The sequence below is a fragment of the Phaethon aethereus genome (genome assembly GCF_964289735.1).
Source record: "Phaethon aethereus genome assembly, contig: HAP1_SCAFFOLD_109, whole genome shotgun sequence".
In the NCBI taxonomy this organism is placed as follows: Eukaryota; Metazoa; Chordata; class Aves; order Phaethontiformes; family Phaethontidae; genus Phaethon; species Phaethon aethereus.
Window position 1 is genome coordinate 812,405 of NW_028113809.1, and position 72,089 is coordinate 884,493.

Here is a 72,089-nt window from a genome sequence, read left to right on the forward strand (position 1 = left end):
TATAGTGTTTTACTTTGCAGGTGGAGCTTGAGTGACTCTAGTCATACATACCTTTCTCAGGATTGGTGCAGAATTCTCTCGCTTCACGTTTAAAGGTACAGACTAGGAAAAATTCAGTGCGCACACTCATTGAGGAGGGGTCGCACCTTGGGGGGGTGGTAGCTTTTGAGAGGGGTGTGCGTTTTAGTATTCTAATGATATTATAATTAGCAAAGTTCACTCTAAGGACAGCACTTCATCAAAGTTGACAGGTCTTTGGCCCACAACATTGTAAGCGCAGCTTATCAATGTACATCCTGTGCATCCCTAAACTCCCCGGTTCACAGAGCGTGGCCGCGAGGTCTCCACTTCGCTCCACCCTCCATGTAATCTCTCCCAGAGTCAGCACACCAGGCGCCCCTGATGTTGCCAACATCCAAGGCTCTTCAGGGAGTCTCCATGTCACAGACCCGTTGTGCATGAGTGCTACGTTCCACCTGGTTTCAAGGCTGTTCTTAGAGGGTAAATTTCCAAAGTACCCCTCAGCGATTACTCCACATTATCCACCCCGTGACTATAGTCACTCAAGCTTCACGATTCTTTTCTTTTAGAATAGATGGGAAGTGTCACATACACTCTTGCTATGAGGATCATCGAGCGCACAGATATTTTCTGGGGATATGGACAAACGTTTCAACATAATCCAAAGTCTAAAATGGAAAGCAATTGTTAAAATAAAACATGATGCGGTGAGCATTAATAAGACAAGAACAGGGTGAAGCATCTCGTTGAAGATTCCTGTTGTGGTAGGTGACCATCCAAACAAAGTGTCCCACCAGTGGTGTCCTCCATCCCTTCTTAGTCTTTCCAACACTTGATGTATTCTCTCTACATCCTGATGGACAGTAATCAGAGTCTTTTGTCCATTTTCCCGAACTTGTTTCACAACCGCTTCAGGTCTTCATGTTGTAATAGTTTTCTCACTAGGGTAAGATTCATTCCTACAGGGACAGGTAGCAGATCTCGAAATAGAATATAATTTGATTGTACTAGTTGGTAAGATGTAACAGGAGCTGAATAGATAAAGTCACATCCTACAATTTTAGTAAAGTTACAAACACAAATATTTGAGCGATTGTTAGTATTCACAGTAACATTATCTACAAACACAAAATCACAAGGGGTTCTCATACAAGCGCACCCTTTTCCAATATATACAAGCACAGTTTCAAGGGTTTCATTGGGATGTATTTCAAAATGACAAATGTTTCGTTCAGTGTCAAGACAAATGTCTTGGCCTTTGATGATGTCACTTTCACAAATGAATCCCTGTTGTTCCCGTACCACACATGCAGCAACGTCAATAGTTTGCCATCTGTTTTCATTTCGTTGGGCCCATACTCTATGCTCTATAGGATAGAGTATAGTTCCGTTGTGATTTAATCCTAACGCAATGATTGGGTATATGGTATATACCGAAGCATTGCATATTGTTAAGACAAAAGCAGTGGCTTTGCCATCAGTAGGGTTGCAGGTAAAATTGACCAAATACCACCATGATTGGAATTTTCTCTCAAAGGTAGTTGCATTATCCCAAACTACCTTTCGAATTTCAGAGGGTAAGATGCCCTCTTCACCTTCTCTTATAATGGCTGCCACCACAGATTGCATCCATAGTTGAGCTTGGATGCAACTGAGAGCGAGAGAAATATTATTTTGGGCTGCACCAAGTGCATCCACAATCAATTGGTGATCCTTTTCATTTGTTTCTCCCCACTGAGGTAACAAATCTGACACAAGCCATTGGTTAGTTCCCAGTGCTACTAGAGAAGACCGCAATGGGTGTCCTAATTTGCTTAAATCACTTGTTGTTGTGCTCAGTTTGTTTATGAGTACTTCAGCATCTATACTGTTTAAGACTCCCAATCCTGTCCCTATAATACCGGTTGCGTCTCTCCTTGTCCGTCTTGAAGAGACGAGGGTTCACCCATGTAACCAGGCTAACCATCCTGCATGGGATATATTTAGGAATGGTGAACAGGTTGGTTTAATTGTAGAAATGTTAATTTGCATCAACATCTCCACCTGTTTGAGGGAGTATGACGGATTAAACAGCACTTGTTGCTGACCTGTATATTTGATTATGTAAGGGCCTGTGTTGAAGATGAAGGGAGTTAGACCAATGGGAGGCCGAGTTGGTATATTTTTAGATGTTTGCAGGGGTAAAGGTTTCTTATCCTTTGATGTTGCTGTATCAATCATAAATTCAAATATTAATTCCGTGCCTTCGGAACCCCAAAGGCAGTATACAATTATGGGTTTGGTCAGAGTAAAATTGTACCAACAATCCAAATTTGGTTCGGTTATTTTGTAACACTCAGCGTTGTAGTTCTTTGGTCTGGTAGAGTCGGTATGATATGCTTTGATTTCGGTTGGCCTATGGTAATTAGGTCCGTTAGTTACTCGGCAGCTCATTTGTATTGCCTGTCCTGAAATGGCTTGAAGTTCAGCCATCTGAAGAGAGTCATTCCAACTCCATTCATCCTTCGAAAACACTTCATCTCCATGTATAACTAGAGTAGAGAGAGTTAAGTTCCTTTTGTTTTGTAGTGTTCCAACACTTCCACTCTATCGTGACAATGCATGGTCCCAAGGGTCATTACGAGATGTCATAGTGACAATGGGTATGTTCCTAGCTCCGTATTTCAGGGTGTCAAATAGGATGTATGGAGTTAGGCCTGGTGGTGTATCTGGGTTAGGTTCAATTATGTCTATTTTGAACCGAAACAACGACCCTGTACAATGTGGTTGTGATGGCCCTAAACCCGTACAGTGTTGTTGCCACTTACAAGTCACAATAGTGGGTTCCACCAGCGTAAAGTTATACCAACAATCCCATTTGTCAGCGACACAACACTTTGAGGCTACTGGGTTTCCGTATATTGCCATTAATGTGGCTTTCTCATGGGTTGATCCGTTAATCGTCCTACACCCTATCTGGATTCCTTCTCCTGCTTTTCCCTTCAGGATTGGAAGCCATCCGTTATCCCAGCTCCACTCATGTCTTGAAAACACCTCGGCCCCATGCATAACCACAGTGGCTAAGTTTAATTTTTCTTTGACGGCACGTGTTCCTATGACTCCAGTGTGTCCGATATAGGCTTGGGACCATGGCCAACCTGGATCTTTCCAGCTATACATCAAAGGAAGTTGTATTAAAGTCAGAACTAAGCACCACATTTTTCACCAAAGTGGTTCACTTTGCAACCACAGACATCTGCCTCAATTCAGAGCCTTCTTTTCCTGGATTCCTGTGAACACAAGAAGAAATAAACGTGCTCGGTTGTATTCAACCGGCAAGGTTAGTGTCCTGGTTTCAGCCAGGATAGAGCTGGTTTTCCTCACAGAAGCCAGTGTGAGACTGTGTTTTGGATTTGGGATGAGAAACTGTTGATAATGTGCTGATGTTTTGGGTTGTTGCTGAGCCGTCAAGGACAGTCCAGCTTCTTGTGCTGGCCTGCCAGCGAGCAGGCTGGGGGTGCACGGGGAACTGGGAGGGGACACAGCCGGCACAGCTGACCCAGACTGGCCAAAGAGATATTCCCTACCATACGACGTCATGCCCAGTACATAAACTGGAGTTGGCCGGGGGGGCGGAAATCGCTGCTCGGGGACGGGCTGTCGATCACGGGGTGGTGAGCAATTTCTGTATTGGGCCTCACTTGTTCTTATACATTCCTTTGTTGGTATTATCATTATTGTTCCCTTCTTTCTTTCTGTCCTATTAAACCGTGTTTATCTCAACCCACGAGGTTTTTCCTAATTCTCTCCCCCGTCCCGCTGTGGGAGGGAGAGTGAGCGAGCGGCTGCGTGGTGCTTAGTTGCCGGCTGGGGCTAAACCACGACAGTCCTTTTTGGCGCCCAACGTGGGGCCCGAGGCTTGAGATAATAACGGTTGCAGGTCACAATATCAGTTTGATTTGCATCATGCTCTCGTCTTTGCTGTACATGTTAAGGATCGGTGTTGGTTTCTGCGGGCTGCTGTACTCTGCAATGATTAGTAATGTCTCGCCTGTGAATTTTGTTTTTAGAGCACTGACCTTGAGCTTAATGTGGTATCATCTGAGCTCTGTACTAAAGCCGTTACTGTATTTTGGCTACAGTCTTGTGGAGACGATTAGCAATTATACTTCTGCCTCTGAAAGGTTTTTTATGGAGGAAATGCAGAATGGTACCTTTGATACCCTCTATCATAACATTTCCTCCTTCATCACAATAATTTTTCAGTATTTTGAACACCCTTGGCTGGTTAAAATACCTCTATTGCTACTTCTGGGGAACATGGTTTCAGTTTTGTCTAAGGTTGGCAAGCAATTTAAGAATATCACCCGGAGATCTGCCCCAAGGCTGGATAGTTATGAATGGCAGGGTGTGTGGAACAGCATGGGCAAATGCCTGGGGCGGTGGGCACCTCCGGTGTTTTGGAGCTTCACTCCCGAACAAGTGCAGAATCCTGATAAACTAGCAGAATATCTGGAAGAAGTATGCTGTCAGCCTGGCAGCTCCAAGGAGACACAAATCATTGCCATGTGCTGGGGCCTGGCCCATGCCTACCGAACCCTATTTAACACTGTGCAAAGGGGAGAGGGGCTCTCTGGGTCTGATGGCAATGTGGCAGGCACTGTGACTACTCCAACGTCTGTAGCAGGCACTGTCACTACTCCAACCCCCACGGCGGGCACTGCCACTACTCCAACCCCCACGGCGGGCACTGTAGCTACTCAGACTGTTGCAGCTGAACCAGAGGACCAGCCCATCCCGGTATCAGTTGCCCCTGTACAAAAGAAGAAATCTTGGAAGCGGAAGTCAGCTCGTTTAGTAAGGGAGGAGGAAGATCCTGCTAAGAAGGAGCCAGAGGAAGAGAGTGAGGAGGCAGAGTGCTCTGAAGCAGGGCCATCACAAGCACGGAAGAGGGAAGAGAGCGAGTCATCGCTTGAAGAGGAGGAAGAGGAAGAACTTATAAAAGAGACGGTAACTACCCGATCTCTATCCCTGAGTGAATTGCGAGATATGCGAAAGGATTTCAGCCGTCGTCCAGGTGAGCACATTGTCACCTGGCTGCTCCGATGCTGGGATAATGGGGCCAGTAGCCTGGAATTAGAGGGTAGGGAAGCCAAGCAGCTGGGATCCCTTTCTAGGGAAGGGGGCATTGACAAAGCAATTGGAAAAGGTGCACAAGTCCTCAGCCTCTGGAGACGACTCCTGTCGGGTGTGAAGGAAAGGTATCCCTTCAAGGAAGATGTTCTATGTCACCCAGGCAAGTGGACCACCATGGAGAAAGGTATCCAGTACCTGAGGGAGCTAGCGGTGCTGGAAGTGATTTATGGTGACTTGGACAATGGACAATCATCCAAAGATCCAGATGAAGTCAATTGCACGCAACCTATGTGGCGGAAGTTTGTACGGAGTGCACCCTCATCATATGCCAACTCATTAGCAGTAATGGCCTGGAAGGACGGAGAGAGACCAACGGTGGATGAATTGGCTGGCCAACTCCGGCAATACGAAGAAAGTCTCTCTTCCTCCCTACGGGCCTGCGTCTCTGCTATAGAGAAACTGTCCCGAGAGTTCCGGCAATTCAAAGAGGATATGCCCTACCCTCCACCCACACGGACCAGTGTCTCAGCCATTAGGAGTAAGCGCTCTTCTGTTCAAGAGAGAAGATATAGAGGATACACACCCCGAGCCACCCTGTGGTTTCAATTGCGTGACTACGGAGAGGACATGAGGAGGTGGGATGGAAAACCTACCTCGACCCTAGAGGCACGAGTACGCGAGCTGCAAGGAAAAACAATTACAAAAGGGGGTTCAGGTTCCTCGAGGAAAATCGTCGCTCCACTTTCCAGTGGGCAGCTTCCCAGAAAGAATAGAAGAGCTGATCTCACCTCTGATCCTCTTGAAGGGACTTCTGATTCCTATTTACAAGAAGTGGGTAACGAGTACTATGAGCAGGATTAGAGGGGCCCTGCCTCCAGCCAGGCGGAGGAGAGGGACAACCGAGTTTATTGGACTGTGTGGATTAGATGGCCTGGCACGTCAGACCCACAGGAATATAAGGCTTTAGTGGACACCGGTGCACAATGTACCCTGATGCCATCAAGCCATATAGGGGCAGAACCCATCTGTATTTCTGGAGTGACAGGGGGATCCCAACAGCTGACTGTACTGGAGGCTGAAGTGAGCCTAACTGGGAATGAGTGGCAGAAGCACCCCATTGTGACTGGCCCAGAGGCTCCGTGCATCCTGGGCATAGACTACCTCAGCAGAGGGTATTTCAAGGACCCAAAAGGGTACCGGTGGGCTTTTGGTATAGCTGCCTTGGAGACGGAAGAAATTAAACAGCTGTCCACCTTGCCTGGTCTCTCAGAGGACCCTTCTGTGGTGGGGTTGCTCAGGGTCAAAGAACAACAGGTGCCGATCGCTACCACAACAGTGCACCGGCGGCAATATCGCACCAACAGAGACTCCCTGATCCCCATCCATGAGCTGATTCGTCGGCTGGAGAGCCAAGGAGTGATCAGCAAGACTCACTCACCCTTCAACAGCCCCATATGGCCAGTGCGAAAGTCTAATGGAGAGTGGAGACTGACAGTAGACTATCGTGGCCTGAATGAAGTCACGCCACCACTGAGCGCTGCTGTGCCGGACATGCTAGAACTTCAATATGAACTGGAGTCAAAGGCAGCCAAGTGGTACGCCACCATTGATATTGCTAACGCGTTTTTCTCGATCCCTTTGGCGGCAGAGTGCAGGCCACAGTTTGCTTTCACTTGGAGAGGTGTCCAATACACCTGGAATCGACTTCCCCAGGGGTGGAAACACAGCCCTACCATTTGCCATGGGCTGATACAAACTGCACTGGAACAGGGTGAAGCTCCAGAGCATCTGCAATACATTGATGACATCATCGTATGGGGCAACACAGCAGAAGAAGTTTTCGAGAAAGGGAAGAAAATAATTCAAGTCCTTCTGAAAGCTGGTTTTGCTATAAAGCAAAGTAAAGTCAAGGGACCTGCACAAGAGATCCAGTTTTTAGGAATAAAATGGCAAGATGGACGTCGACAGATCCCAACGGATGTGATCAACAAAATAACAGCTATGTCTCCACCAACTAGCAAAAAAGAAACACAAGCGTTTCTGGGTGTTGTGGGTTTCTGGAGAATGCATATTCCAAATTACAGTCTGATTGTAAGCCCTCTTTATCAAGTGACCCGGAAGAAGAACGATTTTAAATGGGGCCCTGAGCAACGACAAGCCTTCGAACAAATCAAACAGGAGATAGTTCATGCCGTAGCCCTCGGGCCAGCCCGGGCAGGACAAGATGTTAAAAATGTGCTCTACACGGCAGCCGGGGAGAATGGCCCTACCTGGAGTCTCTGGCAGAAGGCACCAGGAGAGACTCGAGGTCGACCTCTAGGGTTTTGGAGTCGAGGATATAGGGGATCTGAGTCCCGCTATACTCCAACTGAAAAGGAGATATTGGCGGCATATGAAGGAGTTCGAGCTGCCTCAGAAGTGCTTGGTACTGAAGCACAGCTCCTCCTGGCACCCCGACTGCCGGTGCTGGGCTGGATGTTCAAAGGGAGGGTCCCCTCTACGCATCATGCGACTGATGCTACGTGGAGTAAGTGGGTCGCGCTTATTACACAGCGGGCTCGAATAGGAAATCTTAATCGCCCGGGAATCTTGGAAGTGATCATGGACTGGCCAGAAGGCAAAGATTTTGGAATATCACCGGAAGAGGAGGTGGCGCGTGCTGAAGAGGCTCCACCATATAATGAACTGCCAGAGAACGAAAGGCAATATGCCCTGTTTACTGATGGGTCCTGTCGTATTGTAGGCAAACATCGAAGGTGGAAAGCTGCTGTATGGAGCCCTATACGACAAGTTGCAGAAGTGGCTGAAGGACAAGGTGAATCAAGTCAGTTTGCGGAGGTGAAAGCCATCCAGCTGGCTTTAGATATTGCTGAACGAGAAAAATGGCCAGTACTCTATCTTTATACTGACTCATGGATGGTGGCAAATGCTCTATGGGGGTGGCTGCAGCAATGGAAGCAGAGCAACTGGCAACGCAGAGGCAAGCCCATCTGGGCTGCTGAATTGTGGCAAGATATTGCTGCCCGACTAGAGAATCTCGTCATAAAAGTACGTCACGTAGATGCTCACGTACCCAAGAGTCGGGCCACCGAAGAACATCAAAACAACCATCAGGTGGATCAGGCTGCTAAGATTGAAGTGGCTCAGGTGGATCTGGACTGGCAACATAAGGGTGAATTATTTATAGCTCGGTGGGCCCATGACACCTCAGGCCATCAGGGAAGAGATGCAACATATAGATGGGCTCGGGATCGAGGGGTGGACCTGACCATGGATGCTATTGCACAGGTTATCCATGAATGTGAAACGTGTGCTGCGATCAAACAAGCCAAGCGGTTAAAGCCTCTCTGGTATGAAGGACGATGGTTGAAATATAAATATGGGGAGGCCTGGCAGATTGACTATATCACACTTCCACAAACTCGCCAAGGCAAGCGCTATGTGCTTACCATGGTGGAAGCAACCACCGGATGGCTGGAAACATACCCTGTGCCCCATGCCACCGCCCGGAACACTATCCTGGGCCTTGAAAAGCAAGTCTTATGGCGACATGGTACCCCCGAAAGAATTGAGTCAGACAATGGGACTCATTTCCGAAACAACCTCATAGACACCTGGGCCAAAGAGCACGGCATTGAGTGGGTGTATCATATCCCCTATCATGCACCAGCTTCCGGAAAAATTGAACGATACAACGGACTGTTAAAGACTACACTGAGAGCAATGGGTGATGGGACATTCAAAAATTGGGATAAACATTTAGCCAAAGCCACCTGGTTAGTCAACACTAGGGGATCTACTAATAGAGCCGGCCCTGCCCAATCAAAACTTCTACGTACTGTAGAAGGGGATAAAGTCCCTGTGGTGCATGTGAGAAACATGCTGGGGAAGACAGTCTGGGTTACTCCTGCATTAGGAAAAGGCAAACCCATTCGTGGGATTGCCTTTGCCCAGGGACCTGGGTGCACTTGGTGGGTAATGCGGAAGGATGGGGAAGTCCGATGTGTACCTCAAGGAGACTTGATTTTGGGTGAAAACAGTCAATGATTTGAATTGTATTATGTTAATTGTTCAGAATGACATTACTACTATGGCTGCTATCTACCATATCAATGGTATTATAGTAAGAATCACCCAGACTGATGAAGAATGAGCTTCACTGAAACCAAGCAACGTGCAGCAGTGATGAAACCAGAACTGGCTTCAGCAGCTTGCGCCCAACAAATCCCTCGAGATCGACATCTTCGACCTGCAGATCATGGACATGGACTGTGCCAGATGACAATCCAACATCACATACCATCTCCCCTGCCCTGAGAGACTGCTATGATGGATGAAGCCCAGAGTCATGGACTGACTGAACTCCATAGACATTTTAAGAGATGGCCCATGGACTAAGAGAGTGATATCTGTGTGTATATATTAAAGGACAGGAAGAGTAATAATGAATAATTGGAATGTACTGAAAAGTATAGGACCTGGGCATGACATAAATGGTATGGAATAAGGGGTGGATACTGTCCTGGTTTCAGCCAGGATAGAGCTGGTTTTCCTCACAGAAGCCAGTGTGAGACTGTGTTTTGGATTTGGGATGAGAAACTGTTGATAATGTGCTGATGTTTTGGGTTGTTGCTGAGCCGTCAAGGACAGTCCAGCTTCTTGTGCTGGCCTGCCAGCGAGCAGGCTGGGGGTGCACGGGGAACTGGGAGGGGACACAGCCGGCACAGCTGACCCAGACTGGCCAAAGAGATATTCCCTACCATACGACGTCATGCCCAGTACATAAACTGGAGTTGGCCGGGGGGGCGGAAATCGCTGCTCGGGGACGGGCTGTCGATCACGGGGTGGTGAGCAATTTCTGTATTGGGCCTCACTTGTTCTTATACATTCCTTTGTTGGTATTATCATTATTGTTCCCTTCTTTCTTTCTGTCCTATTAAACCGTGTTTATCTCAACCCACGAGGTTTTTCCTAATTCTCTCCCCCGTCCCGCTGTGGGAGGGAGAGTGAGCGAGCGGCTGCGTGGTGCTTAGTTGCCGGCTGGGGCTAAACCACGACAGTTAGAAAGAGGGTGAGATCCACCGGGTACTAATCCGGTGTACTTTTCCTGAGCAATCTTTGGCTTCCCATGCGTAGGGATTTTTGGGGGTAGTCAGTACCATGGCTACTGTTCCAATCTGGGGCATTTTCACTAGCACAGGTTATCTGGTGTAAAATCCTGTGGAATAGTCTCCTGGTTTAGTATGAACCTTTGGGGTGATTGTATCGGCAGATACACAGAAGGCTTTCATTTTGGGGCAGCCATCTCCGCTCCATCGATTATTCAGTTGGTAGATGGCGTCATACAATCGTAAATGCCATCCAGATTCATGAGTTTTTGCGAAACGCTTGACCAATGCATTGGTGCGCTCGACAGTGCCATTAGCCTGAGGATAGTAGGGAGTGTGGAATACCCACCGAATCCCTTCCTCTTTGGCCCAACTTTGTACCACGGCAGCTGTAAAGTGTGAGCCGTTATCACTTCGAATTTCTTCTGGTAGGGGAAGTGGCCTGAACCATCCCTTAAGGCCCTTCACCGTGTTTTCTCCGGTGGCTGACGTGAAGTCAGCAGCCATGGTGAGACCAGATATAACCTCTACTCCCACCAGAACGTATTTTTTCCCACATGACGGTCGCTATGGGCCGATGTAATCAATCTGCCAGGAGAGCCATAATGTCTTCCTGTCGCGAATGTGTAGGGGGGGCGCCTTACTCGGATGGTCTTTATTAAGCCGTAAACGACATTGTGAACAGGCAGTCACTACTTGTTCACATAGTTTAACTGATATGGGCCATCCTCGGGCTATACCTTCCCGGTATAAATCAGCTCATCCGGTGTGGCCATGCTTAACATGCAACCATTCAAGTAAACGTTCCCACTCTTGGTTATTATCTGCAACATCAATTTGTCGCAACCGCGTAAGGCTGTCTACCCGTTGGTTGAATTGAGCAGTAATAGAGTTTGATTGATCATGTCCTTTTACCCAGCCCACACATAGTGTCCGCTGTTTTCCTGTTTCTAACAGTTGTTTCCAACTATCCGTTTGCCAGACTGGAACCCTGTTCACTTGCCAATCATTGACCGCCCAGTGGCCAATCCATTCAGTGGCTCCTTTAAAAACAGCATATGAATCAGTGTAGATATGGCTAGCACCGTGTTGCGCAGCTAATAGAACTGCTCTAAGTTCCCCTACTTGCGCACTGCCTTCACCGGTTTCAATCAATTTTTCTCCTGTTACCACTTCCAGTGCTACAGCCGTGTACTTCCACTTGTTGTTCTCCCTATGGGATGATGCATCAGTAAACCATACTCCTGTTAGATCACTGTCTTCCTTTAGAGGAGGTGCTTCCTGAATTGGGGATGGTTTGTTTGGCGGAGCCTGGAACAACAGGGTACTATCTATGTCTTTTTGTAGTTTAGATATTTTAATATTACCTTCAGTAATTGGCATAATTTCATTAATGCCCTCTAGGTATGCATACCATTTACGAACTGTGGGTTTCTGAGCCATACCAGCAGGTGGTATTGTCCCTTTACGTACTATGTCCAGGAGGCGGAAGGGTCCTCGAATAATCACGCTTTGTTCTCTCCTTATTTGTTCTGTTTGTTTCACTGCTCGCACTAGCGACAGTAAACCCTTCTCAAGATCTGAATATCTCCTTTCAGTATCGCTGAAAGAGTGAGATGTAAATTCTAGTGGCCTTTCCGGTCCTTCTGGCCCCTTTTGCCATAGGTTACAATGAGAGCCATGTTCACTGAACCCCCATTCCACATAAATAGGGTCAGTTGGATGTGTGGGACCAAGTTGTTGGAATAACCTCAGCTCCTTAATTAGAATGTGTTTGCGCCAATAACTTAGGGTTCCCAAAACTTGTTGTAATTCCTTTACACTAGATGGCCTTTGTCCAGACTCTATTTTTTCCAGGGTATCCTGAGGAATAGAAGCAGCTCCATTAACCCACCAGACTCCCAGGAATTTAACTTCCTGTGCTGGTCCCTGACACTTTGCACCTGGAATTTCTAATCCTAAATCGAGCAGTGTTTTCCGAATGATTTCCATGGTGTCTCTTACACTCTCTTGGCTTTTTCCCCCTATCAGAATGTCATCGATGTACTGATATACTGTGCTATCAGATGAAACAGGAATTTCTGCTAAGATTTTAGCCAAAGCATTGCGGGCAATTGTGGGGGAATGTTTATATCCTTGTGGAAGCCTGTTAAAAGTGTATTGGATCCCTTTCCATGTGAAAGCAAACTGTGCTTTGTCCTGTTCAAGGAGAGGGATCATGAAAAACATATCTTTGACATCCAAGGCAGCCATCCAAGGATGGGCAGCGCCTTGTATCAGTGTCACTATTTCTGCCATGTTTGGAACTGCAGCAGTCAAAGGTGCCGTATGAGCATTTAACTGGCGGTAATCTACCGTAAAACGCCACTGCCCGGTCGGTTTCTTTACTGGCCACACCGGTGAATTGTATGGCGAATGAGTTCGTTTAATAATGCCTCTTTCTTCTAATTCTGTCACCACCCTGTCAATTCCCATAAGTGCTGCTGCTGGCAAAGGATATTGCCGAACATTAGTGATTTTAGAGGGGGGTAAGGGTATAGATGTTTGTAACAGGCTCAGTTTCACAGTGCCTGATTCCTTTTTATTTCTTGCAAAACTCCACACAGTCCCATCTGGGAGTTTCCACATCCGCCCACGCAATATGTCAAATCCTAAAATATTAGTGTATGCAGCACCAGCTAGTACTTCTGCCCGAGTTAATTTACGTTCCTCTGGCAGCCAGAGTGAAATTCTCGCAGTGGGGCCCTCCTTTTCCACACCATCGATTCCGGTGAATTTAACCCTGCGTCGTCCAGCTTTTATGCCCAGGGTTTGTGCTGTTTCATGGGTGATTACTGACATTTGGGCCCCGGTGTCGATGAGAAAGTTTACCAATATTTTCCGGGGTCCAACGGGAATGGCAATTATAGGGTCAGAGTGTTCATTAGAGAGCCATTGAATTGCTAAGACCCGCCGAGCAGGGTGGCTCACTGCCCTCCCCGGGGATAGAAGTTTTTTTGCTGCACTTCTGCCCTGTCAGTTGGATTACATACTGGTGCAGAAGGTACACTCTCTTTATGGTTTGGGGGTTTCCCAGCGAGGCATTTCTCCCCTGTTGGGTTATTCCTCTTACCCAGGGATTGGACTAGTGTACAGAGATCCTCTATAGAGGCGCCCCGCAAGATTTGTCGGGGTACACCCAAATCTATGGCTTTACGCCACAATTCACCCCATTCTTTACAAGATTTAAATCTCTCATTGAATTTAGGGTATTTGGGGTTTTGAACGTGGACTTGGCGAACTCGCCGGGCATGATCTGAGGACTTTGTACTGGACGAACCGACCCAGCCCATTCGGCGTCCATACCTGTCTATGTCTTGTACAAATTCACTCCAGGTGGGTATGGGGGTGTGCCGATTTCGTCCACGACCGCGATTAGCCTTTATACTAGCAGCTTGTATGCGATCCTGGGTATTTGCTACAAACATCTTGAGACCATCAGGGAGGCCACGAATAAGAGAGGTTAATCGGGCTGGATCAATAGGGGCTAGCATCGGGGATTTCCTTAATTCATCTCTCTCATATATTGCCTGAATGCAGGCTGCTTTCTGTACTGCTGTGGCCAGATCGCAATAGCTGGTGGTTTTAATTTCCAGTGGTTCTCCTCTCTCCTGGGGATCTATGCCACCTGCCCAGTATGCAGCTCGTGCAGTTCAGGAGTAACTATGGTCTCCTGGCCTAACAGTTAAAAATACTCCTGGTCCCCAAAAGCCTCCTGCTTCTTCCTCACTTAACATAATTCGGACTCCTCCTTCAAGAGAAACTCGCCACACATACTCGACTTCTGATTCTCCTGACCGCCTCGAGAATTTCTCTTGTATTTTTATCAGCTCTGCTGGTGACCACGGGATCGTTCGCACAGTAGTGCGGACTTCGTCATTGTCATCAACAACAGTCTCAGTTTTAACCAAAGGTCTCAAAGAAATCAATTGAGATTCAGAATCAGAGGTCTCTTCCTCCTCGTCATCATCACTATCAAACCTAATATCACCATCCCAATTTTCAGGGTTTGTACTACACATTAATCTACGAACCTGCCTAACTGGAGCAGAAGGTTGCATTTTATCTAACAGACGATTAACCCTTTCCAGCAATTGTTCTTTAATTTCTAGCATTTGTTTTAGATGATGGTTCTCGCTTACAAGTTTATCAACTCTGATTCCCATTTTTTTTCCTGTCTCCCTCTCAAAGGCTAATGATGACTTTAACACCTCATTTTCCGATTTTAAGGCAGTATATTCTGCAACGGAAACTAGTTTGGGAGCAGGAGTTTCTTTAGCTTCTTGCTGAGCACAAGACAAACAGGCTCCCAACACCGCACAAATCACATCTTTACCCTTTTTTTTTCCAGTCTTTTGCGCAGCCGGACACTCCTCAATACGTTCTACTACTTTCTTTTCATCTTTCCAAAACTTTTGAGCTCACTCCTTCCCATCCTGGGAAGGGACACATTTGTGGTTTTGCAGCAATTTATCCATGGCAATCCTGTCCGTGACGCCAATTTTTTCTGTTGCGTTAAGAAGCAGAGCAATTTGGCAGAAACTAAACCCCCTTGCTTTCCAGTCGATCCTCAGATATCAGAGGGACTGGGGGCAGCTGAGCTTAGGTTCTGAGTGATGCCCAAAGTCAGCGTTAGTAGTCCGGTCGCGCCCAACACCTTTGTTGGACTATCACGGGTCCGGATGCACTACTAACATCACACTACCTGCTCAGCCGGACACCTCCTGAACGAACACGGCCGCACTCAGAGGTACGGTCGCGTTCAGGGACCACACACGGCTGAGTCAATCAATAGTGCGATTTATTGAAGCAACAGATATACAGGTTCTTTGGATTGCCGGTGATAAATTCACTACCTATAAAGCACGTGCAAATGCTAAAACTACGAGGGACACTACTTGGCTATAAACGCCTTAAAAGATGTAAAGTGACTCTATATAGAGATTTCTAAGTTTCCCGGGGAGGCACTTGGTATGACCAAGGGTTCGAATCTTACCCAACGGCGTCCCGATGAGGGGGAAGAGAGGCTCAGCCCGTCGACTGATCCCAGAAGTTAGAGTGGTACACGACGATGGTATCTTCCCTAACATCCAGCTCTTAAAACATTATTTTATAGTGTTTTACTTTGCAGGTGGAGCTTGAGTGACTCTAGTCATACATACCTTTCTCAGGATTGGTGCAGAATTCTCTCGCTACGCGTTTAAAGGTACAGACTAGGAAAAATTCAGTGCGCACACTCATTGAGGACGGGTCGCACCTTGGGGGGGTGGTAGCTTTTGAGAGGGGTGTGCGTTTTAGTATTCTAATGATATTATAATTAGCAAAGTTCACTCTAAGGACAGCACTTCATCAAAGTTGACAGGTCTTTGGCCCAGGACATTGTAAGCGCAGCTTATCAATGTACATCCTGTGCATCCCTAAACTCCCCTGTTCACAGAGCGTGGCCGCGAGGTCTCCACTCCGCTCCACCCTCCATGTAATGTCTCCCAGAGTCAGCACACCAGGCGCCCCTGATGTTGCCAACATCCAAGGCCGTTCAGGGAGTCTCCATGGCACAGACCCGTTGTGCATGAGTGCTACGTTCCACCTGGTTTCAAGGCTGTTCTTAGAGGGTAAATTTCCAAAGTACCCATCAGCGATTACTCCACAGGGCTTCTATATGTGTTCGAGCAGTTTTAACCACTAGCTGTTTCTCTGTTTCCGTCATTGCACCTAACATTAAATCTATATCTTTCCAGTCAGGATCCTGATTTTTTAACTATCAATTCAAATCTCTTCGCCACCCCTCTTGGGTTGTCCCTATAATTTCTCACTAGCTCTTTATCCATTATCTTGTCAGGGTGTTTTTCATCAACCGGAGATCTCCGTGCCCATGTAGCCATCCTTATCTTGGATAAACAATCTTTGAGACAAACGTTTTACGATTCAGTCTCTCACACAGGCGTGACGATACTGCCACACCTCTCTGTTTTGGACTACCTCAATACACGATGAATTGCTAGGCTGATGGGTGGGCTTGTTATTTATGGCTGTGCCTGCCACAGGTAACTCAGTGCACTGGTACCACACACCGGCTAGCAAAGTCCTCTGGTAAACTCCCAGCAAAACGTTGGGACTTTGAGATTCCAAGCGCTTACAGTGCTCTCCTTCCTCCCTATCCCGGAAGCCTCTCACTGGTACAAGAGTTTGCCAAAACAAGCTGTCATTTGAACACACGCTTGGGGAAGCCAGAACTGCCGGACTTGGTTCTCCAACACCTCGTATCTGATCCCTCTAAATGAACAAAGCACTCTCATACCTGCTTGTTACCACTGGGAAACCAAATGCTAGGGAGGAGTGGCTAGTTCCAGTAGGCTACTAGAGTGAAGGAATCCCAGCTTCTCTTCTGTCCGTGGATCCTCCCAAGCAACACGTCCTGTGTTCAGACACTGCAGGGCGTCTTGCTGGCCCGTGTGGCAGGAGGTCCCGCGCTCCCTGGGGTGCCACTGGCCGGGAAGCGGCAGGGCCTTCCTCCCGCCGGCTGCCCCGGGGGCGCGGAGGGGCCCGGGAGAAGCCGGCGGCTGGACGGGCCTCAGCCGGGGGCGGGGCCCCTCCCCTCAGGGCTTTCCCGCCTCTCTGCCGCCTCCCGAGAGCGGCGCTGGGATTGGGCCGTGCACGCCCAGCTCTGATTGGCAGCGCTTCCCGAGGCAGCAGCCGATTGGCTGTGGCTGTGCCGGCCGGGGAAGGCGCTGGGGCTGAAGGCCGGGGGCGCTCCGGGGAGGGGGGGCGCTTGTCATGGCAGCGGCCTGGCCCAGCGCCTGCCGCAGCCTGCGCTGTCGGGCGCTCGGGGCTCAGGGCCTGCCCTCACACACAGCGCCGCGACTGACCCCCGGGGAGTGTCAGGAAAACTCCCCTCCCACGCGGTCCTAGCGGCCGGTCTTGGTAGCACGAGCGCGCATTAACTTTGTGAAGCTGGATATTCGTTCACAGTAGGGGCTGCAGTGTCGTGAGGTACTGCAATGTGGCTGCAGGCTCTGGTGGTGGTCGTGCTGACGTAAAACAAAGGAAAGGACAGCCCAGCCCTGGAAAGAAGGGCTCTGCTTCCTGGAAGCTTGGAGCTGTCCACGGCGGATAAAGGACAGCCCTGCGGGATGCCACCGGGGACATGAAAAGCACCTGCAGAAGCCAGAGGCCTGATCCTGCCCTCTCAGCTGCTGTGAACGGCAGGATGCGAACTGCAGTCCAACTTGCTTAGAAGAACAAACACTACCTGAGACTAGGATCAGGCTTCAGGCCATATAAACAGGTCTTTGTACCCTCAGAAGAAGTAGTTAGGCTTTAAAAATGGGGCGTTAGGCCCCCCAAATGAGGCTTGGGGCCCTCAGAATTAGGGTTTGGACCCCAGAAATGAGGCTTTAAATCCTCAAGTGAGGCTTGCAGCCCTTCAAATTCGGCTTTAGGCCTGAGCAAGTTAGACCCCAAAACGAATATTTGGACCATAAAAATGAGCATTCGGGACACGCAACATGAGGCTTTGGCCCTTCAAAATGAGCCTTTGTGCTCTCTCTCCAAATAAGCTTCTGGACCCTAAATGTGAGCTTGGACCCTAGAAATGAGCATTGGGCTGTTCAAAATGAGGCTTGGCACCCTTGAAATGAGGGGAGGGATCCTCAAAATGAGGCTTTGGGTCCTCAAAAGGAGGACAGACAGAGGTAAACAGAAATTGTGGCTTTAAACTCTAAATACGAGGCTTTGGACCCTAAAAATTAGGATTTGGACGCAATAAATGAGGCTTAGAACCCTAAGAAGGAGGCACTGGGGCCTAAAAAGGAGACTTTGGACCCACAAAATTTGGGATTAGAAACCAAAACCAAGGATTTGGACAATAAAATGTGATTCTGGGTGCCAAAAGAAAGATCTGGTCCTCTTAAATGAGGTTTTAGAGCCTCCAAAGAAAGCTTTGGACCCTAAACCCACAACTTTGTTCCCTAAGAAAAGGTTTCTTCTTAGGGTCTAGAAGACCCTACAGATCGGTATTTGGCCCCTCAAAACAGGGCTTTGGGCCTTACAGATGAGCCTTTGGACCACATAAAGGAGGCTTTGGTCACTTAATATGAGAGTCTGGATCTAAAAATGAGGATTTGGACTCTGGAAATGAGAGTTTGGATTGTTTAAATGAGGCTTTGCACAGTCAGCTCTGGCTTTGTAGCCGAAAATGTGGCTCTGGACCGCAAAACTAGGTTTTGTGTTCTCTAAAAAAGATTCGGACTCTATGAATGCAGCTTTGGATCCTAATAATGAGGGTTTGGGCCACATAAATGGGAGCTTTGGCTCTCAAAATCCCAGGTGTAAACTAAAACTGAGCTTTGGACCCTAACACTGAGGCTTGGTACCCTAAAATGAGGGTTAAGACCCTGTAGGGGGTCTTAAAGCTTGAAGCTTTGGACCTTACAAAGGAGGGTTAAAACACTGCAGATGAGGCACTGCGTTCTAAAAATGAAGATTTGGATGTGCAGTTGCTTCTTTGAGCCTTGAAAACGGGGCTTTCAGCCCTGAAGAAGATGTTTGGACACTAAGAATGAGGCTTTGAACCATAAACACGAGGCTTTGAGACCCAAAAAAGAGGTTTTGTTCCCTAAGGGGACGTTATGGACGACTAAATTGAGGCTTTGGACCCTAGAATTGATGCTTGGCCCTCTAAAGATGAGGCTCTGGAAATGAAAAATGACACTTGGGACCCTAAAGTGATAATTCAGACTCTATAACGTAGCTTTGGACCTTTAAAGAAAGTGGTTTTGGGCCTAAAGATGAGAGTTTAGAGCCTTCAGAGGAAGCTTTGGGCCCTACAAATAAGATGAGGAGTCCTAAAATTAAGACTTTGAGCTTTGAATTGAGGTTTAGACTCTAAAAATGAGACTTTGCAAGCTAGAACTGAGGCTTTGACCCTGAAAATTAGGCGTCAGACCCAATTTAAGGTTTTTGACATAAAGTCAAGGTCTGGACTCACAAATGAGGGTTTGGACATTAAAAAAAAAAAAAAAAAAAGGCTTTGGGCCCTAAAAATTAGGCTCTGTGCCCTAAAAATTACAGACTGGATGGTAAAACTTAGGCCATGGGAAAAGGGGTCTTTGGGTGCTAAATTGAGGCTTTGGACCCTAAAAATGAGGCTTTGGGCCTTCTAAATCAGACTTTGGGCCTTAAAAATTACACTTTGGGCCCTTAAAGCCAGTTTTTGAAACTCTTAAGTGGGATTTGGAACTTATAAATTAGGGTTTATATCCTAAAAATGAGGGCTGAGACCTTAAAAATAACTATTTGGACCCCAAAAAGGATTCTTTGGGCCTTTAAAATTGACGCTTTGGGCCCTAAAAATGAGGCTATCATCTTGAAAATGAGTGTTTGGGCTTTAAAAACATGGCGCTGGATCTTAAAAATGAGGCTTTGGACACTGAATGGAGGTATAGAGGTATAGTAGAGGTATAAATTGCATATAAATTGGATAAACTGGGCGATAAATAGGATGGTAAAGAGCCCTGGCTCTCCCCCAGGTGGAAGCAGAAAGTCCAGCCCAGCAGACCTGGGCTCAGCCTTGCTCGCTCTCCTGTCCCGGTCCCTTATGGCCCTGGGTGAAAGCTCCGGTGGCTCCCCTGCCCCTGCACGCAGGTGCTCTCCGTGCTTCCCCAGCTGCACCTGCACCCTCTCCTTTCCCCTCCAGGGACATTCAGGTCTTTACCACATTGCTCCCCGTGCTCGGTTGCCTTGTCTTGCCCTAGAAGATAGGTTCCTTTCCACAGTGACCGTGGAAAAAGTCCCTTGTGTGAAAAAGGTCCCAAGGGAAGGTTGCTCAGATGGCCCTGCTTCCAGCACCACGCTGGGCTGGTCTCAGAGCCATGGACAACTGTCAAACCCCTCTCCCCTTTTCCAGTGAAGGACCGTTGGCAACAGTTAAAAAAGTCGACACTCTTTTGTCACTTCTCCTTTGTGCTTTTATTCATCTCTCTCCCAAGCTCCTTGTGTCCTGAAGACCAACGAGTTTCTGCAAAAGAAGAAAGACTTGTCTAAAACAACACTGCAGGTTTGGGGAGCTCTTTGCCCACACGCAGACCCCTTGGGTGGCTTCAGGTCGAGACACTGAGGGGAGGGCAGTTTTTTCTCTGCCTCGAGTTGCCCTTTCTCTGCAGCCTCTCCAGCAGCAGCGCTTTGCTCCCAAGCTGTGCCAGACCCACCCAAAAAGCCCTTCTCTTCCCACTGGGGATGTAAAAGAGCAACGAGCCAGGAAGAAACAGTCCCCTCTCTGGCCCAGAGCAGCCTGGCGGTTAGTTAGGCCTCCCCAACATAGCCAAATAGCGTGGCCTTGTGTGTTTCCTGAGGCTACAGAAAAGAGGGCAACGTTGGAAAAGAAGTATCTCGCCCTGGTGACGGAAGAGCCCAAGGTGGGAACTTAGCCATGAGATCTCTTTCAAGAGTCCCCACTGTCCCTCTGGCTCTGCATTTCTGCAAGGAATTAGCACCCAAGAACACCACAGATCTGAATCACGTACCCGTCTGGCCACCTCAGGCGCTGCCCCCTCTGCTCCGGGCACCTCCAGCCCTCATCACTCCAGCCAAGGCCACTCCCCCCTGGAGACCACTGATCTGGTCTTCAGTGGGTGGCATTGCGTAGACCTGGACGCCTCGTACATTGATGGCACCAGAAGGGAGGGCTCAAAGCTGTATCCTGCTAATATGGTCTTCTGTGGTTCTTTCAGCACTGACCAGAACGTCTCGGGCCTTGATTTTAGTAATTGTGCTGTCTCAGGTCCTGGTGGTTGTGGAACGAAGACCATGTAGGTGAGCTTCCTAGGCAGCCTGGCTTCAGAGCTCGTTGGTGATAATTTTCTTCCAACGGGAGCTTTCTTTTCTCCTTGTCTTCCTCCTCTGCACCGCTGAGGCTTCACTGCCTGCGCTCGGCTCTGCTTTGATGCTTGGCCTTTGGGTGCAGGTTTGCCCTCGGGTTGGCCGCTCACAGGCTGCTTTTTCCCAGACGAGTCCCCTGGGATCGCTGGCAGCCGCCTGAAAGGACACAATGGGAGGGGTCTGCCTGAGGACACGATGGGCTTGGCGCCGCATCCTGCCCCTCTGAGCCATGTGCCTGTTTGGGCAGCAGCCGGCAGCTCAGCCGGTGGCTGCACTCGGCTCAGTTGAGGAAACCCCCTGAGCCGGGACCCTCAGCTGACCCGCGGCTGTCCCCATGCACAGCTCCGGAGGCCACGCTGAGGCTCTCCTGAAGGGCCGGATAGGAACCAGCCCTGTGAAACAGGGGGCTCCCGGCAGCCCCATCCCGCTCCTCCAGGCGCTGCCTTCACCACTGTTGGGCGGCAATGTGTTTGGGGCTGGGGAATGAGCTCTTGCTGGGTCAGAAAGTGACCCTGTGCAGACGCCAGCCCTGAGCTTCCAGAGTCACCTGACATGAGACTTCTTCGTCTTTTCCGCCTCCTTTGTTTCCCAGAGCTGCGGGGCTTCATTAGGAGTCAAGCTTGAGCAGGCAGGCAAGGGCAGTTCAGCAAATCCCGCTGGGCCTGCGAAGGAGGAACCTTGTCAGAAGAGCACCTCTGGCGTGCTGCCAGCTGTGGTGACACGTAGAAGGTGCTCAGGCCTCTTCCCAAAATATCTGAAAGGGCCGTCCTGCTCCTCCCGCAGCCAGCCTGGCAGCGTCTCTTGCCCAGCTCCTCATTGCCATGGCGCAATGTGGTTTTGTGACCGTGTTATCAGCGCCAGATTTGGGAAAGAGGAGCTGGGTGGTGCCGGTGATGGACAGGGACCCTTGCAGAGGGGTCATTTCCCAGGGGCCTTGGACTGTTCCCTTGGGCACATCCCACGCTGGGGTTCAGTTTTGTGGAAGCCAACGGGTCGTTTGGAGAAAAGGCTGTGCTGAGCTGTCATGAAGCTTTGGCACAAGTCGGAGCCTTTTGACAATCACTCATCACCGAAGGATTTTCCCCAGTGTATCAGAGAAGCTGGTTGGCTACGCTGTGGAAAGGAGCCAGGAGCAGCTTTACCGTTTTTGTGCTGCCTGAGAGGTGGCAAGACCTCTTTTTTCTTCCACTTGTCCTCACCAGGGACTTTCCTCAAGGCCTTGAGAGGGTCCCTGGGTGGTGGTTTGGGCACAAACTCCAGTTCAAACCTGGAAACAAAGAGGTGACACCAGCATGACCCGCGGCACCTCCAGCCCGTGCCACTTGCCGCGATCACCTGCTCACAAGCAGATTTTGGCATTGCACAAAAAAACTTTTTTTTTTCCCCAAGCCAAGGAGACTCCTGGGAAATGGAGTCACCCTGCAAAGAAGTCCAGGCCGTGATGGGAAGAAAGAGTTGCCTAAAGTCCTCCATCCTCCGCATCAGATCTGCCTCACAGGAATGACTGTGGGCTGGGGACATGTCGCTGCCTGGTGCCCCCGTGGCAGGACACCTGAGGTCACATGCAGCAAATGCTACCAAACCACGGCTGAGCAACTAGAGGCTCCATCCTGCAGACGTACTCACTCAGGAAAGATGATGACGCGGCCAGAAAATGACAGTGAGGCCACAGGTGCCACCTGGGACACCACCATGTCCAGCAGCTGGGGGACCTGCAAATGGAGGAGCACAAAGATGACACGATGCCCTTAGCATGGCTGAGGCACTTGACATTGGAGGAACCCAAGGCAGTGAGAGTTGGTAGGACCGTAGCTCTCAGCTGGCCCGAGTGGCTGGTCATGTCCTGGTGGGCCACATGCAGGCAGTTCTGGGGCACTGCTGTGGGACTGGCCAGGCCGTGGGGAAGCCAAAAGGCTCACCTTAAAAACAGCTTTTTCCAAGTTCTCCTTCCCAGACATCCTCTCCAGGAAGTTGTAAAAAAACTTCATTTGTACCCTGCTGCCTTCGATGAGAAGCACCCCGACTTCCCTCAGGACAAGGGCGACGTTCTCCCCCTTCCCCAGGCAGTGAGAGAAGAGGGTCATGGTGCCTTGGACGCAGGCCTCAACTTTCTGCCGGGACACAGACGCGGCTGTGGCCACCTTGGAGTACTTGAGGGGCTCCAGCTCCTTATTGCCTAGAAAACCACACGAGAGGGGAGGCGGCATTCGCTCAGTGGCCCTTTCATTCCCAAGGCATTTCCCAAGGGCTGCGTATTGCAGCCATTGCCCAGAAAGGCCCCGTTTTTGGACCTGCTCCGCAGAGGGAGCGGTTTGCTTTAGAGAAGCGTCTCAGACCCAGGGAAGGGACACGATACCCCCCTTCACCCGCACTGTGCCGCCAGCCAGGGTTTGCTCTGCCATCTTACCAGGCAGGTAGTCCTCATCATCCGTGAGGCTGTGGACGCCTGCAAGGTTCCTGGACAGGCGAAACATGGGCGTCTGGATAATGACGGCCTCGTTCCCAACCTGGGTCTGTGTGGAGACCACATCGAAGGAGCCGAGGGCGGGAATTCGGACCCCCTGCGAGTGGAAGACAAGGGAAGGGCCGAAGGGTGAGGACTGGATGGAGGGAAGAGCTGGAGGTGACCCCGTCCAGGGATGGTGCTTCAGGCTGGATCCTGCCCACTCCTGCTGTTCCAAGGCATGAGCTGGGGCAGTGGGGAGAGCTTTGGGGAGCAGCTGCTGAGTGCTCCCCGTCCCTTTCCCCCTCCAAAAAAGCAGTGCTGGTGCCAGGCAGCCTGAGGGCATCCAGGTGGTCTCCAGTGACGGGGATCAGCCCTGCAGTACGGTATCACCCAGCAGAGGTGATACCACGCTTGCCAGGAGCATTGTTGTCCATTGGTGGGGACTTTGGGAGTAACTTTCTGAGAAGGTGCAGAATAACTGCAGCCCGTGTCCCACGCTCATGGGGACTCCCCACCCCTCTGTGTGGACAAGGAGTACACACGCGTTGACCCACCTGCCGCAGCAGGAGCTGTTGTTGGACGTAGCCGGCCACCGCATCCCAGATAGCTGTTCGCTCTGGAAAGAAAAGGAAAATGAGGTCACGCTCTGCACGCACCGCCTCTTAACCCTCCAGCAACCCCTGAGCTGTGGTGCGGTGGCAGATGCAAAGAGTCATCATCGTCCCCAGCCCCAAGTGGAGACAACCCCGAGACATTTGCAGTGCTGAGTCTCCCCCATGCAATGCTGCAACTGTCGGTCATGACAACGGTCCTGCGGTGGCTGTGGTTGCCTGTACCTTTGGTGGTGATGCTGGGCATCATGAAGGTGTGCTCCATCCCGTCCCAGAAGTCCATCTTGGTCTGCCTCACGCTAGCAGGTCGCTCTTTAGTGGTGATGGCCATGTGAGAGCTCACCTCTGCGTTTGTCCTATGGACGCTGCTCCAGGGTGCAGGACCCTGCAGCCCCTTTTGTACCACACTGTGACACCACGGTGACACAACCAGTGCTGACTGTGATGTCACCACTGTGACATGACCACCCCTGAGCTGCTGACCTTGGTGACATGGATCGCAGGGGACCAGCACCTCCCGGTGCTAAACGGGTATTTTTTTAATGCGGTTCAAAATCTTTCAATGGCCCTGTAGCTTTCTCAAATCAACTTTGTTGACCTAGAAATGTGGTGGATGGGAAGCGACCTGGGCTCTGTCCTTTGGTGGAAGCCATAGGAATGACCACTGTGTGCTATGTGCTAGGCTTCATTTGGAAAAGGAGTAATTATCCTGTCTACAGGCTGTCCCGATCCAATGTCCAGGGAGGTTTCGATACGATCCTGAGAGCGAGATTAAGACACAAACGAGGTCACATGCCATATACCCAAGACAGCTGTTATTATCAAAAGTAAAGAATTAGTAGCGATAGGACAGAATGGAATAAAAAGACAGAAATCAAGCAAGCATTCGGGATAGTGTTACAAGAATAGTCACCACCATGGATCCGCAGCGTCCTGGGGTCCAAGTCTCTCGATGTTTTCGGTGGTGGGAGATCGCACTCGGAGGAGGCCGGCGCGCACGCAAGTGCTTGTCTTGGCCGTCCCTTTTGTTCTCATGCAAGGCCGGCAATTCAGCACATCTTCGCATTCCTGCATATGCACATACACCCACCACGTGGGTGGCTCCAGCCCCGCTCCTCACACGACTATCGCATGTCTTGTAGCCGTTATCTTGGCAGGGTGTTTTTCATCAACCGGAGATCTCTGTGGCCATGTAGCCATCCTTATCCTGGAAAAACAATCTTTGAGACAAATGTTTTACGATTCGGTCTCTCACAGCATGCCGTGGCTCAAAGATTGCTTCAGGACCCATGGCTGTTTTCAGAAAAGGTGTTTACGTAGAAAGGGCCAGAAAAGAGCATTTCATATAATCTGCACTACTGACGGTGTGGTTCGATGCACAGCGTGGATTTGTTTAACATCTTCAGGTGAAACAGTGGTTACAAATTTCGTATTGGTTACAGCATGTTGAATTGACTGTATAAAGCACGGAGTAATACAGGGTAAAAACAACAACATGGCAAAACCACATAACAAATAAGACTCTCTTAAACCAGGGGCCACCTGAGAGCCAAGAAAAAAGTCAGTGTCCCACCCTTTGCATGTTTGGACAGGAACATGGGCCAGTTTTCATATGCCTGCGGTAATGTGTTTAAGAATTTTCATATTCCTGCGGTAATGTGTTTAAGAATAAAAACTTAGAATCATTCAGTTTACCACAAACACCCCCTTCTTCAGCTAGCAGGTAATTGAGAACCATGCGGTGTTGGAATATGCTGTCTGCATTTGTGTGGCCTGGTCTGCTAATCGATCCAGGGCACGGGCCGTCAAGGGGCGAAAAAGAACAAGGGGTGAATTAGCCCCACGTAACACACCCCAGTGTGCCCAATTTGGGGGCAATTGCTTGCATGCATAATGTCCACAGATCCAATAATGACCTTTTAATGCCCAGATTCCGTTTTCAAATGGGCCTGTGGGGTTTCGTGGTACTTGGAAATCTGTGGTATTATCTACTCCTAAAGGATGGTTTGACAGACCATTTACCAACAACTTGTACACAAATGTTTTGACCTCCTCTTCATAACCTCAGCAGCGTGTTTCATTGGTCGGCAACCAGATCTTGATCCTCTGACACCTTTTGCTATTTCCGTCACTAGGTGACCACCAAATTTGATTTATGTCAAGGAGCAGAAATTTACAATAAATTTACAATCCCAGGCACCAAAATCAAGGTGCCAAAGACAAGTAACATTCAAATGGCTATCGGATTGGTTATTGCTGGATCAAGAGTTAGAAGATTGTTTCCTGTGCCCTGTTTGATTTACCCAGGCGGCCAATGAGGTACAAAAGATTCATCAATAGACTTCAACAATGTACAATATCGCGACCTATTTCCACATTGTGAACAATTGATAGACTTACAGCCAGCACTGAGGCAATGGTTTCCAAATGTATAGGTCCAGTTGCATTTGCTGTTCCCTACAGAAACACCACCCTCCCGTGTTCGATTTAGGCAATACCCAACAACCAGTAAAGTTGCAAGCATCGGCCACTTGTTGACCTAAAACAATAAATTCATTTTTCCACAATGAGTCGGGGGGGTGGGGGAGGAAGCAAGAGCTTCCCCAGATACTAAAGATTGTGCTAATGGTCAGCCAAAACATCATTTACGATGGTATATCAGCCACCCTATGAACATTAACAAAGCAATCACCAACAATACCATGCAGGCAATCAGCAGCTTCATGTATTTCTTCTGCCTGGCTTCAGAGTCTCCACCTGAAAAAAGAAAAAAGCCAACTCCGTTCATTCTAAGGAACCAGAAGCAGGTTATTATTAGAAGGATGGAGTAAACCACCTAGCGTAATTTTGTTTTAATGTCTGAAATGATCCAAAGAAATCCAAACTTAAGAAATTTAAACTCAATACCATCAAAGTGTTATTAAGTAGACATCTTTATTGCAGCGCTGGATGCATGGGGGATATCTCCTCCCAACATGCGTGCGCTGAAACAAAAGTTCCTCCTTTATATACCTTAAAGACATGAATATTCACACATTTTCCAAGAAATCACCGCCTCCTTGCTTATCTACTATATTTACATAATGCTGGTGTTGCAAAACTACACTACGCGTGCACAGGGGTCTCGAGCGGTCGTCGGTGGTTGTTTGGGGAGTTAGTCCCCTACTTCTTTTTCCCTCTTATGGTCACAGGTCTCTTGAGGATAATTTCTTCTCCTTGGATGTTTGCCCCTCCTGTTGTCCAGCCAAGCGGTTCCTTCTTATCATCGTTGTTAGAGCACTCCTGCCAGTCTGTCTCTATGCTCAAGGTTAAGATATCTTCTCTGTTCTCTTTAATCTCTCAGTCCTTGCTCTTAACTCTTCTTTGTTTTAATTTTCATGAGGCCTGCTTTCCTCGTGATTAACCGTTTACACACAGGTACAATGTTAGCATGGACGCAAATACAGCCCAAGGACCATGAGAGCAGGCCGTTAAACATAATCACACAGTTATTAGGCTAAAGAATGCTATACTAAAGCCAAACTAATCATGTAATCAATAACCTTCCATATTTTAAGAAATTTGCAAAACTGACAGTTGATTAGGGACACATGCTAAAACCTTATAATTGCTTTAGATCCTTGTTTCATTCCCCCCTTTTCTATTATCCTTGCAAATTCTTTCGCAGTCACTCATAACATACCATTATCATTTGTCCATTGATTAAAATACCTCCCTGTTGCGACTTCATGTTTGATCTTATTCTTTTTTCACGTAACATAATCATCCACATTCTTGACCATAGAATCATACAACTAGTACATAAAACAAATAAGTAATTTGGTTAATTTGTTAATTTGTTCCAAACTTCTTCAAATCCTCAAGAGGTGTCATCTGAAGTTATTCTTATCATGACCTACTCTGTAGTGGGGGTTATTAAATAACCGGAACCGGAACTCCTATTAGAGGTAATGTCTTGTTTAGAATTTCCTCATATTATTATGTATTTCTGTAGATTATTTTCTCCTAACTGGGTGAGATCTTCCCCTTGGGTGTTGGGATTGGTACGGCCGCCCAAACAAAATTTCAAATGGACTTAAATGCTCTTGAATTCTCAGCTTAACCCTGATTCGTAATAGGGCTAATGGGGGCGCTTGGTACCAATGTACATTTGCTTCTTGACTGATTTTAGCTAGCTGTTGTTTAATTAAGTGATTCATTTTCTCAGCTTGTCCACTTGCCTGTGGCTGATATGGGGTGTGTAGTTGCCAGTTTGTTCCTAAAATTTTACTAACTTGTTGCACTATTTGCACACAAAAATGAGTACCCTTATCTGAGGACATCACAGCTGGTACTCTGAACCTAGGAATAATTTCATTTAAAAGTACTCGTGTCACTTCCCTAGCCCTATTAGTCCTACAAGGGAAAGCTTCTGGCCAGCCCGAAAAGGTATCTGTTAATACTAACAAATACCGAAACCCCCCTTTTCTTGGGAGTTCAGAAAAATCTATCTGCCAGTTTTGACCTGGAACTTTCTCTTTGTCAATACTTCCAAGTTTTACATGATTTATTATTATTATTACTATTACTATTACTATTGCTATTATTATTATAGTATATTTCACATTTATTAACCATGGTTTTTACAGTTTAAAACAAATTCCTGGCTACTATTTGCTTCATAAGGGAATTATACAATGCTTCAATTCCCCAATGAGTCTTGTCGTGTTCTGCTTTTATCAGTTCCCATAATATTCTAAAGGGAACTATTATTCTGTTACCTTTTAATTTTGCCCAACCTGATGATTCAACTTATGCTTCCAAATCTTTAAATAATCTAAGATCCTTCTCATCATAATCGACCGAGTCTGGTAGTGGCAAAGCTTTTTCAGGAATCAACACCTCACCTTGTTCCGCAGCTCTTTTTACCTCATAATCTGCCGATTTATTCCCTCCGTCCTGAGCAGTGTTACCCTTTTGGTGCCCCTTGCGGTGCATAAGTGCAACCGCCGAAGGCGACTGTACCGCATCCAAAAGTCTTAGGATCATGTGAGCATCCTTAATATGTTTTCCTTGGGCCGTCAGAAGTCCCCGTTCCTTCCAGATAGCCCCATGGGCATGAACTACACCAAAGGCCTATTTTGAATTTGTCCAGATATTCACTGCAGTCCTTCAGCAAGCTCTAATGCTCTCACTAAAGCAATTAATTCGGCTCGTTGTGCAGATGTACCCTTTGGGAGTGACTTTGCTTCCACCACTTGGTCTGCGGTGGTCACGGCATCCCCCGCCATTCGAGCTCCATCCTTTACGGAACTACTCCCTTCGGGGTACCAAGTGTGTTCAGCTGCCTCCAGCGGCTCCTCCTTCAAGTCAGGCCTGCGTACGCACACGGTCTCGATGGTTTTTCAGGGGCCAAGGTGAGGCAAAAAGAATGCATCTTTCAGATCTAATACTGTCAACGATTCATAGGTTCCTTTTAGATTAGTCAATCAGGTGTATGAGTTTGCCACTACCGGGTGTAAATCTTCAACTATCTTATTTGTTGCCCGCAAGTCTTGTGCCAATCTGTAGGCTTTGCCATCAGGCTTTTTGACAGGCAGAATAGGAGCGTTACACTCTCAAGAGCATTCAATTAATAATCCAAATTTTATAAATTCTTCTATAATGCTTCTCACTCTTCGCCTGTCTTCCAGTTTCAGGGGATATTGCTTTACCCGAACAGGTCGTGCTCCCTTTTTGAGTTTAACAACAACCAATTCTGCATTTTTAGCCTTTCAAGGTATTCCTGAGGCCCATACTTCTGGGTATACCTGGTCTTTTATTTCGTGTATAATTTCTTCTTCCCTAATTTGGGGTTCAGTAAGAGCCAAACTTAAAATTGCAACATTGATCTCTTCTAGTATTTTAAATTCAATTTCTCCATCTCTAAATCCTATTTCAGCATGCAATTGTTCTAGTAAGTCCCTTCCCAAAAGTGGTTTAGGAGCCTCAGGCAGGTAGAGGAATTTACGAATCCCTACACTTTTCCCAATGTTGAATTTTAGTGGTTTCAAAAAGAACGCCTTCTCAGCCTGTCCAGTTGCTCCCACAATATTAACAGTTTGCCTACCCACAGGTAATAAGGTCTGATTTAATACTGAAAATGTGGCACCTGTATCTATTAAAAACTCTACAAGTTTCTCTTCTTTCCCTAGCTGAACTTTTACCAAGGGCTCCGTTAGGTTCCCCTGGTCCCTGTCAATTATCTTCCAGGTCAGTTAATCATCACCAACTTGCCCAGTCTTGGGCGCTCCTTTTTCTAATGTCCCCTTTGCTTACCATAGGCACACTGATCTTTCGGGAGGGGTTGAATTCCCCGAGGTGGGGCACTTGGGCTACTTCTCATGGCTCCTCTCCTCCCATTAGTGGTGTTTCCCGGTGGGTTCCCAGAGGTTACCTGGCCCCTACGGTGCACAAAGCAGCCGCTGTAGCACTGGCAAGTGTTTTACCCGTTCCTCTCTCTCTGACTATTTCTATTCCGACACACTTGCCAAGCCACCTCCAGCAATTTCTCTAAATCTCTCACACCTGTTCCTTGCACTTGTACTTTTTGAAGCTTTCTCCTTATACCCTCTGATGACTGTCCCCAAAACAACGAAAGTAATTGTTGTCCCACATCGGAGGTAGGATCTAAGGTTGTCTTTTACGCATGGCTTCCCTTAGCCGTTGCAAAAAGTCTGAGGGGGTTTCATCCTGACTTTGCTTTACCTCATACAATTTTGACCAATTTACTGATTTTGGAATTCCATTTTCGAGTCCAAATTTTATGCACTTTTGATATGACTTCGGTTGTTTATATTCCATACGATCATTAGGATCCCAGTTTGGATCGGTGGGAGCAACATGATTATCTACTCCACCAGTATAGGTTCCTGCAGTGACAAGGGCTTCTATATGTGTTCGAGCAGTTTTAACCACTACCTGTTTCTCTGTTTCTGTCACTGCATCTAACATTAAACCTATATTTCTCCAGTCAGGATCCTGATTTTTTAACTATCAATTCAAATCTCTTCGCCACCCCTCTTGGGTCGTCCCTATAATTTCTCACTAGCTCTTTATCCATTATCTTGGCAGGGTGTTTTTCATCAACCGGAGATCTCCGTGGCCATGTAGCCATCCTTATCTTGGATAAACAATCTTTGAGACAAACGTTTTCCGATTCAGTCTCTCACACAGGCGTGACGATACTGCCACACCTCTCTGTTTTGGACTACCTCAATACACGATGAATTGCTAGGCTGATGGGTGGGCTTGTTATTTATGGCTGTGCCTGCCACAGGTAACTCAGTGCACTGGTACCACACACCGGCTAGCAAAGTCCTCTGGTAAACTCCCAGCAAAACGTTGGGACTTTGAGATTCCAAGCGCTTACAGTGCTCTCCTTCCTCCCTATCCAGGAAGCCTCACACTGGTACAAGAGTTTGCCAAAACAAGCTGTCATTTGAACACACGCTTGGGGAAGCCAGAACTGCCGGACTTGGTTCTCCAACACTCGTATCTGATCCCTCTAAATGAACAAAGCACTCTCATACCTGCTTGTTACCACTGGGAAACCGAATGCTAGGGAGGAGTGGCTAGTTCCAGTAGGCTACTAGAGTAAAGGAAGCCCAGCTACTCTTTTCACAGAAACACAGAATCACTAGGTTGGAAAGGACCTTCAAGATCATCAAGTCCAGCTATTAACCCAACCCCGCCATGTCCCCTAAACCATGTCTTGAAGTGCCACATCCACACGTGTTTTGAAAACTTCCAGTGATGGTGACTCCACCACCTCCCTGGGCAGCCTGTGCCAATGCCTGACCACCCTCTCAGTGAAGAAATTTTTCCTAATATCCAATCTAAACCTGCCCTGGTGCAACTTGAGGCCATTTCCTCTTGCCCTATCACTAGTTACTTGGGAGAAGAAGGCAACACCCTCGTCGCCATAAGCCCCTTTCAGGTAGTTGTAGAGAGCGATAAGGTCTCCCCTCAGCCTCCTCTTCTCCAGACTGAACAACCCCAGTTCCCTCAGCCGCTCCTCATAAGACTTGTGCTCCAGACCCCTCACCAGCTCCGTTGCCCTTCTCTGGACACGCTCCAGCACCTCAACATCCTTCTTGTAGTGAGGGGCCCAAAACTGAACACAGGACTCGAAGTGCGGCCTCACCAGTGCCAAGCACAGGGGCACGATCACTTCCCTACTCCTGCTGGCCACACCAGTGCTGATACAGGCCAGGATTCTGTTGGCCTCCTTGGCCACCTGGGCACACTGCCGGCTCATGTTCAGACGGCTGTCAACCAGCACCCCCAGGTCCCTTTCCGCCGGGCAGCTCTCCAGCCACTCCTCCCCAAGCCTGGAGCGTTGCATGAGGTTGTTGTGACCCAAGTGCAGGACCCTGCACTTGGCCTTATTAAACCTCATACAGTTGACCTCTGCCCATCGATCCAGCCTGTCCAGATCCCTCTGCAGAGCCCTCCTACCCTCCAGCAGATCAACACTCCCACTCAGCTTGATGTCATCTGCAAACTTACTGAGGGAGCACTCGATCCCCTCATCCAGATCATCAATAAAGATATTGAACAAGACCGGCCCCAGAACCGAGCCCTGGGGAACACCGCTTGTGACCGGCCATCAGCCGGATTTAACGCCGTTCTCCACAACTCTCTGGGCTCGGCCGTCCAGCCAGTTCCTCACCCAGCAAAAAGTAAACTCGTCTAAGCCACGAGCCGCCAGTTTCTCCAGGAGAATGCTGTGGGAGACGCTGTCAAAGGCTTTACTAAAGTCCAGGTAGACAACGTCCACAGTCTTTGCCTCATCCACTAGGCGGGTCACCTGGTCATAGGAGGAGATCAGGCTGGTCAGGCAGGACCTGCCTTTCATGAACCCATGCTGGCTGGGCCTGATCCCTTGGTTGTCCTGCAGATGCCCTGTGAGCACCCTCAAGACGAACCGCTCCATGATCTTCCCCGGTACAGAGGTCAGGCTGACAGGCCTGTAGTTCCCAGGATCCTCCTTCCGGCCTTTCTTGTAGACGGGTGTCACATTGGCAAGCCTCCAGTCGTCTGGGACCTCCCCTGTTAACCAGAACTGCTGATAAATGATGGAGAGTGGCTTGGCAAGCTCCTCCACCAGCTCCCTCAGCACTCTGGGGTGGATCCCATCAGGCCCCAGAGACTTGTGGGTGTCCAGGTGGCTTAACAGGTCCTTAACTGTTTCCTGCTGGATTATGGGCGGGTTATTGGGCTCTCCATCCCCATCTTCCAGTTCAGGGGGCTGAATACCCTGCGGATACCTGGACTGGCTATTAAAGACTGAGGCAAAGGCGGCATTAAGTACCTCAACCTTGTCCTCGTCCTTGGTGACAATGTTCCCTGCCATATCCAGTAAGGGATGGAGATTCTCCGTGCCTCTCTTTTTCTTGTTAATATATTTGTAGAAGCATTTTTTGTTATCCTTTACGACTGTGGCCAGAGTGAGCTCTTGCTGGGCTTTTGCCTTTCTAATTTGGTCCCTGCTTGACCTGACGAGATCCTTGTACTCTTCGTGAGTTGCCGGCCCCTTCTTCCAGAGGTGATAAACTCTCCTCTTTTCCCTGAGTCCCAGCAAAATCTCCCTTTTCAGCCAGGCCGGTCGCCTTCCCCGCCAGCTCTTCTTGCGGCACATGGGGACAGCCTGCTCCTGCGGCTTTAAGATTTCCTTCCTGAAGACTGTCCAGCCTTCCTGGACGCCTTTGTCCTTCAGGACTGTCTCCCAAGGGGCTCTCTCAACCAGTGACCTGAACAGGCCAAAGTCTGCCCTCCAGAAGTCCATGATAGCAGTTTTTCTGACCCCTCTCCTTACTTCCCTCACAACTGAGAATTCTATCATGTCGTGGTCACTAAGCCCAAGACGGCCTCCGACCACCACATCTCTCACCAGTCCTTCTCTGTTTGTAAACAGCAGGTCAAGCAGGGCACCTCCCCTGGTGGGCTCACTCACCAGCTGTGTCAGGAAGTTATCCTCCACGCACTCCAGATACCTCCCAGATTGTTTCCTGTCTGCCGTGTTATACTTCCAGCAGATGTCCAGTAGATTGAAGTCCCCCACAAGAACAAGGGACAGCGAATGTGAGACTTCTGCCAGTTGCTTATAGAATGTCTCATCTGTCTCTTTGTCCTGCTTGGGTGGTCTGTAAAAGACTCCCAGCAGGATATCTGCCTCATTGGCCTTCCCCCTCATCCTTACCCACAAGCACTCTACTTGGTCTTCACAATCATTGATTTCTATGCAATCAAGACACTCTCTAACATACAGAGCCACCCCCCCCACCTCTCCTTCCCTGCCTATCCCTTCGGAAGAGCTCATAGCCATCCATTGCAGCACTCCAGTCATGAGAAGCATCCCACCATGTTTCTGTGATGGCAACTACATCATAGCTGTCCTGCTGCACAATGGCTTCCAGCTCCTCCTGTTTGGTGCCCATGCTGCGTGCATTGGTGTAGATGCACCTGAGCTGGGCTACCGATTTCAACTCTGGCATGCCTCCCCTAGGCTCATCTCTAGTGAGCCTGGTTTTATCCCCTCCCACCTCCAAATCTAGTTTAAAGCCCTTTCGATGAGGCCTTCCAGCTCATGAGCAAGAATCCTTTTGCCCCTTGGAGTCAGTTGCACTCCATCTGCTGCAAGGAGGCCCAGTGCCGTGTAAACCACCCCGTGGTCAAAAAACCCCAAATTCTGATGACGGCACCAGCCCCTGAGCCATGTGTTGATCAGGTGTGCTTTCCTGTTCCTTTCAGCGTTCTTTCCTGTCACTGAAGGGATTGATGAAAACACTGCCTGTGCTCCCGCTCCACTGACCAGTCACCCCAGTTGCCCAGTCGCTCTCAAGTCCTTTTTGACTGCCTTTGGGCTTCTTAGTGCAACCTCATTGTTGCCAACCTGCATGAACAACGATTGAGGCTTTGGACCCTAAAAATGAGGCTTTGGGCCTTCTAAATCAGACTTTGGGCATTAAAAATTACACTTTGGGCCCTTAAGGCCAGTTTTTGAAACTCTTAAGTGGGGTTTGGAACTTATAAATTAGGGTTTATATCCTAAAAATGAGGGCTTAGACTTTAAAAATTACTATTTGGACCCCAAAAAGGATTCTTTGGGCCTTTAAAATTGACACTTTGGGCCCTAAAAATGAGGCTGTCATCTTGAAAATGAGTGTTTGGGCTTTAAAAACATGGTGCTGGATCTTAAAAATGAGGCTTTGGATACTGAATGGAGGCTTTAGACTCTGAAAATGATGATTCAGGCTCTAAATTGAGGCTTTTGGACCCTTAAACAGGTTCTTCTGCCTTTAAGTCACAGCTTTGGACAGCAGCCATTTAGAGGCTTTGTGCCTTCAACATGAGGGTTGTGACTCAGAAAGGAGGATTTGGATGTTAAGAAGGAGGGCTTTTTTAGCCACCACAGGTGGCCCACGGGATGGCCCATCGGCAGACCCACTTAGAGGATTTCCCAAGTAGAGGTATAAATTGCATATAAATTGGATAAACCGGGCAATAAATAGGATGGTAAAGAGCCCTGGCTCTCCCCCAGGTGGAAGCAGAAAGTCCAGCCCAGCAGACCTGGGCTCAGCCTTGCTCGCTCTCCTGTCCCGGTCCCTTATGGCCCTGGGTGAAAGCTCCGGTGGCTCCCCTGCCCCTGCACGCAGGTGCTCTCCATGCTTCCCCAGCTGCACCTGCACCCTCTCCTTTCCCCTCCAGGGACATTCAGGTCTTTACCACATTGCTCCCCGTGCTCGGTTGCCTTGTCTTGCCCTAGAAGATAGGTTCCTTTCCACAGTGACCGTGGAAAAAGTCCCTTGTGTGAAAAAGGTCCCAAGGGAAGGTTGCTCACATGGCCCTGCTTCCAGCACCACGTTGGGCTGGTCTCAGAGCCATGGACAACTGTCAAAACCCCTCTCCCCTTTTCCAGTGAAGGACCATTGGCAAACTAGTTTTTGTGTTCTCCGAAAAAGATTTGGACTCTATGAATGCAGCTTTGGATCCTAATAATGAGGTTTTGGGCCATATAAATGGGAGCTTTGTCTCTCAAAATCCGAGGTGTAAACTAAAACTGAGCTTTGGACCCTAACAATGAGGCTTGATACCCTAAAATGAGGGTTAAAACCCTGTAGGGGTCTTAAAGCTTGAAGCTTTGGACCTTACAAAAACACTGCAGATGAGGCTTGGACAACTGTCAAACTCCCCTCCAAAAAAACAGTGCTGGTGCCAGGGGCGAAGCAGCCCAAGGGCATCCAGGGATTTCCAGTAACCGCGATCAGCCCTGCAGCGCAATACCACCTACCAGAGATGATACCACCCTTGCACAAGCCCTCTTTGTCTCTCAGAGTGTACTTTTGGGGTGCGTTTTCTGCTCTCTGGGGAGGGAAAGAGTAACTGCAGACCATGTCCCAGAGCCACAGGGACTCCCCACTCCTCCGGGTGGACAAGGAGGATTCGGGTGCTGCCCCATCTGGCACAGCAGGAGCTGGAGTTGGAGATAACTGGCCACCGCATCCCAGACGGCTGTTCACTCTTGAAAGCAAAGGAAAACCAGGTCATGGTCCATGTGCATGGGCTCTCAACATGGTACACCGCCAATCTGGGGTGCAGGGGCAGACGCCATCCCCAACCCGAAATGCAAACACAACAATAGAAGCTGGGAGGAGGTAACAGAAGCTATGGGGCTTATCTTCCTATAATGGAGAGGAGACTCCTCAGGCAGCTACCTTGGAGGAGCCTGGGGTTGCTACCCAGGATCTTTCCTCCCTCCACAGGAGGCCAAAAGTCTCCAGGAGGTGCCTGGGAGGAGTCCTGGGCAGCTACCAGGCATGGACCTGCCTGCAGCATACACAAAATTCCACTGGTAGCTATCTAGGAGGGATCTGGAGCTGTTGTTCAAGAGTTCTGCTCCCTCCTGAGCTGGCCAAAAGACAGTGCGAGTCCTGGCAGGAAACCTAGGCCACAACTAACCATGGTCCTTCTTGCACCAGGAGATAAACTTTTTGTGTAGGTACCTTTTAGGAGTCCCAGGCTGCTACCTGGGAATGCAGTCCGTTTCTGCCTAAATTTTAAAATAGCTCTGGCAACTGCCTAGCAGGTCAAGTGGGTGTCACCTGGAATGAGATTTTCAGTCCAGGAGGGGCAGCCACAAGTCTACTTGGGTCCCCCTTTGTGCATAGTCCCTCAGAAATGGAGCTGACTTTATGCCAACAAAACCCAACTCGGGCAGCTGGCTCTGCAGCACCCCGAGTCAGCGACCGGCCACCAGAGCTCCTGCAATCACAGCCTGCCAGCAGAGGCAACAACAACTGGGCAGCAGCTCCTCACTGCGAGTGTGGCTCTGCAGCGAGAAACATTTCAGCAAGGCCTGTAGCGATAAGACAAGGGGTAACGGTTTCAAACTAAAAGAGGGCAGATGTAGACTAGGTATATGGACAAACATTTTGACAATGAGGGTGGTGAGACAGTCGCCTAGGTTGTCCAGAGAGGTGGTAGATGCCCCATCCCTGGGAACATTCCAGGTCAGGCTGGACGGGGCTCTGAGCACCCTGCTCTAGTTGAAGATGTCCCTGCTCACTGCAGGGGGGTTGGACTAGGTGGCCTTGGAAGTTCCCTTCAACCCAAACCGTTCTATGATTCTATCCCTTCATCCCGCAGTCTGTTCTGATACATCATAAGCACCTGCACGAGCCAGCTCCAGACCTACTAGCTGCAGAGCCACCACTGACATCACAAGTACCACAAAAGCCAGGTGTCCATTCATACCCAATCAGCTACTTAGCAACCAGTGACATCAGAAGTAGCTGTACAAGCCAGGAGCCTGCTTCTGACCTATCACCTACTCAGGCACCTGTGACATCACAAGCACCTGCACAAGCCATCTGCATACTCCTACCCTAGCAACTGCTCAGCCGCCAGTGACAACAGAAGCAGCTGCACACACCAGGGACTTTCTCCTGCCCTATCAACTACTTGGGACCATGCGACATCAGAAGCACTTGCTCAAGCCACGGGCTAGTTCCTGCCTTAAAAGCTATTCAGTTGTAAGCGACATCACAAGAAGCTGCAGAAGCCAGCTGCAACAACAACTTAGATACCAGTGACATCACAAGGCCAGGTCCTGTTCCTGCCCTATCACCTACTCAGGCACACGAGACATCACAATCACATGAACAAGCCAGGTGCCTGCTCCTGGCCTGACACCTACTCAGACACCAGTGACCTCACACTTCCAGCACAACGGCTTTTCCACCTCCATGTTGATCCCCGTCTCCCATGTCGCCGTGCTCTCCTCTCTCCCAGCACCTTTCTCACCGCCTCCACAACCTCCCAATGTCTCTGTCTGTCTCTGCGTTTGTGTGGCACATGTTACCTCAGGAGCATTGGCCCAGATGGGTCACCTGCACCTCCTTCTCTTCTTCCCCTGCTGCCATCACCACTGGGCCAGCTGCCTGATGCACTTTGTGACCTCATGGGCCCTGTTGCCCGGCCTCCCTTCTGCTGTTAAATCCTGTCCCTGCAAGAGAAGTGGCAATCAGTCGGTGTCCCCTCTGTGGGATCTCACCTGGATCCTCCTGAGCTGGACAGCCGGTGGGAACTGTCACCATCAGCCCCGGCTGTGCTTGAAGTTTTCTCCTAGCGCAGGGGCAGTTCTGGGTGTGCTTGGTGCTTCCTGAAGGAGAACAGCAACACTCCAAAGTAGCTCCTGGGCAGTGCCCTGCTGGGAGAGCTAATTTGAAGGCAGGTCTGCCGCAGGTCCTGAGGCTGGTCCAGGGGTTCTCCCTGTCCCCCAACTCAGCCACAGGTCTCACATCTGGCTCCTTCCAGCAGGATTTTGGAGAGCCCGTTCCCAGCTGTGAGCACCAGGCCGAGGGCACGGGGCAGAAACAGCCCCCACCCCCGAGGGCCCCAGCCCCCAGCTGGCCTCTGCCCCCAAACTACTAAAACTTCCCAACGGGCCACAATTTGGGCACAGGGGATAGGTCAGGTCAGTTCTTTCAGTGTTCTCATAAAACCCAGGGCACGTGTTTTATCTCTTCCTAAACTATTTTTCTCTTTTCTTCACATTCCTCCCTCCAAAAGAGAAAAAAAGCCGATGACTAACAGCATCAGGACATTTTGATGCCAATACATGAGGTTTGCAATAAGCGTGCCACAGGAATAGGTGCAGCGAGCTGAAAGCTGCAAGGCACACGTATCGCAGTGCGCAGTGAGGAACGGTCAGTGCAGCTCAGCACCCTTGTTCTGACCGACAGCCGTTGCTGAAGACAAGGCTGCTTGGTCAGGATGCTGAACCCCCACTGCATCCACAGCGAGCCCTGACCATGAGGGGACAGAGAGAGATGCAGAGTGACTGTCCAGAAATGGTATTTGGCTCAGGGGCATGCAGGGCAACAAGGACCCTGACTGACTGATAACAAAGTCATAGAATCGTCAAATCTTTGGACTGAAAGCAGCCTTTCAAGGCCACCTAGTCCAACCCGCCTGCAGTGAGCAAGGACATCTTCAACTAGAGCAGGCTGCTCAGAGCCCCATCCAACCAGAACTGGAATGTTTCCAGGGATGGGGCATCAACCACCTCTCTGGGCAACCTGGGCCAGGGTTTCACCACCATCATTGTCAAAAAATTCTTCCTTATATCTACCCTCTTTGAGTTTAAAACCGTTACTCCTTGTCCTATTGCTACAGGCCCTGCTAAAAAGTCTGTCCCCATCTTTCTCCTCAGCCCCATTTGGAGTCTTGGCCGGCTGCAGTAAGGTCTCCCCGGAGCCTTCACTGCTCCAGGCTGAGCCCCCCCAGCTCTCCCAGCCTGTCCTCCCAGCAGAGCTGTTCCAGCCCTCGGAGCATTGCTGGGGCCTCCTCTGGCCCCGCTCCAGCAGGTCCGTGTCTCTCCTGTGCCGAGGGCTCCAGAGCTGGACGTGGCACTGCAGGGGGGTCTCCCCAGAGGGGGGCAGAGGGGTAGAATCCCCTCCTTAGCCCTGCTGGCCACATGGCTTTGGGGGCAGCCCAGGACACCATTGGCTTCTGGGCTGTGAGCGCACATTGCCAGCTCATGTCCAGCTTTTCGCCCACCAGGACCACTCCGGTCCACTCAACCTCATTGACTCAACAGGAAGGTCTTCCTCACCCTTTTGCATCTTCAGTCTCTGTGTGAATCATTCTAAAATGATTCTATCTCAATTTTCCTTTGTATGTTTCTTCTGTGCAGTAACCAATAAGGTGAACCTTGTCATTAAACTTACTGAACCTTGTTAAACCACTGTTAAACTTTGTTAAATTCCATCACATTTACTGAACTCTGTCAAATTATTATTTTACCTCAATAAAACATATGGCTGCTTCTCTCTTTTGAATAAGGTGCATTCCACTCATCTGCAACAGCTCGTCAAACTGGGTCTTTCTACTAAGGGAAATCATAAAACCATAGAATAATTCTAGTCGCACATTGAGAGGTCTCCAGCCCAACCCTGGGCTCAGAGCAGTTCCCATCAGGCTGCTTAGGGTTGTGTCCAGTGGAATCCTGAACTCCCCAAAGTTAGAAGGCCAAAGCACCACCTGGTTGGGTGCTTCCTTTCACACCCACCTGCAAAGTAAGTTTGCCACCAAGACAGAAACTTGGTTTAATTCCTGGGCAGCAAATGGGAAATGCAGCAGCAGTGTCGCTGGCAGTCACCAACACCTCTTTTCCAGCGGGTAGAACATTGCCCCAGTGCTGATGACACCTGGAACAGGCTCAGTTTAGGCACAGGGAAATCCTGTTGACCTCCTCCTGTTGGTGGTAGGATTTGCTGCCCATGGAGCTTGGGAGTCTCTTCGCTTGAGGACCTGCCTGTGGGCCTCCTTGTCTCGCAGACTTTCTTCTCTCAGGACAGACATTTCTCTTCCATGCCATGTCTCCGGCTTTTCCTCCTCTCTCCTTGTGCAGAGGACAGGGAGTACTGGGCTTGTGAGTGCCCAGAGGCTGCCCAGACACCGAGACTGGGCTCAGACCAGATGGACAACAGAGGGATGGCTTCCCTCTGCCTTTTGGCAGGATTCCCGTTCTGTGCTCCCTCATTTTTAGGGTCAAATGCTACTTTTTTATGGGCCAAATCTACTCAAATAGAGTCTGAAGTCTCATTTTCAGGCCCAAAGTGTCATTTTTCATTTCCAAAGTCTTATTTTTACAGTGCAAAGCATCAATTCCAGGGTACAAACCCTCATTTTTATGGTACAAACCCTCACTTTAGGGAACAAAACCTCATTTTGGGTCTCAAAGACTCATTTTTATTGTTCAAAGCTTCATTTTTAGGGTTGAAACATTTTTTTTTTAGGACTGAAACCCTTATTTTTAAGGCTCAAAGAATCAGTTTCACATCCAAATCTTAATTTTAGAATCCAAAGCCTCATCTGTAGTGTTTTAACTCTCATTTTCATGGTCCAAAGCTTCATTTGTAGGGTCTTAGCCCTCATTTTTGGGTACCGAGCCTCATTTTTAGGGTCCAAAGCCTCAGTTTTAGTTTACTAGTTTGGTTTTACTAAACTAAGCCGCATCTGGCCCTTCCCTCTGGCCTTTCCAGGCCTCAGAGGCCATTTGAGCACAGCAGAGGGGACGGTCCCACCGGTGCCTGACAAGGAGGAGAGACAAGGCTGGCGCGGAGGCATCGCCTTCCTTCGCCCCTGGGACAACACCTCCCGGCGTGCCCAGCACCACGCATACCCACTCGTGCTGTGGGCTCCAGCGTGGCCACCATGATGGGGTGGGACACATTACCTAGTGTCCCGCGGCCGTCCCAGGCCCCTGCACTTCTGCCAGCTCCTGGGCACATGCAGTGTGAAAATCTGCATCCCCCAAATGGTATTTCCTTCTTCTTGCAGCTCTTCTTGTTTAATCTGGTGTAGGATGATGAGCTCATCAGTTTTGAATTTCTGTTTCAGACCACAGCATTTCCTTCTAGCTTTCATATGAGAAGGGCTCACGCATTTGCAGACTTTAGTAAGTGGGGAAATTATCAATGCCTGATGCACAAATAAGCAGAAAATTCTGTAAAAAAAAAACCTAGAAGAAATCTTATACCCTCTCTGTAGCAGAGAAATGAAAAAGGATGTTTCTTTTTGCACAAACATGGCAGGTTGCAGGGGCGCCTTGACATTGGTGGAGCAAACAAGGAGCTGGGTGGAAGATTGCTCAGCCTAAGGTATAGATCAAGAGCACCTGGAGCCCCAGGATGGCTGGAAGGTGTTGGGCATGTTTCCAACCTACCAGCACAGGGAAGAGACTGGTTTCTTCAGGAACAATTGCCCAGGTAGGGATAGGGACACCTACTAGGGTCTAATGGTTCAATTCTAATTCAGCCCAAGCTGCCCCAGTCCACCCCTCCTTAAATCCCCAAGTGCTGCCTCAGGCCCTTCAGCTCTTGCCTGTTTCCTCTCCATACTGCGGTTTTGCTGACTACTCCTCCATTAAGGGTTTCCTGTTAAGTTGTGCTGAAGGGAAGTCACACCCCATGGCGTGAGCAATTGCCAGAGGGAGAGAGACTGGGGGCAGCCTACGGAGGAGGTGGGCTCAGGTCCTTGCAAAGACCCCAGGAGAGAAGACGTGAGTCCTGGTAGGGCAGGGGACATGGGACCCAGGGAAAGTAGGGTCCTTGTGAGATGGGAAGAAGAGCTGGGGTGCAATGGAAGGGCGTGTGGGGCAACTGGGAGGGTTTGAGGGCACTGAGAAAGGATGGAAGAAATTAGAGGATGTAGGAAGGGCCCACATTCTGCAAGCAACCCCCTAACAGTGTCCTGACATGCCATGAGGTTAAGGGGAAAGCTGCTCGCTCCTAATTAATTGTAGATAGCCCTGGGTAATTAGGGGAGAGCCCATGGCTGGGGGCCACGAGAGATCTGGGTGTACTTAGGTGTGTGGGGTGGAGCAGGGACATCTGGACAGCTGGGTCCTGCATGGGTAGGAATGGCGGGACAGGGGACAGTGAGGTGAGTTGCAGCACCCAGTTGCTCAGGTCCCCTGGAGGGCAGGGTGGGGGGAGTTGAACAGGGGGAGATGGCATGCCTATGTCCCCTGGGGGGAGGGAGGGGGAACAGAGGGAGCCTGGACATCTGGGTGTCTCCTGGGGAGCAGCTGGGTGTGTTGAGTGCAGCAGGGGCATCTGGATACCACAGTCCCGCAGGGAGCTGTGGTTGCCCATACAATGAAGTTGCCTTTACAATTCCTTTCCCAGGCTGCCATGCCATGAAGTCTCCATGGTTGATCACAATCCTGTGCCCGCCCTATGGGCAGCCCAGAGACAGAATACCAGAAGCTCTTGTGGCAGCATGTGGACTACCTTGTGGCACTAATCCATATGGGGTCTTGTTATGCGGCATGACGTGCACTGCAACCCCATAGTCCAGTGCCTAAGCCATAGCCCTCCTCCTACTCCATCCTGCACTCTAACCCTATAACCCATGCCTGTGTCATCTCAATCCCATAGCCCCACTCCCACTTCCTGCCCAAATACCCATCCCATTATGCCATCCCATCATGCCAGTCCCATTCCATACCCCAAACACACCCCAAAGTCCAACACTGACCACATGGGCCCACTCCCACTGCCACAACACCATCTAACCCACTCCCTAGTAAACCACATCCCCCTCCCACCTCTTATCCCCATCCCACCCCATATCTGCACCATCTCCTTGTAAACAAAACCCCATGCCCAAGCGCTGTTTCCACCATCTACCTTCCCGTTTCTTGACCCACTCTTTCTCTATAGCCTAAACCCTTACCTATAGCACCACTCCAGCCCTGTAGCCTCACGTCTACCCCAGAGTATAATGCCCACTCTGTAACATGAATCTTACCCCATAGACCCACTCACACCACGTAGCCCAATTCTACACCATGGGCAAGTAACCACCCTGTAGCCTCCCTCCCAACACCCCATTCCACTCCATAGCCCAAAGAATACCCCATAGAAGAGTCACTACATTACTCTACTTTTACCCTATAATCCATCATCTACTCCATCCCCACTCTCACACTATAGTCTGAGCCCCCCTACACCCCACAGCCCATATCCCACTTTGACCTTGTAATCCAACATGAAGCCTGTTTTCTATCTCCCACCCCATATTTCCCTTCTCCCACTCCATTTCCCTTCTCCCATCCCAGAGGTCAAGGACAATCCCATAGAGCAAAGCAAACTGCAAACATCCATCCATCCATCCATCCCTACAAACCCCATATCCCATCCTCATAGTCCATATAACTCATCTCTACAGCCTCCAGTAACCCCAAAGCCTACCCTGATCTCATCCCCACAGCCATATGCCCACAGTACCCCATATACTTCTACTGCCTCAATATTTCATCCCTGCAACTCCAGTACCCCCAGAGCCCCTCATTTTTCCAAGGTCTTAGAATCATAGAACCATAGTATCACAGAATGGGTTGGTTTGGAAGGGACATTTAAAGATCTTCTTGTTCCACACCCCCCTTCCATGGGCAGGCACATCTTTCACTAGATCAGTTTGCTCAAAGCCCCATCCAGCCTGACCTTGAACATTTCCAGTGATGGGGCATCCACAGCTTCTCTGGGCAACCTGTTCCCATGTCTTACCACCTTCATTGTAAAAAATATCTTCCTTATGTCCAACCTAAATCTCCCCTCATATTCTAGCCCCACAGCTCCTGTATATCATACATACAGTCCTCAAAAATGCAATATCCCTTCTTCACATACCCCTTAACCCCACATCAGCCAACCCCACCAACACCATATCCCTACAAAGCCCCACGTTCCTTCCCACAGTCCTTGATATACCTGTACCATCACCTGTACTCCTGCAGTGCCCAGCAAATTCCCACTTTCCCCCAGATTGCACCATTTTCTCAGTCCCTCCATCTCAGGCTCCTTCACTGCTGTTCCAGAGATCCCAGACATCCAGGCTTCCCCCCACAATCACCTGCCTCCTCTGTGGTGCCTCTTCTGGCACCCACTGAACCTGCTGGATGCCACTGCCCTAACACCAAGGACAAGGACAACCCCAGGCAAAGAGACAGAGTGACAGCAGTGGCTGTGGGGTTGATGACTCACCAAAGGACCTGTTTTACTTTGGGGATTCTCTTTCCACCTTCTTTCTTCTCATCCCTCTTATGTCTGCCTCCATTGTTTCTCCAACCTCTTTCAAATGCAAATGAGACCGAGGTGTAATGGAAACATACTGGGGTTACAGGTGAGGTGGAGCAGAGGCACACACACACACACACACAAACACAAGCACACACTGGGAAGGAGCATGGAAACATGCATCTTTCCATGAGACCCACGGGACCAAAACACAATATCCAGCTTTATTTGGACGGACCCCAGACAGGCTGGAAGGCACAGGGGTCTGCACAGAGGAAAGGAGCAGCCAAAGCAATGCCGGTTGAACGTGCACCACTTCTGCCTCTTGGGAACTCTGAGGCAGAAAATGAGGAATCAGGCAGGGCCCGAGCAAACAGATTGCCTCAACTAAATGGAGCAAAACCTTTAGGGGATTCTTCTTCTCATTCCTCTCGTTAGTCCATCTGGAGTCCCTCTTCCAGATCTGCAATGAGGGAAGCAGCAGCATTGGAAATGGCTTCTCATCAGTCTTGGCCCTCTAAGGGAGATAAATTTGGGCATCAAAGGAGGGAGGAGGGTGAGGAGCAACCCTGTTCAAATTCCCTGTCCAGAGCAACCTCCCTAAACAGCTTTGAACAAAATGTTTGTTTCCTTTTTTCCTTTGGAAAAGAAGGTGGAATAAGGGTCAAACCAGGTCATTTTCTGGCACAGAAAAAGAAGTTGCAGGAGTTTAAGCATTAATGAAAGTGAAATATTTACCTCTTCTCTTCATCATGCGGTGAGAAAAGAAAAAGATGAGGCCATTGATGGTAAAGAACGAACCCCCAACAATGATCTCTCGAATCCAGCTGATTTTATGGCCTGGGAAAGAATCAATGGTGACTTTACCATGACGCAACCTTTCCCCCCCTGAAAAAAGCCAGACAAGGAGATGGTAGACTTTTCATTGAGATATTTTTCTCCAGTGTCTCTCCTTGATTTCATCCATAAACACATGGGCAGGTATGGCAATGAGCTCACTTAGTGATGGATAGAGGCACTGAGGCAGAGAGATGATGGTCATAGGACAGGAAGGGGTAGAGGATGGGACTCATCCATGAGTTCATAGGCAAGCACACAGGGAATGAATTAACTAAGGATGGCTCAGTAGTTACTGGAAGCTTTAGTAAGGAAGGGTTTGAAAACTCACTTTTCACATTGACATTGACACTGCGGCTCCTTTTTGAGCGAACGGGACGTCCAGACTTTATTACAGAATAGGCGCAACTGTAAGATGCAGAGACCTTCTCTCCTGTGATCCTGTGGTCATAGCTGTAGTTGGCCACGTTTGATACTGGGATGGAGTCTGCAAGTCCAAAGTCGGCATAGTACTGGACTTCTCTAACATCCTCCGGAGATGAGGGGATGGAGCAGAGTAGCTTGACGTGGGTCCCAGGTCTATAGACCTGCTGCTGAGGATCCAGGGATAAAGTTGGGGCGATGGGAGCAGCTGGAAAAAGAACGCAAACATAACCCAAGCAATCAGCTATCTGTTGCCATCAGGACCTGTGCACAAACCCCATGATTTTTCCCAATGTCACGACTCAGCCTCAACAAAGGGACTAAAAAAGGAGTTAATTATTCTTCTGACTATTACTGGGGCAAGTATAGAGCCTTGAAGTACAGAACAGCTTCTGAGGGTCATTCGTGGCTCTCTTTTCTGTGCCCTCTTGAACCATGGGCAGAGGAAAAAAGACCCACGGATCTCAGAGATGAGAACTCAGAGCAGCTTAAGCGGTTTCTCTGTATTCACTGAAGTGCAGAAGATAAGTATTTGTACATGCCCAAAGTAGGAAGGCATGTAATACACCCCAAACCTTAATGTAGGGCTTGGGAAGGCTCACTGCTGTAAGACCTCTTGGAGGTGACACAGCTGTTAGGCCAACTTATTTGTGCTTTCTCAGAGAAATCCAGGAGCACAAAGGGACCTTGTGAGAAGCCAGAGCAACTTCATCTGTACATTGGCAACCAAATGATAGGGCCACTGGACAAGATCATGCCCTAAAGAGAGGCGTGCGGTGTCTGGGCTGATGGCACCCAAGCCATATAGACAAGACGAACCTACCCTGAACCGTAATTGAAAGAGGAAGGCTCCTATTGGAAGGAATTTCTTCTCCAGAGTCCTCCACAAAGTACATGCACGTGTACTCCCCAGCAGATGCTTTTGTAGCTGTGAGCTGGAGCCAGGCAGTCGGGAGGGAGTAAGGTGCTCGCAGGTAAATTTGCTCCCCAGTTTGATTGAAGAACCGAAATCCACCTATTTTCCTCTTTGTCGCAGCCGAACATGTGATAGTGACTTGCTCCCCTTCATAATAGGAAGGATAACTGGGGTCTGTGGAGAGTGTAGGGGCTGGCAGAGGGTCTGGGGAAGAAAGAAAGGCTTTGGAGGACGGGAGGGAACGTTCAGAGAGGAAGAGGAAAGTCAGGCACCCCTCTTCCCCCCATTGTACAAAAGCAACTCAACCCCACCTCGTTGTCAAAGGCTCAGTTCAGAGGAAGAGCATCTTCTGAGAGGTCAAGCTGCACTTACCCGCAGAGGATACAGCCAACAGCAGCAGCTGGAGGAAAGCTGCGAGAGAGGGGCCTTGAGACGACAAGAGAGAGCAGGCTGCAAAAAGGACAGAAAAGAAGTCACTTTACGTAGCAACTGCCCCTTTTGGCCACTGGTCAAGAGGGCAGCTCCTCCACAACACCATGGATTCATACAGGCCATGGTTCCTTTTTGTGCCACTGTGGCATGGAAAGCCTAGACCGATCACGGAGAAAACCTGTGAAAACAATTCAACGTGCCAATGAGACCAGCCATGGGAAAAAATTCTACATGTCCCTGAACTTAACTTTTAGCTACACGCAACACGTTAGATGAAATTATTTCGTCTGTTAGACGAGATTTGGAGATTGCCAAGCAACTGATTGATATCAGCACTGGGAAATTATTTCTTGAAACTTAAAGAAAGGGGCTGCTGGAGTCCTGATGGGGACCAATCTCTATCCCCCGCTAACGGAGGGACGGGAGTTCTCATGGGTCCTACCAAGGGAGAAAGAGGCGCTGAGCCGGGGTACAGGACAGGATGAGCTCAAGGTCTAGTTGCATCAAACACTAGGCTGCAGACAGGAATCTTTGGGGTTTCAGGCCAGCTACAGGTGGAGGTTGTTGCTTGGATTAGAGATGAGCAGGGTGTGGGGAGCTGTGGGGGGCTGGTCCTGGCTGGCAGACCAGCCCCACACAGCCACACGCTTCCCCTGCCCCCAGCAGAACAGGAAAAGAGATTAGGAAGAGCAAAAGCAAGAAAGCACATGAGTTAAGAGAAGAAGGGTTGAAGAAAAGAGGAAGAGAGAAAAAAACTAGAGAAGTGAAGCAATGACTCACTCACCACCTCCCCGAAGTACAGGGATACCCAGCCAGACCCCCAGCGATGGCTGCCTGCCCCGAACCCCTCTTCCCTCTGCTTTAATTAATGAGCATGACGTTATAGGGCATGGAATATCTCTTGGGACAGTTGGGGTCAGCTGTCCTGGTTGTCTCCCCACGCAGCTTCTTGCAAGCCCCCAGCCTTCTCCGTGCAGGGCAGAGTGGGAAAGAGAGAAGGCCTTGACACCGTGCAAACGCTGTCAGCAATAGCCAAAATTCTGGTGTGCTGTCATCACTCTTGTAGTCACGAATCCAAAACAGCACCGTACGGGCTGCTGGGAAGAAAACTAACTCCATCCAAAACTAAGAGACCCAGGACAGGGGCCAAGATCCTGGGCTCTCTCCCTGGCCCGGGAGCAGTAACCCATCACATCACCCCTGCACAGGACATCGGTGTAAGACATCATCCCCCTCTGCCCGAGAGGAAGCAAAGCTGGCTCAAATCTAGTATTTAACCCCAAAATCAGTTGAACGTGTGCCCACATTTCCCTGAATAGGGTTTGGGTTTGGGCTCAGGGTTCCTCTGGACCTGGTTAACTGCCACCCCCCGCCCCACCCTGGTCTCTCATGTCTCTATTCTCAAATAACAAACTGCACTGGAAAAGTCACATTTCTTCCCCCTTTGAGATCTACAGGCGGTTGTCCCAAAGTCATCCAGATAAAAATTCGTGCTTTCAAACTTGTGATGTCCCGGTTAAAATAAAATTTTCACTTTGCAACTAAACTTCCCAGAGGTTTGTTGGAGGACATAAAAACACCCTCAAAGCAAAATCAAATTAGAAAACTTGTGGTGTTCTTTGGGTTTGGTTTTGTTTGCTTTGGTGTCTTTTTCTTGCTAATGTGAAAAAAGCAACATCTTCCAGACCTCAAGAACCTTTTCTTTGAATGCTGCACTTGCGTGAGCTGCCAGAAACCAACAAGCCGCCAATAGCACCATCTCCCTCCATCAAATATCTGTCTCTCCACGGAGAGAGGGCAGCACATCCCAAAACCGTTGGCCTCTTCTTTTCTGCTCCCTGGAAAAAAACAGCTTAGGCTTGGGCAACTTGAGAACAACCCAAGTGCCTCAGTTTTGGTCTCGGCTTCTGCTGGGGATGCCCTAGAGATTCATCTTGCCTACGTTTGCGTGTTTCAGTCAGGAAGTTAAGTGCCACGCAAGTGTTGCCAAAGCGGAAATCCAGGATAAGGTGCCAGATGGACTAGCGAGATGAAGGATGCGGTGGGGTGATACGGGTTTTGCTGTTGCAAGTGTGAGTCAGCAGATCGAATCAGCTGTTTTCTGCTGAGAAGTGTCTCCCCCACGCCGAGCAAGTGAACGTAGTGTCCTTTGTGACGGGGTGAGATGCACACAGGAAGGGGATGCGTGCAGGTGCATGTCCCTTCTTTTCAGCCCCCACTGGTGGTGCTGAAAAATTAGTGCTGAACAGAGGTGGGATGGAGGCAGGCCTGAGCATTTAAAGTCCTGGAGCACAGTTTTGAGCTGAAACAGGTCTGCCTTAGACAGATCATAACCTTGTTTCATCCCCAGCCTGGGATGAACCAGTCCCAGTCGGGTTCTCAAGCCAGGAACCAGGCGGAAAAAGGATGCAGAACAGGAAAAGGAATCAGGTCTGATTTCATAAGAATCTACACCAAAGAAAATGAAAGAAAATGGTCGAACTGATATTTAACAGCCAGACCCATTTGCCACAAAGAAGATGATGTGTTGGGATCCTCTCCAGCACCAGCACAGCAATGAGTTTTCAGCCAACCGTTCGTCGTCTCCTGAGAGTATTAATGTTGTTGAGAGTATCAATATATTGTTGAGGGTCTAACAGAAGGGAAGGGAAGGGGAAAAATGTGAGGAGCGGAGTGGAGCAGAGCGGAGAGGAGAGGAGAGGAGAGGAAACGAGGAGAGGAGAGGAGAGGAGAGGAGAGGAGAGGAGAGGAGAGGAGAGGAGAGGAGAGGAGAGGAGAGGAGAGGAGAGGAGAGGAGAGGAGAGGAGAGGAGAGGAGAGGAGAGGAGAGGAGAGGAGAGGAGAGGAGAGGAGAGGAGAGGAGAGGAGAGGAGAGGAGAGGAGAGGAGAGGAGAGGAGAGGAGAGGAGAGGAGAAGAAGAGCGATAAGAAAGAGGAATGGAATATTATAGAGAGGAGGATGAAAGACAGGAGGGAAAACGGGACTGAAAACCAGAAAGGAGAGCGGGAGAAAGAGAAGACGGCAGTAGCAAAAGAGAGGACTCAGGAAGGATGTAAGGCAGAAGAAGGGCTGAAGATAAAAGAAAGGACAGGAATGGAGAAGGGAGAGGCAAAGAAATGAAAGAGGAAAATGAAGAAATAAACATATGCATGGGGGAGTGAGAAGAGAGGCAAAGTGGGGGATAAGAGACTCACGGAGGAGTATCAGGAGGTGGCAGACAACCATGGCGCTGTGATCCAGGGGTGCTCAGGGCTCCGTGCCAGCCTGTCCCGGAGAGGAACGTGCAGCCTGCTGGCTCTGTCCTGCCTTCTCCATCTGTCTGACTCGAGCTGCGCGGTCCGAGGGGCAGGGACAGGAAGCGCTGCGTAACGAAGTAGAAGCCACTAACCACACAGGCAGAAACTACACTCTGGATGTTGCGTGTCTTGGGGATGCCATCATGTTGTCAGAGATCTTTTCCTCCCCACGTGCTCTAAATCACCTTTGGGCTGTCTCTTTACCCCACTGTTGTGGTTTAACGCCAGCCAGCAACTAAGCACCACACAGCCGCTCACTCACTCCCTGCCCTGCAGTGGGATGGGGGAGAGAACTCAGGGGAAAAAAAAGGAAAAAAACCCACAACAACTCATGGGTTGAGATAAAAACATTTTAATAGGGCAGAAAAGGAGAGGTATTATTATTATTATTATTATTATAAATTACCATACCAAACAAGAGATGCACAGCACAATTGCTCACCACCTGCTGACCGATGCCCAGCCGGTTGCTGATCCATGGCCCCCTGGCCAACTCCCCCAGTTCATATGCTCAGCATGACATCATAGGGTAGGGAATATCCCTTTGGCCAGTCTGGCTCAGCTGTCCTGGCTGTGCCCCCTCCCAGCTCCCTGTGCACCTCCTCACTGGCAGAGCAAGGGAAGCTGAAATGATCTTGACGTAGTACAAGCAGTACTTAGTAACAACTAAAACACCTGGACACCCGTGAGCCGTGAACCCTTTCCAGTGAACGTGGCCTAGCAAAGAAGGATACCAAGAGCTTCTTGGTAAAGCACTGCGCTGGTTTTGGCTGGGATAGAGTCAATTTTCTTCATAGTAGCTAATATGGGGCTATGTTTTGGTTTTGTGCTGAAAACAGTGTTGATAATACGGAGATGTTTTCATTATTGCTGAGCAGTGCTTACACAAAGGCCTTACAGAGTCAAGGCCTTTTTGCCTTCTTACACCACCCCACCAACGAGGCACAAGACATTGGGAGGGGACACAGCCAGGACAGCTGACACAAACTGACCAAAGGGATGCTCCATACCATATGGCGTCTCGCTCAGCATATAAAGCTGGGGGAAGAAGACGGAAGTTCAATTTGTTCAATTGCTCATGCTATCCCTGTCACTCTCCTGCGTGCTTTGGGGGTCTTGGCCAGTGGCTCAAATAAGACAGGGATCATTCTGCAATGGTATCGGATATGACCACGCTGGCCATACAAGCAGAAGCCATTCCCTGGCCTACTTGCCCTGTTGCTCTAGTCTTTATGTTTCAGGACTATGGTGGTCTAGGGGTGAGACGGAGCATGTCTAAAGCAGTGTAGACATGTGAGAATGTGAATCTGTCTCCAATACAACATGACGGTCCCTAGAGTTTTCCAGGGAACGGTCTTGGCTGGGAAAGGCTTGGGCTGGCTGCAGGGGCTCATTTTGCATGGTGATCATCATAGCCTGGCTCAGGGGTGACAGGACCCACTTGCCACTGACACTGTCCTTGTACCTGCAGGTGAGTTGTCCCGTTGTGGTGGGTTTGGCTCTCAGGATGCCGAAGGGAAAGCAGTTCCTTGTACAAGTCTCTGAGAATTACTCTGCACCACCTTTGTAGAAGTAAGGCTTCCATCCACCGCAAGGAAAGAAAATGCACCTGGGTTTTGCCCTGGAGGGACATTATGGGAATCTACTTCCAAAACCAGACCTGAATTTAACAAGTCTGTAACTATGTCCACATATATTCCCAGACCTTGCTGTAGACCCTGAGAAAAAATTCCTCTTTACAGTAACATCCAGAACCTTGCTCTGCCTAAACAGCACCCACCCACTTCCTTCTCAAACCCAGAGTTTATTTCTCATTGAATCTCAGCCCCAATGAAGATAGACCTTCAGTTTATAGAAAGACAAATTCATTGGCTATGTATCACAGCAAAGGCACGCTCACCAAGACAACAATTGTATTGAGAAGATACCAACCAGCTCTCCTAAAGATCTGTATCTACACACCCTCTTCTGGTATATGGAAGGCATTTGCAGATAGCTCAGATCCAGGTTAAAATTTCAGGGAATTCCTTTTGTCCATGGTTTGTTCAGCAAGAAGGATCTTTCCCACCATTGTGGTGACTCCATGTACCTGCAATGACTGTTAGGTGAATCAGAGTGGTATGTCCCCAGGTGGAGCACATGAGATGCTTCAGTCCTTGGGGCAAGAGATGTGAGAGAGAGTCTCTTGGGCCCAGATGTTCACGTGTCTCAAGAGAAGAAGGAAATGAGCCACCCTGCACACTCTCCCCATTGTTACCTGCAGATGGCCCATGTGAGAAAAATACCTGTAGAGAGGCTGAAAGACAGAAAAGAGACAAGTGAGAGATCTGTGGTGGATACAGGTGGTGTTGCCGAAACTGCTGTATCCTTGGAAATGGAAGCCAGTTCAGAGGGCTGTCATGGGGTGGTGGAGCTTACACAAGGGAAAAAGCAAAACAGTGATATATCTGTAGGTATCAAAAAGTGAAGGAGTAGGAGAAAACAAAAAGAAAAATCATTTACCTATAAAGAAAAAAGAGAGAAGGGAAGGGGAGGGGAGGGGAGGGGAGACGAGAAGGCAGAGAGGAAGTATGTGTGCCCTCCCCACCATTGCATGAGCAAATACATTTCCTCCATCCACCTTACTGCTCGGAAACAGCAAAAGAAAAAAGGAAGAAAAAATAATTGTACCATCTTCTTGATACTCATGGTCAGCTGCACCTTTCCAGCAACTCCACTGATGTCCCCTTTAGCCATGGAGCTGGTACATCTGACCATTTTCATCTTCCTGTGCCAGTTAAAATGAGGGAAGAGCGTTAGCTCTTAAATGGGATGAAGGACCATGGGAAGTGATTCATGGAAAGAATACCATACCATGGACATTGCTTTGGTCCTCCTGGAGGGAAGAGGATGCACAGGACTTGCCTTGATTGCCCAACTCCCAGCTGGGTCTATTGGATTGTGTCTCTGACCCATTGCAGAGACATGCAAACCCTTTTCATACCCTCTATGTTTATCCATCTCTGCTAACCATGGCAAATCCTTTTTTCTCCCAAAGGTGGGCTAACACCACTAAATTCCCCATGAGCCCTTTGCAGTCAATGAAGTGAAGCAGGTACCTTTGCAATTTGTCCTCCCTCTCTTTGCAACTTGCATTAATCTGAGTCAGTGCTGGTGACAGTCCCACTTTGGGTGAACAAAACCTCCTTCCAATTTTGTTCAGCTTCGTCCATCTATGTGCTCTCAAAGGTCCTGTGGGTGTTTACATGTCAAAAATATGCAAGTGAATTCAGTGCGTCAGTGGGTATTAAGAGTAACTCCTTCCTTTTAGTGCCATCTCCTGATTGATGGGTTTTCTAGCACGGCTGGAAGAAGTATATTAAGTTTTACTTCCCAAATCCTAAACTTGAGTAACTTCATTAGTTCACTTAAACTTCCCCTTCACAGTCAAGGCTTCACATAGTTCTTCCCTGGCTTTATTGTTCTCTATTCGATAGCAATTCAGAATCACAGAATCACAGAATCATTAAGGTTGGAAAGGACCTTCAAGATCATCAAGTTTAACCATTAACCCAACACCGCCATGCCCCCTAAACCATGTCCTGAAGCGCCACGTCCACACGTTTTTTGAACACCTCCAGTGATGGTGACTCCACCACCTCCCTGGGCAGCCTGTGCCAATGCTTGACCACTCTCTTGGTAAAGAAATTTCTCCTAATCTCCAATCTAAACCTCCCCTGGCACAACATGAGGCCATTTCCTCTTGTCCTATCACTGGGAGGAGAGACCAACACCCACCTTGCCACAACCCCCTTTCGGTAGTTGTAGAGAGCGATGAGGTCTCCCCTCAGCCTCCTCTTCTCCAGACTGAACAACCCCAGTTCCCTCAGCCGCTCCTCACAAGATTTGTGCTCCAGCCCCCTCACCAGCTCTGTTGCCCTTCTCTGGACACGCTCCAGAACCTCAATGTCCTTCTTGGTGTGAAGGGCCCAAAACTGAACACAGGACTCGAGGTGCGGCCTCACCGGGGCCGAGTACAGGGGCACGATCACTGCCCTGCTCCTGCTGGCCACACTAGTGCTGATACAGGCCAGGATTCTGTTGGCCTCCTTGGCCGCCTGGGCACACTGCCGGTTCATGTTCAGACGGCTGTCGACCAGCACCCCCAGGTCCTTTTCCACCGGGCAGCTCTCCAGCCACTCCTCCCCAAGCCTGGAGCGTTGCATGGGGTTGTTGTGACCCAAGTGCAGGACCCTGCACTTGGCCTTATTAAACTTCATACAGTTGACCTCTGCCCATTGATCCAGCCTGTCCAGATCCCTCTGCAGAGCCCTCCTACCCTCCAGCAGATCAACGCTCCCACCCAACTTGATGTCATCTGCAAACTTACTGAGGGAGCACTTGATCCCCTCATCCAGATCATCAATAAAGATATTGAACAAGACCGGCCCCAGAACCGAGCCCTGGGGAACACCGCTTGTGACCGGCCTCCAGCCGGATTTAACACCATTCACCACAACTCTCTGGGCTCGGCCGTCCAGCCAGTCCCTCACCCAGCAAAAAGTGAACCTGTCTAAGCCACAAGCCGCCAGTTTCTCCAGGAGAATGCTGTGGGAGATGCTGTCAAAGGCTTTACTAAAGTCCAGGTAGGCAACATCCACAGCCTTCCCCTCATCCACTAGGTGGGTCACCTGGTCATAGGAGGAGATCAGGTTGGTCAGGCAGGACCTGCCTTTCATGAACCCATGCTGGCTGGGCCTGATCCCTTGGTTGTCCTGCAGATGCCCTGTGAGCACCCTCAAGACGAACCGCTCCATGATCTTCCCTGGTACAGAGGTCAGGCCGACAGGCCTGTAGTTCCCAGGATCCTCCTTCCGGCCTTTCTTGTAGACGGGTGTCACATTGGCAAGCCTCCAGTCGTCTGGGACCTCCCCTGTTAACCAGGACTGCTGATAAATGATGGAGAGTGGCTTGGCAAGCTCCTCCGCCAGCTCCCTCAGCACTCTGGGGTGGATCCCATCAGGCCCCAGAGACTTGTGGGTGTCCAAGTGGCTTAACAGGTCCTTAACTGTTTCCTGCTGGATTATGGGTGGGTTATTGGGCTCTCCATCCCCATCTTCCAGTTCAGGGGGCTGAATACCCTGCGGATACCTGGACTGGCTGTTAAAGACTGAGGCAAAGGCGGCATTAAGTACCTCAACCTTGTCCTCGTCCTTGGTGACAATGTTCCCCGCCATATCCAGTAAGGGATGGAGATTCTCCGTGCCTCTCTTTTTGTTGTTAATATGTGTAGAAGCATTTTTTGTTATCCTTTACGACTGTGGCCAGACTGAGCTTTAGCTGGGCTTTTGCCTTTCTAATTTTGTCCCTGCTTGACCTGACGAGATCCTTGTACTCTTCGTGAGTTGCCATCCCCTTCTTCCAGAGGTGACAAACTCTCCTCTTTTCCCTGAGTCCCAGCAAAATCTCCCTGTTCAGCCAGGCCGGTCGCCTTCCCCGCCAGCTCTTCTTGCGGCACATGGGGACAGCCTGCTCCTGCGGCTTTAAGATTTCCTTCCTGAAGACTGTCCAGCCTTCCTGGACCCCTTTGTCCTTCAGGACTGTCTCCCAAGGGGCTCTCTCAACCAGTGACCTGAACAGGCCAAAGTCTGCCCTCCAGAAGTCCATGATAGCAGTTTTGCTGACCCCTCTCCTTACTTCCCTCACAACCGAGAATTCTATCATGTCGTGGTCACTAAGCCCAAGACAGCCTTCGACCACCACATCTCCCACCAGTCCTTCTCTGTTTGTAAACAGCAGGTCAAGCAGGGCACCTCCCCTGGTGGGCTCACTCACCAGCTGTGTCAGGAAGTTATCCTCCACACACTCCAGGAACCTCCCAGATTGTTTCCTCTCTGCCATGTTATATACTTCCAGCAGATGTCCGGTAGATTGAAGTCCCCCACAAGAACAAGGGACAGCGAATGTGAGACTTCTGCCAGTCGCTTATAGAATGTCTCATCTGTCTCTTTGTCCTGCTTGGGTGGTCTGTAAAAGACTCCCAGCAGGATATCTGCCTCATTGGCCTTCCCCCTCATCCTTACCCACAAGCACTCTACTTGGTCTTCACAATCATTGATTTCTATGCAATCAAGACACTCCCCAACATACAGAGCCACCCCCCCCACCTCTCCTTCCTTGCCTATCCCTTCGGAAGAGCTTATAGCCATCCCAGTTTATAGAAAGACAAATTCATTGGCTATGCTCACCACCTGCTGACTGATGCCCAGCCGGTTGCTGATCCATGGCTCATAAGAGGCCCTCCAGATGTCCTAGACCTTGGTAGTCAATGTGGTGTTAGCTCCCATCTTGCATTCAGAGGATCAGGGGTAGGGATGAGGAGGTATCACCAGTCTGAGCTGCTACTGTCCCACATACATGGCATGGTTTTGGGGGAGGATGCTCTGCATTGTTCAATATTTTGGAGACTCAGGTGTGGTCCAGGCACTGAAGGAATCCCCAGTGCAGAAGCACTCCTGCCTGAAATGGATGTGCTCTGCTGACTGGTGTTGCATCGCCTTTCCACCTTCACTTTGTATCCTCTGATCTGATCCTCCTTTGCCCTCGTCACTGTCCCCCTCTGACAGACACAGGCTGCCAGCAGCAGCAACAGGACGGGTACAGCAGCAGCAGCTGCACATGCGGGCGCCAACGGGATGGATGGAGATGAGGGCTGCTGGTTAGAGAGGCGAGGGAGGATGCCCAACTGTAAATCGTCAGCCCTGTCAGCTTCTCCAATGGCATTAGCTGTGGCTCTTTCAGCTAAAAATACGCATGCGTAAGGGGTGCTGAGCCCTACAGAAATCACAGGACAGGCACCTTGGAATGCCAGCAGACACACACCACTGCAGGCACAGGAGGAGGCCTCCAAGAAAACTGCAGCTTAAGAATGTGCTCAGTACATTCATTGGCTGAATTTCTTGTCTCGTTCTTCAACACCATTTGTGAGAGTGACTGTTCTTCTGGCCCAATTGAGAGCAGTTTATATAATTTTTCCCCCTTACTTTCATACGTGAACAGAGCAACGTGACAGGCAGAATAACCACAACGCACAACGGACAGTCCTGTTCCTTAGTCACTTCTTCCCCAGCCCTTGAGAGGCCAGCAGCAGGCTCACGGCTTGGAGGGACATTGCCAGGTCTCTTCTCTCCACCATGGCCTGTGGTGTGTCTCATCCTCCTATGACGTACCAGGACAAAGAGCCTGGCTGAAGGTCCTGGTGGGCTCCTTTGAGCCCTGGGAGCCTTCTCCTGCCCTGGGGCTCTCCCCTTGTGGTGAGTGCTCCCTCCTCCTCCCCTTGCAGCCACTTCTGAGGTGGCTCCAGCTGATCAATGTCTGTCCTGTATCCGTGTGTCTGTGTGGGCGGGAGTGTGTGGGGTGTGGAGAGGAGGGGTTGCTTGAGCAAAAGTAGTTCAGAAAGGATAGAAAATGCCAAGAAGAATGAGAAACAAGAGAGGGAACAAGAAAGTCAGAGGAGGCAGTAGAGGTGCACCATGGAGGAGCAGCCCAAGGAAGACACACCCAAGGAGCAGATGGATATTTCTGAAGGAACTCCAGTTTGTGGAGAGCCCAGGGCAGAGCGCAGAAAAGACGTGAGAAGAAAAGAGTCTGTATTGACCATAATCCCTCACCCCCGTCCCCCTGAACCACTTTGGGATGGTGTCCTGGTTTCGGCTGGGATGGAGTTAATTTTCTTCCTTAGAAAATGATAGCTGGTATAGTGCTGTGTTTTGGATTTGGGATGAAAATAATGTTGATAACGCATAGATGTTTTGAGCTGTTGCTAAGTAGTCAAGGACAGCCCAGCTTCTCGTGCTGGCCAGCCAGCGAGCAGGCTGGGGGTGCACAGGGAGATGGGAGAGGGCACAGCCAGGACAGCTGACCCAGGCTGGCCAAAGGGATATTCCATACCATATGACATCATGCCCAGTATATAAAGCTGGGGGAGTTGGCCAGGGAGGCATCGTGGCTCGGGAACTAACTGGGCATCAGTCAGCGGGTGGTGACCAACTGCGCTGTGCATCACTTGTTTTATATATTCTTTTATTATTATCATTATTTATTATTCTCTTCTTCCCCCCCAAAAAAACTACCTTTATCTCTGTCCTGGTTTCGGCCAGGGTAGAGTTAATTTTCTTCATAGAAGCTAGCGTGAGGCTATGTTTTGGATTTGGGATGAGAAAATGTTGATAAGGTGCTGATGTTTTGAGTTGTTGCTAAGTAGTCAAGGACAGTCCAGCTTCTCGTGCTGGCCTGCCAGCGAGCAGGCTGGGGGTGCACGGGAAGCTGGGAGGGGACGCAGCTGGGACAGCTGACCCAGACTGGCCAAAGAGATATTCCATACCATATAACGTCATGCTCAGTATATAAAGCTGGGACGAAGAAGAAGGAAGGGGTGGAGGGACGTTCGGAGTTATGGCGTCTGTCTTCCCAAGAAACCATTACGCGTGACGGAGCCCTGCTTCCCTGGAGATGGCTGAACACCCGCCTGCCCCTGGGGAGTAGTGAATGAATTGTCTTGCTTTGCTTGCGTGCGTGGCTTTTGCTTTACCCATTAAACTGTCTTTATCTCAAACCATGAGTTTCCTCACTTTTACTCTTCCGATTCTCTCCCCCGTCCCACCGTGGGGGAGTGAGCGAGCGGCTGCGTGGGGCTTAGCTGCCATCTGGGGCTAAACCACAACAATCTCAACCCATGAGTTCTACCTTTTTTTCTGATTTTCACCCCCGCTTTGCTGGTGAGGCAGGCGTGAGCTGCGTGGTTGTTTTAGCTACCTGCCAGGTTAAACCACAACAGATGGGTAGAAGAGTCTGGAGTCAAGGAGTGAAGTTGAGCATGGGAAATAGGGGGAGAAAAGGTGTTGTTTTAATGTTTGTCTACCCAAATAAATAATTACACATATATTTTATTTGGCAATAAATTCAGCCAGCTCTCCCCAAGTGGTGTCTGTTTTTCCCATGATGGTAATTGGTAAGTAATCGCCCTGTATTTATCTCAACCCATGAGCTTCCTTATTTGCAGTCTTCCTGTTTTTCTACCCTGTCCCGCTGAAGGGACAGTGAGCAAGCAGCTGGGTGGGAGTTTGTCTCCTTGGCAAGACTAACCCACCACAAGAGTAAAATAATTAAAGTGTTCAAAACATAAAACATTTAAAAATGAGCAAATGTAAAATAGGTAAAACAAGAATGCAATGTTATTATTTATAGAAGTCATATTTGATTGAAGAACAGTCCGGTTTTTCCTGTATGAACCACATAAGAAAACATAAGATATGTACATTCACTTTTAAGGCTCGGCATGGATGACCATAAGACTAGTCATACCAGCCCCAACCTGAAATTCCTCATGGAACAGGGCTGCCTCTAAGACAGAAAAATGGGTTAGTGAACCTGCTGGGACCACGTCCAGCCAAGGGGCTCTCAGACCCACTGAATCTCATGGTCAGGAGTGAAAGGTCTGGTCTCATTTCTTTATATTAACCCCCTCTTTTGCTAGGGTGCTAATAATTTCCCCCCTTCCTCCAGCTCAACAGGAGGGCTCTGATGGGTGACCGTGTTGCTCTCCGTCTCCCCTGGTGGGGTAGTTCCCTCTGTCCCACCTCTTTCCTCTTGCTCTAAATCCACCACATGCTCCTGCATTTCTCTCATGAGAACGCGAAGGTGCTCAGCTTCTGTGCTGGGAAGGGCATAAAGATTTTTAACGATAATTGTAAACAGAGCTTTACACTACTTTCCAACATTGCTGGCACAGAAGAGTGGCCAAGTACAGCTCAGATTTGGCCTGCAAGGTCATACTGAATGGAGACTAACTGAGAAATCATGCCTAGTGCAGAAAGCTTATCTCTGTGACAATTACATTGCTGTTTCCTTTATCCTGTTGAAGGGTAGAACCACTGGTAAAGATAGAAGAGTGTCTGTTTTCAGATGTTTTTCTTTTTTTTGAGGTTCATCTTTCCTTTCATTAGCTTCTGGGCAATGCTATTAAATTAAGAATGAGCCCATATGACAATATCCCTGATAGACACCTACCTACTCTTTCTGGTGGCTAATGACATACCTGCCTCTCCATTTCAAAATCCTGTAAGCCCAGTGGCTCATGAAATGAATGGTGAGAGGGCGGAATCTGTGGATACATTTCATTAAAATCACTTATTCCTCTTCTCACTTTTCATCTTTCCAGACCCACTGGAATAATCAATCCTCTGTTGTGTAAGTCCGTAACATCTTCCCAAAGAGTAAAATATGCAGCTGACCTGCTCATTTATGGATGAATGCCGGGTAACACAGAGTCACAGCGTAGTTGAGGTTTGCAGGAACCTCTGGACATCATCTAGTCCAACCTCCTCTGCTCAAGCAGGGTCAGGTGGAGCATGTTACCCAGGACTACGTCCAGTTAGATTTGGAATATCTCTAAGGATAGAGACACCACAACCTTTCTGGACAACCTGTTCCCGTGTCTGATCATCCTGACAGTAAAAAAGGTGTTTTCTTGCATTCAGATGGAATTTCATGTGTTTCAGTTTGTGCCTTCTGTCCTGTCACTGGGCACCACTGTGTATAAATATTCATCAGGTACTTTTACGTATTAGTAAGATCCCTCGTGAGCCTTCTGTTCTCCAGGTGAAGAGTTCCAGCACTCTCAGCCTTTCCTTAGATGAAAGGTGCTCCACTTCCTCAATCACCTTTGTGGCCCTTGACTAGACTCCAGTAGACGCTTATCTTTCTTGTACTGGGGAGCCCAGAACTGGACACAGCACTCCAGTGTGGCCTCACCAGATACTGAGGAGAGGAGAAGGATCACCTCCCTTGACTTACTGGCAATGTCCTTGCTATATCAGCCCAGGACAGCATTGGTTTGCTTTGCCACAAGAGGGCATGGTCAGCTGGCTCAGACAGAAAATGTTGCCCAGTCACCAGCAGAGATGGGGAAATCTCTGCTTGTTACCAGCTGGTAGGAGAAGCTGAAGGAAAGAAACAGAAAGGACATCACCTTCCAGCTGAACATGGGATTCATTTGCCTAAAGGTGGGCAGCTGGTACCAGTTTAAATGCATTAAGGCATGTGAGACATGCACCTGGGACTAGTAGATACATGTTGTGGTTTAACCCCAGCCAGCAGGTAAGCACCACGCAGCCACTTGCTCACTCCTGCCTGGTGGGATGGGGGAGAGAATCAGAAGAGTGAGAAACTCATGGCTTAGACAGGTTCACTCTTCACTGGCTAAAGAACTGGCTCGACAGCCGAGCCCCGAGAGTTGTGGTGAACGGCGTTAAATCTGGCTGGTGGCCGGTCACAAGCGGTGTTCCCCAGGGCTCGGTTCTGGGGCCGGTCTTGTTCAATATATTTATTGATGATCTGGATGAGGGGATTGAGTGCTCCCTCAGTAAGTTTGCAGATGAAACCAAGTTGGTGGGAGCGTTGATCTGCTGGAGGGTAGGAGGGCTCTGCAGAGGGATCTGGACAGGCTGGATCGATGGGCAGAGGCCAACTGTATGAGGTTTAATAAGGCCAAGTGCAGGGTCCTGCACTTGGGTCACAACAACCCCATGCAACGCTCCAGGCTTGGGGAGGAGTGGCTGGAGAGCTGCCCGGCGGAAAGGTACCTGGAGGTGCTGGTCAACAGCCGGCTGAATATGAGCCGGCAGTGTGCCCAGGTGGCCAATGAGGCCAACAGCATCCTGGCCTGTATTAGCACTAGTGTGGCCAGCAGGAGCAGGGCAGGGATCGTGCCCCTGTACTCAGCACTGGTGAGGCCGCACCTCGAGTCCTGTGTCAGTTTTGGGCCCTTCACGCCAAGAAGGATGTTGAGGTGCTGGAGCGTGTCCAGAGAAGGGCAACGGAGCTGGTGAGGGATCTGCAGCACAAGTCTTATGAGGAGCGGCTGAGGGAACTGGGGTTGTTCAGTCTGGAGAAGAGGAGGCTGAGGGGAGACCTTATCGCTCTCAACAACTACCGAAAGGGGGTTGTGGTGACATGGGTGTTGGTCTCTTCTCCCAAGTAACCAGTGATAGGACGAGAGGAAATGGCCTTAAGTTGCGCCAGGGGAGGTTTAGATTGGATATTAGGAAAAATTTCTTTACCGAGAGGGTGGTCAAGCATTGGCACAGGCTGCCCAGGGAGGTGGTGGAGTCACCATCTCTGGAAGTGTTCAAAAAACGTGTGGATGTGGCGCTTCAAGACATGCTTTAGGGAACACGGTGGCGCTGGATTAGTGGTTGGACTTGATGATCTTGAAGGTCCTTTCCAACCTAAGTGATTCTGTAATTTAGCACCCAAAGACCCCTTTCCCCATGGCCTAAGTTTTACCATCCAGTCTGTAATTTTTAGGGCACAGAACCTAATTTTTAGGGCCCAAAGCCTTTTTTTTTTTTAATATCCAAACCCTCATTTGTGAATCCAAACCTTGACTTTATTTCAAAAACCTTAAATTGGGTCTGACGCCTAATTTTCAGGGTGAAAGCCTCAGTTCTAGCTTGCAAAGTCTCATTTTTAGAGTCTAAACCTCAATTCAAAGCTCAAAGTCTTAATTTTAGGACTCCTCATCTTATTTGTAGGGCCCAAAGCTTCCTCTGAACGCTCTAAACTCTCATCTTTAGACCCAAAACCACTTTCTTTAAAGGTCCAAAGCTACATTATAGAGTCTGAATTATCACTTTAGGGTCCCAAGTGTCATTTTTCATTTCCAGAGCCTTATCTTTAGAGGGCCAAGCATCAATTCTAGGGACCAAAGCCTCAATTTAGTTGTCCACACCACCCCCTTAGGGAACAAAACCTCATTTTGGGTCTCAAAGCCTCATGTTTATGGTTCAAAGCCTCATTCTTAGCATCCAAACATCTTCTTCAGGACTGAAAGCCCCGTTTTCAAGGCTCAAAGAAGCAACTGCACATCCAAATCTTCATTTTTAGAATGCAATGCCTCATCTGCAGTGTTTTAACCCTCCTTTGTAAAGTCCAAAGCTTTAAGCTTTAAGACCCCCAAGCCTCATTGTTAGGGTCCAAAGCTCAGTTTTAGTTTACACCTCGGATTTTGAGAGACAAAGCTCCCATTTATATGGCCCAAAACCTCATTATTAGGATCCAAAGCTGCATTCATAGAGTCCGAATCTTTTTTAGAGAACACAAAACCTAGTTTTGCAGTCCAGAGCCACATTTTTGGCTACAAAGCCAGAGCTGACTGTGCAAAGCCTCATTTAAACAATCCAAACTCTCATTTCCAGAGTCCAAATCCTCATTTTTAGATCCAGACTCTCATATTAAGTGACCAAAGCCTCCTTTATGTGGTCCAAAGGCTCATCTGTAAGGCCCAAAGCCCTGTTTTGAGGGGCCAAATACCGATCTGTAGGGTCTTCTAGACCCTAAGAAGAAACCTTTTCTTAGGGAACAAAGTCATGGGTTTAGGGTCCAAAGCTTTCTTTGGAGGCTCTAAAACCTCATTTAAGAGAACCAGATCTTTCTTTTGGCACCCAGAATCACATTTTATTGTCCAAATCCTTGGTTTTGGTTTCTAATCCCAAATTTTGTGGGTCCAAAGTCTCCTTTTTAGGCCCCAGTGCCTCCTTCTTAGGGTTCTAAGCCTCATTTATTGCGTCCAAATCCTAATTTTTAGGGTCCAAAGCCTCGTATTTAGAGTTTAAAGCCACAATTTCTGTTTACCTCTGTCTGTCCTCCTTTTGAGGACCCAAAGCCTCGTTTTGAGGATCCCTCCCCTCATTTCAAGGGTGCCAAGCCTCATTTTGAACAGCCCAATGCTCATTTCTAGGGTCCAAGCTCACATTTAGGGTCCAGAAGCTTATTTGGAGAGAGAGCACAAAGGCTCATTTTGAAGGGCCAAAGCCTCATGTTGTGTGTCCCGAATGCTCATTTTTATGGTCCAAATATTCGTTTTGGGGTCTAACTTGCTCAGGCCTAAAGCCTAATTTGAAGGGCTGCAAGCCTCACTTGAGGATTTAAAGCCTCATTTCTGGGGTCCAAACCCTAATTCTGAGGGCCCCAAGCCTCATTTGGGGAGCCTAACGCCCCATTTTTAAAGCCTAACTACTTCTTCTGAGGGTATAAAGCCCTGTTTATATGGCCTGAAGCCTGATCCTAGTCTCAGGTAGTGTTCTTCTAAGCAAGTTGGACTGCAGTTCGCATCCTGCCGTTCACAGCAGCTGAGAGGGCAGGATCAGGCCCCTGGCTTCTGCAGGTGCTTTTCATGTCCCCGGTGGCATCCCGCAGGGCTGTCCTTTATCCGCCGTGGACAACTCCAAGCTTCCAGGAAGCAGAGCCCTTCTTTCCAGGGCTGGGCTGTCCTTTCCTTTGTTTTACGTCAGCACGACCACCACCAGAGCCTGCAGCCACATTGCAGTACCTCACGACACTGCAGCCCCTACTGTGAACGAATATCCAGCTTCACAAAGTTAATGCGCGCTCGTGCTACCAAGACCGGCCGCTAGGACCGCGTGGGAGGGGAGTTTTCCTGACACTCCCCGGGGGTCAGTCGCGGCGCTGTGTGTGAGGGCAGGCCCTGAGCCCCGAGCGCCCGACAGCGCAGGCTGCGGCAGGCGCTGGGCCAGGCCGCTGCCATGACAAGCGCCCCCCCTCCCCGGAGCGCCCCCGGCCTTCAGCCCCAGCGCCTTCCCCGGCCGGCACAGCCACAGCCAATCGGCTGCTGCCTCGGGAAGCGCTGCCAATCAGAGCTGGGCGTGCACGGCCCAATCCCAGCGCCGCTCTCGGGAGGCGGCAGAGAGGCGGGAAAGCCCTGAGGGGAGGGGCCCCGCCCCCGGCTGAGGCCCGTCCAGCCGCCGGCTTCTCCCGGGCCCCTCCGCGCCCCCGGGGCAGCCGGCGGGAGGAAGGCCCTGCCGCTTCCCGGCCAGTGGCACCCCAGGGAGCGCGGGACCTCCTGCCACACGGGCCAGCAAGACGCCCTGCAGTGTCTGAACACAGGACGTGTTGCTTGGGAGGATCCATGGACAGAAGAGAAGCTGGGATTCCTTCACTCTAGTAGCCTACTGGAACTAGCCACTCCTCCCTAGCATTCGGTTTCCCAGTGGTAACAAGCAGGTATGAGAGTGCTTTGTTCATTTAGAGTGATCAGATACGAGTGTTGGAGAACCAAGTCTGGCAGTTCTGGCTTCCCCAAGCGTGTGTTCAAATGACAGCTTGTTTTGGCAAACTCTTGTACCAGTGTGAGGCTTCCTGGATAGGGAGGAAGGAGAGCACTGTAAGTGCTTGGAATCTCAAAGTCCCAACGTTTTGCTGGGAGTTTACAAGAGGACCTTGCTAGCCGGTGTGTGGTACCAGTGCACTGAGTTACCTGTGGCAGGCACAGCCATAAATAACAAGCCCACCCATCAGCCTAGCAATTCATCGTGTATTGAGGTAGTCCAAAACAGAGAGGTGTGGCAGTATCGTCACGCCTGTGTGAGAGACTGAATCGGAAAACGTTTGTCTCAAAGATTGTTTATCCAAGATAAGGATGGCTACATGGCCACGGAGATCTCCGGTTGATGAAAAACACCCTGCCAAGATAATGGATAAAGAGCTAGTGAGAAATTATAGGGACGACCCAAGAGGGGTGGCAAAAAGATTTGAATTGATAGTTAAAAAATCAGGATCCTGACTGGAAAGATATAGATTTAATGTTAGATGCAGTGACAGAAACAGAGAAACAGGTAGTGGTTAAAACTGCTCGAACACATATAGAAGCCCTTATCGCTGCCGGAACGTATACTGGTGGAGTAGATAATCATGTTGCTCCCACCGATCCAAACTGGGATCCTAATGATCGTATGGAATATAAACAACCGAAGTCATATCAAAAGTGCATAAAATTTGGACTCGAAAATGGAATTCCAAAATCAGTAAATTGGTCAAAATTGTATGAGGTAAAGCAAAGTCAGGATGAAACCCCCTCAGACTTTTTGCAACGGCTAAGGGAAGCCATGCGTAAAAGACAACCTTAGATCCTACCTCCGATGTGGGACAACAATTACTTTCGTTGTTTTGGGGACAGTCATCAGAGGGTATAAGGAGAAAGCTTCAAAAATTACAAGTGCAAGGAACAGGTGTGAGAGATTTAGAGAAATTGCTGGAGGTGGCTTGGCAAGTGTGTCGGAATAGAAATAGTCAGAGAGAGAGGAACGGGTAAAACACTTGCCAGTGCTACAGCGGCTGCTTTGCGCACCGTAGGGGCCAGGTAACCTCTGGGAACCCACCGGGAAACACCACTAATGGGAGGAGAGGAGCCATGAGAAGTAGCCCAAGTGCCCCACCTCGGGGAATTCAACCCCTCTCGAAAGATCAGTGTGCCTATGGTAAGCAAAGGGGACATTAGAAAAAGGAGCGCCCAAGACTGGGCAAGTTGGTGATGATTAACTGACCTGGAAGATAATTGACAGGGACCAGGGGAACCTAACGGAGCCCTTGGTAAAAGTTCAGCTAGGGAAAGAAGAGAAACTTGTAGAGTTTTTAATAGATACAGGTGCCACATTTTCAGTATTAAATCAGACCTTATTACCTGTGGGTAGGCAAACTGTTAATATTGTGGGAGCAACTGGACAGGCTGAGAAGGCGTTCTTTTTGAAACCACTAAAATTCAACATTGGGAAAAGTGTAGGGATTCGTAAATTCCTCTACCTGCCTGAGGCTCCTAAACCACTTTTGGGAAGGGACTTACTAGAACAATAGCATGCTGAAATAGGATTTAGAGATGGAGAAATTGAATTTAAAATACTAGAAGAGAACAATGTTGCAATTTTAAGTTTGGCTCTTACTGAACCCCAAATTAGGGAAGAAGAAATTATACAAGAAATAAATGACCAGGTATACCCAGAAGTATGGGCCTCAGGAATACCTTGAAAGGCTAAAAATGCAGAATTGGTTGTTGTTAAACTCAAAAAGGGAGCACGACCTGTTCGGGTAAAGCAATATCCCCTGAAACTGGAAGACAGGCGAAGAGTGAGAAGCATTATAGAAGAACTTATAAAATTTGGATTATTAATTGAATGCTCTTGAGAGTGTAACGCTCCTATTCTGCCTGTCAAAAAGCCTGATGGCAAAGCCTACAGATTGGCACAAGACTCGCAGGCAATAAAAAAGATAGTTGAAGATTTACACCCGATAGTGGCAAACTCATACACCTGATTGACTAATCTAAAAGGAACCTATGAATCGTTGACAGTATTAGATCTGAAAGATGCATTCTTTTTGCCTCACCTTGGCCCCTGAAAAACCATCGAGACCGTGTGCGTACGCAGGCCTGACTTGAAGGAGGAGCCGCTGGAGGCAGCTGAACACACTTGGTACACCGACGGGAGTAGTTCCGTAAAGGATGGAGCTCGAATGGCGGGGGATGCCGTGACCACCGCAGACCAAGTGGTGGAAGCAAAGTCACTCCCAAAGGGTACATCTGCACAACGAGCCGAATTAATTGCTTTAGTGAGAGCATTAGAGCTTGCTGAAGGACTGCAGTGAATATCTGGACAAATTCAAAATAGGCCTTTGGTGTAGTTCATGCCCATGGGGCTATCTGGAAGGAACGGGGACTTCTGACGGCCCAAGGAAAACATATTAAGGATGCTCACATGATCCTAAGACTTTTGGATGCGGTACAGTCGCCTTCGGCGGTTGCACTTATGCACTGCAAGGGGCACCAAAAGGGTAACACTGCTCAGGACGGAGGGAATAAATCGGCAGATTATGAGGTAAAAAGAGCTGCGGAACAAGGTGAGGTGTTGATTCCTGAAAAAGCTTTGCCACTACCAGACTTGGTTGATTATGATGAGAAGGATCTTAGATTATTTAAAGATTTGGAAGCATAAGTTGAATCATCAGGTTGGGCAAAATTAAAAGGTAACAGAATAATAGTTCCCTTTAGAATATTATGGGAACTGGTAAAAGCAGAACATGACAAGACTCATTGGGGAATTGAAGCATTGTATAATTCCCTTATGAAGCAAATAGTAGCCAGGAATTTGTTTTAAACTGTAAAAACCATGGTTAATAAATGTGAAATATACTATAATAATAATAGCAATAGTAATAGTAATAGTAATAATAATAATAAATCATGTAAAACTTGGAAGTATTGACAAAGAGAAAGTTCCAGGTCAAAACTGGCAGATAGATTTTTCTGAACTCCCAAGAAAAGGGGGGTTTCGGTATTTGTTAGTATTAACAGATACCTTTTCGGGCTGGCCAGAAGCTTTCCCTTGTAGGACTAATAGGGCTAGGGAAGTGACACGAGTACTTTTAAATGAAATTATTCCTAGGTTCAGAGTACCAGCTGTGATGTCCTCAGATAAGGGTACTCATTTTTGTGTGCAAATAGTGCAACAAGTTAGTAAAATTTTAGGAACAAACTGGCAACTACACACCCCATATCAGCCACAGGCAAGTGGACAAGCTGAGAAAATGAATCACTTAATTAAACAACAGCTAGCTAAAATCAGTCAAGAAGCAAATGTACATTGGTACCAAGCGCCCCCATTAGCCCTATTACGAATCAGGGTTAAGCTGAGAATTCAAGAGAATTTAAGTCCATTTGAAATTTTGTTTGGGCGGCCGTACCAATCCCAACACCCAAGGGGAAGATCTCACCCAGTTAGGAGAAAATAATCTACAGAAATACATAATAATATGAGGAAATTCTAAACAAGACATTACCTCTAATAGGAGTTCCGGTTCCGGTTATTTAATAACCCCCACTACAGAGTAGGTCATGATAAGAATAACTTCAGATGACACCTCTTGAGGATTTGAAGAAGTTTGGAACAAATTAACAAATTAACCAAATTACTTATTTGTTTTATGTACTAGTTGTATGATTCTATGGTCAAGAATGTGGATGATTATGTTACGTGAAAAAAGAATAAGATCAAACATGAAGTCGCAACAGGGAGGTATTTTAATCAGTGGACAAATGATAATGGTATGTTATGAGTGACTGCGAAAGAATTTGCAAGGATAATAGAAAAGGGGGGAATGAAACAAGGATCTAAAGCAATTATAAGGTTTTAGCATGTGTCCCTAATCAACTGTCAGTTTTGCAAATTTCTTAAAATATGGAAGGTTATTGATTACATGATTAGTTTGGCTTTAGTATAGCATTCTTTAGCCTAATAACTGTGTGATTATATTTAACGGCCTGCTCTCATGGTCCTTGGGCTGTATTTGCGTCCATGCTAACATTGTACCTGTGTGTAAACGGTTAATCACGAGGAAAGCAGGCCTCATGAAAATTAAAACAAAGAAGAGTTAAGAGCAAGGACTGAGAGATTAAAGAGAACAGAGAAGATATCTTAACCTTGAGCATAGAGACAGACTGGCAGGAGTGCTCTAACAACGATGATAAGAAGGAACCGCTTGGCTGGACAACAGGAGGGGCAAACATCCAAGGAGAAGAAATTATCCTCAAGAGACCTGTGACCATAAGAGGGAAAAAGAAGTAGGGGACTAACTCCCCAAACAACCACCGACGACCGCTCGAGACCCCCGTGCACGCGTAGTGTAGTTTTGCAACACCAGCATTATGTAAATATAGTAGATAAGCAAGGAGGCGGTGATTTCTTGGAAAATGTGTGAATATTCATGTCTTTAAGGTATATAAAGGAGGAACTTTTGTTTCAGCGCACGCATGTTGGGAGGAGATATCCCCCATGCATCCAGCGCTGCAATAAAGATGTCTACTTAATAACACTTTGATGGTATTGAGTTTAAATTTCTTAAGTTTGGATTTCTTTGGATCATTTCAGACATTAAAACAAAATTACGCTAGGTGGTTTACTCCATCCTTCTAATAATAACCTGCTTCTGGTTCCTTAGAATGAACTGAGTTGGCTTTTTTCTTTTTTCAGGTGGAGACTCTGAAGCCAGGCAGAAGAAATACATGAAGCTGCTGATTGCCTGCATGGTATTGTTGGTGATTGCTTTGTTAATGTTCATAGGGTGGCTGATATACCATCATAAACGATGTTTTGGCTGACCATTAGCACAATCTTTAGTACCTGGGGAAGCTCTTGCTTCCTCCCCCACCCCTCGACTCATCGTGGAAAAATGAATTTATTGTTTTAGGTCAACAAGTGGCCGATGCTTGCAACTTTACTGATTGTTGGGTATTGTCTAAATCGAACACGAGAGGGTGGTGTTCTGTAGGGAACAGCAAATGCAACTGGACCTATACATTTGGAAACCATTGCCTCAGTGCTGGCTGTAAGTCTATCAATTGTTCACAATGTGGAAATAGGTCGCGATATTGTACATTGTTGAAGTCTATTGATGAATCTTTTGTACCTCATTGGCCGCCTGGGTAAATCAAACAGGGCACAGGAAACAATCTTCTAACTCTTGATCCAGCAATAACCAATCCGATAGCCATTTGAATGTTACTTGTCTTTGGCACCTTGATTTTGGTGCCTGGGATTGTAAATTTATTGTAAATTTCTGCTCCTTGACATAAATCAAATTTGGTGGTCACCTAGTGACGGAAATAGCAAAAGGTGTCAGAGGATCAAGATCTGGTTGCCGACCAACGAAACACGCTGCTGAGGTTATGAAGAGGAGGTCAAAACATTTGTGTACAGGTTGTTGGTAAATGGTCTGTCAAACCATCCTTTAGGAGTAGATAATACCACAGATTCCCAAGTACCACGAAACCCCACAGGCCCATTTGAAAACGGAATCTGGGCATTTGTCGTGGTTTAGCCCCAGCCGGCAACTAAGCACCACGCAGCCGCTCGCTCACTCTCCCTCCCACAGTGGGACGGGGGAGAGAATTAGGAAAAACCTCGTGGGTTGAGAACAACACGGTTTAATAGGACAGAAAGAAAGAAGGGAACAATAATGATAATACCAACAAAGGAATG